The sequence below is a fragment of the Euphorbia lathyris genome, chromosome 5, assembly GCF_963576675.1.
Source record: "Euphorbia lathyris chromosome 5, ddEupLath1.1, whole genome shotgun sequence".
In the NCBI taxonomy this organism is placed as follows: domain Eukaryota; kingdom Viridiplantae; phylum Streptophyta; class Magnoliopsida; order Malpighiales; family Euphorbiaceae; genus Euphorbia; species Euphorbia lathyris.
The window spans coordinates 17202615-17263562 of record NC_088914.1 but is presented as its reverse complement, the minus strand read 5'-3'; the positions used below and the strand labels follow the sequence as shown (position 1 = coordinate 17263562).

General features: G+C 36.0%; 3 protein-coding genes across 6 annotated transcripts; 2 read left to right on the top strand and 1 right to left on the bottom strand.

The window, feature by feature from the left end:
• Nucleotides 1-15207: 15207 nt before the first annotated feature.
• LOC136231234 (uncharacterized) lies at nt 15208-18446 on the bottom strand. Its single transcript, XM_066020547.1, has 4 exons — nt 17915-18446; nt 17682-17834; nt 17376-17581; nt 15208-15548 (listed from the first exon to the last, which is right to left on the bottom strand). Exons 1-4 carry the CDS (start codon nt 18383-18385, stop codon nt 15362-15364), a joined length of 1017 nt encoding a protein of 338 aa, XP_065876619.1. The 5' UTR covers nt 18386-18446; the 3' UTR covers nt 15208-15361.
• Nucleotides 18447-18798: 352 nt separating this feature from the next.
• LOC136231233 (ABC transporter B family member 26, chloroplastic) lies at nt 18799-27969 on the top strand. The gene is made up of 18 exons (XM_066020546.1): nt 18799-19384; nt 19851-19978; nt 20286-20328; nt 20521-20565; nt 20670-20792; nt 20874-20977; nt 21780-21834; nt 21925-21995; nt 22164-22266; nt 23431-23641; nt 24519-24592; nt 24915-24971; nt 25055-25129; nt 25792-25866; nt 25934-26215; nt 26367-26431; nt 26502-26562; nt 27474-27969. The coding sequence occupies exons 1-18, from the start codon at nt 18938-18940 to the stop codon at nt 27552-27554; spliced, it is 2100 nt and encodes a 699-aa protein (XP_065876618.1). The 5' UTR covers nt 18799-18937; the 3' UTR covers nt 27555-27969.
• Nucleotides 27970-49092: 21123 nt separating this feature from the next.
• On the top strand, nt 49093-59275 carry LOC136230237 (uncharacterized). Of its 4 annotated transcripts, none has more exons than XM_066019243.1 (12): nt 49094-49550; nt 49807-49855; nt 51184-51591; nt 53793-54172; nt 54253-54453; nt 54531-54728; nt 54854-54928; nt 55015-55081; nt 55209-56286; nt 56372-56428; nt 58751-58825; nt 58938-59275. In XM_066019243.1, exons 1-12 carry the CDS (start codon nt 49146-49148, stop codon nt 58981-58983), a joined length of 3039 nt encoding a protein of 1012 aa, XP_065875315.1. In that variant the 5' UTR covers nt 49094-49145; the 3' UTR covers nt 58984-59275. The 4 variants fall into 4 exon arrangements, with proteins under 4 accessions (XP_065875313.1, XP_065875312.1, XP_065875315.1 ...); XM_066019242.1 differs by having other exon boundaries at nt 53790-54172; XM_066019241.1 differs by having other exon boundaries at nt 49093-49550; nt 58751-59275.
• The last annotated feature ends 1673 nt before the right edge of the window (nt 59276-60948 follow it).

The following is a 60948-nucleotide window of genomic DNA, read 5'->3' as shown; positions in this document are numbered from 1 at the left end:
ATGTAATCCATATTAGCAAGAAGTATACAAAATGCTAGAACTTATCCCAGGTCAAAAACCAGAACACAGGCCTGATGTCGTCTCACGAGTCTTCAAAATGAAAATTGAAAGTCTAATGGAGGATATAAAAAAAAAGAAATTTTTGGGAAAGTATCTGCCTTGCTTTATACAGTTGAATTTCAGAAAAGAGGTCTTCCTAATATACATTGTTTATTATGGTTAGCTACTAATACAAAACCATTAACAATAATAGAAATAGATTCATATATTTCAGCCGAATTACCATGTCAACACACTGATCCAATGGCATATAAAATGGTATCAAAATTTATGATTCATGGTCCATGTGGTATAGTTAAACCTACTTCTCCTTGCATGCGCAATAATCATTGTTCGAAATTCTTTCCCAAAAAATTTCAACCCAAAACTGTTATAGACTCGAACGGATTTGCAATTTATAAAAGAGAAGACAACAAAAGATACATTGAAAGAAATGGTTTAAAAATTGATAATCGTTTTGTGGTACCATATAATAGGCATTTGTTAATTAGATACGAAGCACATTTAAACATAGAATTTTGCTGCTATTCCACCATGGTTAAGTATCTTCTCAAGTACATTAATAAAGGATCTGATAGAATAAGAGCGGTCATAAAAAATAATCATGCATCTGGAAATGAGCATACTGATAAAAATTTAAACTTTGATGAAATTAAAACATACTTAGATTGTCGTTATATATCTCCTTGCGAAGCAATTTGGAGATTATTTGAATTTCCTATACACCATCGAGAACCTTCAGTGCAACGATTAACAATTCATTTGCAAAATAAAAATGTGGTTTTTGTTTAACGAACATCAAAACTTAAGTATGATGATGAACTATGCGGATATTGGTAAAACAATATTCACTGAATGGATGATTACAAATAACAATTATGAAGATGCTCGTGAGTTGACGTACGTTCAATTCCCTACGAAATGGATATGGGATGCAAAGGGAAAGATATGGGTGAGGAGAAAAAAAGGGTTTTCAATAGGAAGGATTTGTTATATACATCCGAATTCTGGCGAACTATACTATCTAAGGCTACTATTAAATATAATTAAAGGACCTAGGTCTTTTACAGATATAAAAACTGTGAACAATGTCACATATGATACATATCAATCAACTTGCAATGCTTATGGTTTGTTACAAAATGATAATGAATGGATTGAAGCAATGGAAGAAAGTTTATTGTCTGCTTCATCATCTCAGTTACGACGTTTGTTTGTTATTTTAATAGTATATTGTGAAGTGGCTAATCCTTTACAATTATTTAACCGCTTTTGGACAAATTTAAGTGAGGATATAGAATATGAAATCAGAAACACCCTGCACTTACCAAATATGTCAATCCCAGAACATCATATTAAAAACCATGTTTTAATAGAATTAGAAAAACTATTTAATCGCAATGGTTTTTCTCTAATTGATTATAATTTGCCTATGCCAAATGCTTCAGATTCTGAAAATAGTCAGAATCGTCTCTTAATTGAAGAGCTTTCTTATAATGCTTTTGAATTAGAAAAATCACACTCTAAAATGTATAACAATTTAAATGTTGAAAAAAAAGAGGCCTACGATGCAATTCTCAGTTCGGTTCTTCAAAACAAAGGAGAGAAATTTTTTCTTTATGGCCATGGAGGAACGGAAAAAACATATTTATATGAAACAATTATAGCAAGGCTACGTTATGAATATCAAATTGTCTTAGTTGTTGCTTCTTCGGGCATATCTGCTTTATTACTTCCTGGTGGTAGTGTAACACCCTGATCCAATACCATGTAGATATTGTCCGCTCTGGCCCAATTCCAACACATTGGGCCTCACGGCTTTAAAACGCGTCTTCATGTATTGGATTCACATCTTACTAATAAGCCTCAATCACTCACTTTCCATCTCAGATGTGTGATTCAGTTCATTCCTGCCCCCATCGCCATCCCTTAGGGCCGCTCCTTGCTCAGGCCTTCTTACCCCGGCGCCACCCACTCCGGACCGGGTCGTTACAGGCCCACCAGCTTCCGCCTGGTTCGTCCCCGAACCACACATCGTACGTGGAGAGTCGGCTCTGATACCAATTGTAACACCCTGATCCAATACCATGTAGATATTGTCCGCTCTGGCCCAATTCCAACATATTGGGCCTCACGGCTTTAAAACGCGTCTTCATGTATTGGATTCACATCTTACTAATAAGCCTCAATCACTCACTCTCCAATTCAGATGTGGGATTCAGTTCATTCCTGCCCCCATCGCCATCCCTTAGGGCCGCTCCTTGCTCATGCCTTCTTACCCCGGCGCCACCCACTCCGGACCGGGTCGTTACAGGTAGAACAGCCCATTCAAGATTTAAGATACCAATCAATTTAACCTCCACATCTTCTTGCCAAATTAAAAAAAAACACGAACTTAGCTGAATTAATAACTAAGTCTTCTCTTATTATTTGGGATGAAGCACCAATGAACCATCGATAATATTGTTTTGAAGCGCTTGATAGATCGTTAAAAGATATTTTATGTACTCCTACAAATGATGTATCTGAACGTCCTTTTGGCGGAAAAACAGTTGTTCTTGGCGGAGACTTTAGACAGATCCTCCCAGTTATAGCTCAAGGAACAAAAGAAGATATCATAAATGCATCGATAACAAATTCATATTTATGGCCTTTTTTAAAAATCTACATACTGAAAAAAAACATGCGCTTAGAAATAAGTGAAGTAGCTTTTAATCATAATGAATTTGATAATTTTGCAGCCTGGCTCCTTGCTGTAGGTGATGGTCAAGTAGAACATACATCTATTCCAACACTAGATGATGAGAAAAATTGGATAGAAATTCCAGAATGTCTATTAGTTAAACAATTGGATGATCCTATTAAAACAATCATTCAAGAAACGTATATAAATTTTGCACATTCTTATAGTGACCATATTTATTTAAAAGAAAGAGCAATTATTACCCCTAAAAATGACATAGCCGACGAGATAAATTCTGTCATGCTAGATTTATTACCAGGGGACATTCATTCATATTACAGTAGTGATTCAATTTGTAAGATCTCTAATAATAATGAAGAATTAGACACTTTATCCTATTGACTTTTTGAACACTTTGAATTTCAATGGCTTTCCTCAATATGAATTAAATCTTAAAGTCCATGCACCTGTCATGTTACTAAGAAATATTAATCCAACAAATGGTCTTTGTAATGGTACAAGATTAATTATAACTCAACTAGGAAATAGAGTAATTGAAGCAGAAATAATAACAGGTTCTTTTAGTGGCGAAAGAGTTTTCATACCGCGAATAACATTAACATCTGTACAGACAAAATGGCCTTTTGCTTTAAAACGACGCCAGTTTCCTATTAAACTTTGCTACAGTATGACCATAAACAAAAGCCAGGGGCAAACACTTAGGCAAGTGGGTTTATATTTAAAAGAACCCGTTTTCAGTCATGGTCAATTATATGTAGCATTATCAAGAGTTACCAGTCAACAAGGAATTCGTATTCTACTACACCATAATAATTCTAATCTCGATATAGCAAAAGTAAATTTTACAAAAAATGTTGTCTACTCTGAAATTTTTAGTCATTTATTTTCCTGATATATATATATATATATATTTTACTTTGTATGACATATAACTTATAATATTCTATATTGTCATGCAACAGAAGAAAATGTCGTATGTTGCTCTTGCAGACATTGATAAGGACAGTAAAAACATACGAATTAAAGTTCGAGTGGCAAGAACTTGGGACTTTATAAACCCTCAGGACAAGACAGATATTTTTAGCTATGAACTTCTGCTCATTGATGAAAAGGTTATCAAATTTAAGCATCAATGATATTTTTTATTATTAATTACAATGACTATCTATTTTTTTAGCATTACATGACTTCACAGGGCGATACGATACAAGCAACAATTCCTCACCGAATTTCACAGCGATTTCGAAGTTTATTGTTAGACGGATCTATAAGTCATATTTCTGGATTTATTGTTGTTCCCGCCCAAAACAACTACAAGATCAGCAGCCACCCATTTCGTATAAAGCTCCCGTTCAATGCATTTGTGAAAGAACTTGACGAACCTAACTCCTCCATACCATATGACAAGTTCACTTTCTTGGATTTTCCAAGTATTGAACAAAGGATTGGGTTTGTTGACTACTTATGTGGTAAGGAATTACATGTTTAATATGCTCATGTAAAAAGTATACCATCATCTTCCTTTTTTTATAATACATAATCATGGTCATTCTGTTTTACCTCTTTCACATCTTAGATGTTTTCGGACAAATAATTGTGATTGAGAATGTCGAGCAACTGAAGCTGTCAAACCAAATTAAAGACAAAAGGACTCTAATTATCCAAGATATCAAGTATGTCCATTTTTTTTTCTAAAGGCGAGATGTTTACACTTCTTACGAGTATTATTTCTCTATTTTTTTTAACTAATTCGTTATACTTATATACATATTAGTGCAAATCAAATTGAAATCACATTATGGGGAAGAGCAGCAATATCATTTCTAGAAGAAGTTTTTACAGCAGCAAAATCAAAGCCTGTCATTTTAGCCTTTACTAGCATGGTTTCAAAATCATATCAAGGTTAGGAACTCATATTAACATTTGTAAATATCTTTTTCCCTTAGAGAGTTTTCACATGCATACTTTTGTTATTACCATAGATGGATTCACTGTTAACAGCACATCAAGCACAAAAATTTATATTAATCCCGAACTGCCTGAAGTTACAGACTTCATTACCCAGTAAGTCCTTCTATGCTTTTTTTATTTTATTTTTCATTACAATGGTATTATTTTATTCTAATTTTACCATAACAACAACTACAGACTTCAAGAACCATATACTGAGCTTAGGAAAGTAGAAAAAGAAATCATTCCAATTGCAGATATTGAAGAAGAAAAAAATGTAAACAGAAAGACCATCTCTGAACTACTACAATTGGACATCCATGCAGATAAGGTCCTCTATTAAAATGCATATTTGTCTCCCTACTTAATATATTTAACTTATAACAAAACCTAACTCTTACAATATGTCATCTTCTTTAATAAGGCAATGAAATTTACATGCAAGGCTATAATCAAAGAGATCGATCCTACTGATGGCTGGTGGTATAAAGCATGTCCAAAATATAAAAGAAGTTTGCAAAATATTGGAGACAAGATTTGGTGTAAGAAGTGCACTTACATAAATGAATTACGTATTCCATGGTAAATAATACTTCATAAATACACAAACTATTATATAATTTAATAACTAACATTTTCAAATTTATTATTTTATTTCAGGTATAAGCTAACTGTCATTGCACAAGATGAAACATGAATTGCTCCTTTCTTACTATTTGGTCTTTCAGCTCAGTCTCTAATTGAAATTCCAGCAAGCAATGTAGTTATGGGAAATAAAGATCGTTTTGACATGCCACCTATCATATCAAAAATTGTGGAATAGAAAAGATTTTTCAAGTTTGCATAAGTGATAGAGTGGATGATGCATCTGCAATGTCTTTCAAAGTGCTTCACATTTTTAAAGATGAATTTATAACTGGCAAAAAAGAAACCCCAAGCCCAATTTCAGTGCGTCCCTCACATCTGCTGTCAAAAAGTCCCATAGCCAATTCATCCAAACCAAGTGTGAAAAAGAAACTTGAATTTCCAGCTCATGATAGTCAAAGTTCAAGCATGGTTGAATTCGAATCAGTTGGTGCTACTGAGAACATTATTCCTCCATCTGCCAAAAAAAGCAAATCCTAAACAATTGCATGAACTTCTATGTTAAACTGTTGTTATCGTTTCAGTTTTATTATATGGACTTTTATATTATCTATAAATAATTAAGATAGTTGTCTTATGCGTTTAAAGTTTTATTAACTACATCTATGAAGCCAAGTTTTTTTTTAAAAAAAATTTGCGCAATGCGCTTACATTAAAGAAAAAAGAAAAATCTCCACCAGACCCGGATGTGATTCGAACCCATGACCTTTCAAGGCGTAGGTAAGCTCTCAACCACTAGGCTAAGAGCTTCACCACACATCTATGAAGCCAAATTGCAGTTCTCTCTAATGACATCATTATTATGTGTGTAGAACCTTCATTATATTCAAACAATAGATTTATTCAGCTACAAACTTAATATAATAAAAATCTACTATATTAACTACATATCATTTCAGGTTAAATCAATTAAATAATAAAAAATATCTTATTCTAGCCATTAACAATTAAACATATTAAAAAATAAAAAAAATAATAAACCATTTTAGCTACTATATATTATTTCAGGTCAAATCAATTAAATAATCATAAATATCTTATTCTACCGATTAACAATTAAACACATTAAAAAAATGAAAGAAACAATAAATTCTTTTAGCTACTATATTTATTACACATTACTTCAGGTCAAATCAATTAAATAATTTCAGCTAAACAATAAATTCTTTTACCTACTATATTTATTACACGTTATTTCACGTCGAATCAGTTAAATAATCATAAATGACTTTCACCTAACCATACCACTATCATTAAACCGAGTCAAATCAATTAAATAATCATAAATGACTTTCACCTAATTCAATGACATTACTACACACCATTTCAAATCAAATCAATTAAATGATGTTAAATATGTTTCAACTAAGCAATAAATTCTTTTACCTACTATATTTATTACACATTAATTCACGTCGAAGTAAAGTTAAATAATCATAAATGACTTTCACCTAACCACACCACAATCATTAAACCGAACCATTTTTACTCAAGTTTATATTGCATACCATACTATTCCACTCAATCAATTTTATATTGCACACCATCCTACTTCTCCACTTCAATTAGTATTATATTCTTTCCCGATCTTCTTCTTTTCATTCTTTCAGCATCTACCCATTGTTGTTGTCGGTTTAAATTGCTTACAAAGGTATTATTTAATTATCATTTTTTGACCTTATTCATTACACATGTTTCATATTTTTTTTTGTATCCATTACATACAGATCTTTTCCTTCACCATGATCTAATTTATTTCACTTCTCAGATGCCAACAATACAACTTTCACTTGAAAGTCTCCTCAAGTTTGTTATGAATGAACTCAACTTGTCGCCTCCAATTATACACTTTGATGCTCGTGTTCAAGGGAATTTTATTTGTCGTGTTTATTACTTACACAAAGATAATCATGGTGATGAGCATTTTATGGATCTTACCGGGACAAGCTCAACAAGTGACACTGATGCAAGAAATCGAGCATGCTTCAAAGTCTTAAAATCACTACAATCCTCCCATGGTATTGAAATACTTGATTTCAACCATGCCAAACTTATGATGGTAAGGCAAACCCATCAGCAACTATCCATGGATTACATGACGATAATTGGGGGACCATATCAAAGCCTATTGAGTGACTATCACTTTTTGAAGCAACAGTTTACGAAAGCAGTTAAATTCATAACAAGGTTGGAGTTCTTGTCTGAAAGAATAAACAATTTATTAAACTAGAATTTTATTATTCGGTCATGTTATCCTACCTTAATTTCATATGTAATAACTTCTTTTGTAAGTATAATAATATATATTGTTTCTTCTCCACCCCTCTAACATTAAAAAATTTAAATGCCCCGAAGCGAAGCGAGGATTTTATCTCTAGTATATATATATAGGTTAAGTCTCGTCCAATTTTCAAACTTTTCTTTTTTTTAATAGAGCAATTTTTTTTAACTAGATGGCGAAGGAGCATGAGAAGGCGAGACCTAGGGCGATTTCGATTTTGGGTGGCGCGGGCGGCCAATTGGCGAAGGAGGCGGCTGATCGAGCGGCGGGGAGGGGGCTGGATGTGGATCCGCGTGATAGGAGGATTAGCAGCGAGCGGGTTCGTGATAGGTCGAGGGAGCGGGATCGGCTTGTGCGGATGGAGGGTGAGGGGCTGGATCCGGCAGCGACTGGTGATGGTGAAGCGATTCGTGATACGGATCGTGGCCGGGAGTGGATCTTGTCATCTGCGGCGCACGGGTTGGTTGGAGGCGGCAATTTGGCTGCTGGTTTGTTTGGGATGCCGGCAGCGGATGAGGGTGGGCAGGAGTGGGGCTCCGACTCGGGTACATTTGCAGCGAGGCTCCCTGGCCCTGGTGTGGAGGTGGCTTGCGCTGTGGCAGGATTCGCCCCGGCTGGGGAGTGCGGCAACCAGGCGCCTGGCGCTAGTGTAGCAGCAGGCAGCGGAGCCGCGGGGGAGCCGGCAGTTAGGGAGGCTGCCCAGGTGAGGGCCCCGATAGTGCCCATTGATACTAGGGCGATTAGGGAATTTGAGGTACCCCCGTTGGGCGGGGCGTTGGTCCAGGGGGCTGCGGGTCAGTTTGTCTCTAGTTCTATTGCTAATCATGTTGATTTTGTCAACCCTGGAATTGGCCTGGGGAAATTTTCCTAGAGAGATAAGGTGATGGGGGTGGTCGAGGAAGAACCCATGATTGAGGATGACAGTATCGAGAATGAGTCTGAGGAATCTTTTCCGACTCTGATGTTGAGGATGGTGAACAAGAGGACCTGCTGTGTCCTGTGATCCGTCTGTCCTCTAAAGATAAACGTATCCTCAGAGCGAAATGGAAATTAGCCTTAATTGTCACTATGCTTGGGAAAAGGATTAGCTTTAATTACTTTGCTCGGAGAATCCAGGCACAGTGGGCAAAGAAAGAGAAGGTTACCATTACGGACCTGGAGAATGACTACTATGTCATTAAATTTACAAGGGCAGAAGATTTTATGCAGTTGTTAATGGTGGACCTTATATCATTTCCAATCATGTTTTGGCGCTGAGGCCATGGGTCCCAAATTTTAATCCTCATGATTGCTTTGTGAATAGGATCCTTACTTGGGTTAGATTCCCAGGTTTAACCATTGAATACTATAACGAAAGATTTCTGAATAAGATTGGTGGCCTGGTTGGGAAAGTTCACCATGTAGACAAAACTACCGTTGGGGCAGTGAGAGGCAAGTTTGTCAGGGTTTGTATTGACATTGATCTTGCTAAGCCTCTTCTGTCTAAATTCTGCGTTCAGAATAAGGTCTTTCATATTGAATACGAAGGTATTCACAATATCTGCTATGAGTGTGGTATGTTTGGCCATACTTATGATGGCTGTCCTAAAAGAAGGAAAGTGGTTGAGGAGGTGGTGGTGCCTAACATAGGTAGAGCTGAGGAGATTCAAGGTGAAGGGAAGAATTTTGGTCCTTGGATGCTGGCAAAAAGGTCGGTTAGAAGGAAGCCACGAGCAAATGCTGCTCGGAATCAAGTTCCAGATATCAGTAAGGAGATGAATTCTCTCCAAATTGCTCCTGAGATCATGGCTAGGCCACCTGACATTAAGATTGGTGCTGGTGTTGATTCAGCATCCGGTTCAGGGTCAAGGTTCGGAGTCCTGTCTCTTGAGGATGGACAGGATTCGGATTTATCTAATAAGCATATGGAGTTAAGCATGCCAGGCCTTGAATCTGCCGAGCCAGCTACCATCCTAGGTGACTCTATTAATCCGCTTTTCGACTCCAAAGCTGCTGCCAAGGGGAACTCCCAGATCATTGGCTCAACAGGAAAAGTGAAGTCTAATAAGGTTAGTAATTTGAAAACTCTTGTTGATGTCCCAATTGGAAAGTCTATGGGAGTCAATAAGTTGAATATGAAGAAACCTAAGGCTAACCATAAAAAGAACCATAGTTCTTTGGATTCTTGGGATAAAAGAGGGCCTGCTGACACCTCTTCAAGGCTCTCAAGAGCCCCGAATAAATACCTGGTCTAGGGTATGGGCCTGTGGTCAGTAGTTTTCCTTCTGATGGACTTTTTTGTTTGGAATGTTAGAGGTGCGGCTAGCAAGGCTACCCGCATCCATGTTAAAGATCTAATTAAGCAATTTAATCCTTCTTGTTTTGCTCTTCTTGAAACCAAGGTTAGTGGTTCAAAAGCAGATGAGGTGGTTAGAAAGTTTAAGAATTGGAGTTGTGTCAGATCGGAGGCTACTGGTCGGGCAGGGGGGATTTGGCTTTTTTGGAAGCCAGGTCGTGTTAATATTGATATTATCAGTATGGATAATCAATTCATTCATAGTAAGGTTTGTTACACTGGTAATAAACCTTTCTTTGTCACCTTTGTCTATACCGATCCTGTTTTGACTAACCAAAAAAGGCCGTGGGAGATCCTGTATTCTATTAGTACAAGCATGGTGGATGCTTGGATGGTGGCTGAGGACTTTAATGATATTGCCCTTATGAGTGATCAGAAGGGGGGGGGGGGTAATCATTATGTCAACCGGTGCCTTAACCACAAGCAGAATATGGATTTATGCGGGTTGTCTGACCTGGGAGTCGCTGGTCACAAGTTTACTTGGAAAAGGAATAGCGTGTTTGTTCGGTTGGACAAAGTTTACGCGAATGTTGCTGCGATTTATAGATTCCCCGAGGTGAACGTGCTGAATCTCCCTTTCCGTCATTCTGACCATTGTCCTATCCTCGTTAATCTAGTTAAATGTCATCGGCTTAAAGGGAATAGACCTTTTAGGTACCTTGTTGCCTGGGAATCCCATCCTGAGTTTAAAATTTTTGTTAAAGATAATTGGCAACCTCATTCTAATGTTCTCCTTGCCACTGAGGGGTTTAGAAAGAATGTGGTGGGATGGAATAAAAACATCTTTGGCCATATTATCAGACGAAAAAATAAACTTTTAAGAAGAATTGAAGGCATTCAACGCTGTTTGGAGATCCGTTTTGATCACAGTCTGAATTGTCATCTTAGATCTCTCTAGAATGAGTTGGAAGCTGTGCTTAGACATGAAGAGCTTATTTGGTTCCAGAAATCTAGGAAGGCTTGGATTAAGGACGGAGACCGGAATACCAGGTTTTTCCACCTTTCGACTATTGTTAGGAGGCAGAGGAATCAGATCGATGCTATTAAAGACTCCAATGGTGACTAGGTCTATGAGGATGCAGAGATTCGTCGCCTGGCCATTGACTTCTATAAAGACCTTTTTAAAGAGGATGAGGTGGATCTGGATAAAGCCCTCGCTGGGATTTCTTTTCCTAGGTTGGAGGAGGATGCTATTAAAGAAGCTTTCCATCCTATTGACTAGAAAGAAATTGATCTGGCTTTCTCTAGTATTAGAGCTACTAAGGCTCCGGGGATCGATGGTATTCCTGCTAGTTTTTACCACAAACACTGGGAAACTGTGAAGGAAGGCATTTACAGTTTTGTTAAATGTGTTTTTGGCGGATCCAACGATATTAGGCTGGTAAATAAAACACTTCTGGTCCTGATCCCAAAATTTGAAAAACCTTCCTCCTTTTTGCAGATGAGGCCGATTAGTCTTTGCAATGTGTTATATAAAGCTATCACTAAGATTGTGGCTAATAGGATCCGGCGTATTCTTCCTGAGATTATAGGCCAGAATCAAGGCAATTTTGTCCCTGGCAGGCAAATGATGGACAATGTGGTTATTGCCCAGGAGATGGTTCATTCCATGAAGATGAAGAAGGGTAAGAAAGGGTTTGTGGCGCTCAAACTGGATCTGGAGAAAGCTTATGACCGTTTAAACTGGAGTTTTCTTCTGGATAGTTTAAAGAGAGCTGGTATTCCGGATAGCTGGAGGAGATTGATTGAGGATTGCATTTCTTCTCCTGTTTTCCAGGTTATGATCAATGGAGATATGTCTGATGAGTTCTCTCCCTCCAGGGGAATCCGTCAAGGGGATCCTATGAGCCCTTTCCTTTTTTTTATTGCTATGGAGAGGTTGTCTCACCTGATCCAAGAGGATGTGAGCAAGGGGATTTTACATCCTGTGGCCATCAACAAGTTTTTCCCTCCTATTACCCATCTGTTCTTCGCCGACAATATTATGATCTTTGTGGAAGGGAATGAGGAGCAAATTGGTGTGGTTATGGAAATCCTTAATTGTTTCTGCGCTGCTTCTGGCCAGAAGATCAAAGTCCAAAAGTCTCGGATACTTTGCTATAAGAACATGGATAAAAGCGTTTGTAAAAGACTAAGTGATGTTTCTGGTATTCCTCTTACTCACTCGTTGGGTAAGTATCTTAGGGCCCCCCTCCATAGCGACAGAGTTTCTAAAACCTCTTTTAAAGAGACTCTGGATAAAGCTAATGGGTTGTGTGCTAGTTGGAAAGCTAATTCTCTTTCCATGGAAGGCCACCTAACTTTAATTCAGTCGGTCAATTGTGCGGCTCCTAATCATATCATGCAAGCCTGCAGACTGCCTGAGCCTGTTCTCAATGAGCTGGACAAAATTAACCGGCATTTCCTTTGGGGAGAATCTGGAGAGGGGAAAAAGATTCACCTTGTCCCTTGGAAGGAGGTCTGCCAGCCGAAAAGTAGGGGGGTCTTGGTATTAGACAAGCTAAGGACAATAACAAAGTCTTATTAATGAAGCTTCTCTGGAGAATGTGGCAATGCCCCTCCTCTCTTTGGGTTCGTCTTCTCTGTGGTAAGTATCGAAAAGACAAAATCTTTGGGGGCCCTAAGGAGAGAGTCGTCAATTGTTCTTTCCTCTGGAAAGGGCTTAGTGCTGTGTTTGCAGAGTTATGCTCAGGGGTTGGCCTAGAGGTGGGTAATGGCAAGTCCATCAGTTTCTGGAATGATATCTGGATTGGAGACAAACCGCTTTTAGAAGTGTGTAGCTCCCCCCCGCCTAATAATATCCGCAATTGGAGGATAGCTGATGTGGTGGACTCTGAGGGGGACTGGATTTGGTCAAAATTTGATACATTCTTTAGCCTGGATACTCTCCTTAGAATTAGGGGAGTGAAGATTAGTAATCAAGAGGAAGACAAGGATAGGCATTGTTGGGCCCTGACTAAAAATGGAGCTTATTCCTGCAAATCGGCCTTTGAAGCTTTTACCCTCAACAGGTCCGATCTTCTCTCTGATACTTGGAAGTCCATTTGGGCCCTTAGAGTCCCTTACCGTATTAGGAGTTTCCTGTGGCTGGGAGTTAAGGACAAGTTGCTTACTAATTCGGATAAGCACAGACGGCATTTGGTGGATTCAGGAGCTTGCAGTAGATGCAGAGGCCATGATGAAACTTTGTGCCATGCTCTTAGGGACTGCTCTAAGAGTAAAGAGGTGTGGAAGAAAATTCTCCCACCCCACATTCTCCCTTCCTTCCTTGCCCACTCTGAGCATGACTGGTTCTCTGATGGGGTTAGTGGGAATTTACTGGCTAACATGGAGCATGGTGACATTTTTTTTGCTATCATCTGTCACCAAATTTGGAAGTGGAGGAACGAGGAGATTTTTGGTGATAAAACTTTTTTTATTCCTAACTTATCTGAGTTCTTCTCGAAAAAACTCTCTATTATTACTGAGAGCTTCAAAGGGGATTCCCTTGCCAGATCTACCCAGAAAAGAGATGTCCACCTCGTTGGTTGGAGCAGGCCGAGGATGGGGTGGTGAAGTTGAATACGGATGGCTCCTGCCTTAACAATGGGAAGATTGCTGCCGGAGGTGTTCTTAGAGATGCGGGGGGCGCCTGGCTGTCTGGGTTCACCCAGAATCTGGGGTTGGGCTCGTCCTTTTCTGCAGAGCTTTGGGGCATTCTCTCTGGTATCAAGCTTGCCAAGAGTCTGGGTGTTAGGAGGTTATCTGTGGAGTCTGATAACATGGAGGCCATCAAAATGATTTCCGATAATCATGCTATTTGTCTTAATAGCCGCAACCTTATCAAAGCTATTAAAAGGCTTTGCTCGTCCTTTGAGTTCTTAAAGTTTAGCCACATTTTCAGAGAGCAAAATCGGGTTGCGGATCGCTTGACGGCAGCTGGTCATGAGAGGATGTTAGGCGTTACTACCATTTCTGATCCTCCTATCTTTCTTTCTTCTCTTCTTTTAGAGGATAGGATTGGGGTTAGCTTTCCTAGGCTGATCCCAGGTTAGATGTTCTTTGTTTGTTTGTTTTTCCTTTCCTGTTTCTACCAAAAAAAAAATATATATATATATATATATAGGTTAAGGTGTGAAAATACCCCTAACGTTTTGAGCCAAGAGCAATTTTACCCCTAACATCTAATTTTAGCCCTAATATTGATAATTTGGATCAATTTCATATACTATTATAAATTACATATATTTTGTTGCTTATTCTACACCAATTGCATGTCAGTTAGTTCTAAAAAAATTTCATGTTTTTTATAATTTGATAATAGAATTGAAGATTAATATTTATAAATTCGGTGACTTTTTTGAATTTTTTTTTTGTCTAATTCGTACAAAAGACGGTATATTTTTTTTTATTTTTTTCACATCTCAACATATGTTTGTGATTTGTTAGTGATAAAATGACGCATGTGTAAAGAGTAGATGACAAGATTCATACAGTTTGATAAATTATTTCTCAAATTGATCCAAATTATCAACGTTAGAGGTAAAATTGCTCTTAGCTTCCAATGTTAGGGATAAAATTGCACCATTTTAGACGTTAGAGGTAAAATTGCTTCTGACCTAAAATGTGAGGGTTATTTTTACACCTTAACCTATATATATATATATATATATATATATATATATATATATATATATATATATATGCATTGTGTGCAATTCATACTCAATTGATTAGTGCTCACCTTTACGTACTCCGCTAATTTTAGCATCACAGTGGAATCCCGATCTCGAGCCCCTCCTTGATCTTTTTTTTTTTATCCTATCTCAAGTATCGAAAGATTTCAATCTGACGTCAGAGCACTATTCTCAGATTTACTCATACCAAACATTTGCAATGTCATATAAACATTAGCAATACTCTAACAATTAAATATTTAATGGGATGGGATAGAAATACCCTTACAATGGTCAATTCGGCCACTAAACTTACTTAAAGTGATACATAATTCTAAATCTCTTTTTATTCTGCCACATATAATTAAGATATATTGAGAAGACCAATAAGATAATTTGAAAAAGTGCAGAGGCTCAAGAGGCTCCTGATATGTGATATATGATAGTGCATTTATAGCAAGAAAAGAGTGACTGGCCTCAGCTTCTAACTGATGCATGTGCCCTCGGAATGGTTCCCTGATGCGGAAATAGGTAGAATTCGGAGAAGACACCACAAAATAGAAGAGGTTATGTCGTGAAAATAAATAGAAGATTCTTCTTTTGCTTTATACATACGCTAAAGTCAACAAATAATGATATTGGTACATTGGTATGTGGACAACATATAAACAATCGAATATGAACATAATAATAAAGCAAATAATTACAACATGGTGTCTGTTGAGTATGATTCATTGTAGAAAGAGGGCAGCTCCAACCAAGCCAAACCATAATGTTAAAGCTACCCAAAATGTTGTGTTTTTCTCCAGCCCAACAGGAGGTCGCCACACCAGAAAATCTGCTAAATAGTCTCTTGATGAGGGTACCTGATTGGTTGTGTTTTGATCCTTGTTTTTATCAGTCCATGTTGCTGCATAGCTGCAAAATCACACCCACGTGAAGGACTTGAAGTAGAGAAAGTAAAGGTTTATTTTATAGTTTCCGGCAAATTAAAGAAAAAAACCAATAACAGACCAATAAACATCACAAAGCTCAAAATAAGAGCACGCATGCAAAGCAAGCAAGCTGAAGATCGTGGGTGGTTTCTAAGCAGACAGGTGAGCCATTGGTAGCATCTTTATTGATTGGAGATAAGATAATTATAATCTAAAAACCTTCTAATTATAAGATGCATGATGAGTAGACAGAGGTACAGTTGATGTTTATATTGGTATTGCATGGATCAGACACTAATTCATCAAAAGCATCAAAGAGAGTCGAAGATCGTTCGTGGTTTTTAAGCAGTCAGATGAGCCTTTCCTAGCATCTTTATTGATTGGAGATAAGATACTATAATCTAAAAACCTTCCAATTATAAGATGCATGATGAGTAGACAGAGGTACGATTTATGTTCATATTGGCTTTGCACAGATCAGCCACTAATTCATCAAAAGCATCCATCATTTACATACAACAGAATACCGTTTGCTCATCGTATGCAGTCACCTGTTTTCAAAAATTGCATTGTTCTGCAGACTGGCGTACATAAAGCTAGGGGACTTTGTGATCTTAGGGAAAATATAGTTCTATTATTTTGGAAAGTTCATAATGCAATACACAGAACTTATTCCAAGAACTTGGTATTTCTAGTGATGATAAAACAAATAAAGGTGGGCACCTGAAAGACAAGCACTAAATACTAGGCATGGAAAGACGAGGTAAACATAAATTACAAAAACGGAAGCATATTCTATGGCAGGATTCCAATATCAAGGGATTGATTCAACATTTACTAGTGAACAGCAGTGGATGTGAGTATACAAAATCAGTTGAATGCAAGATGCCAACTAAGTTGCAAATATTTCAAGCAGAGTGAATTCTCATAATTGGTTGGACTGCACATAGATGCTATTCTAGAGTAAAGGAACATTTCACATTGTGTAGAGACTGAATACTTCTTGCATATCCTGGTTGATCATAGAAGAAAGACTCTGATTGGATTCCAAGAATAAGAAGAATTTGATAGAGAAGATAAGATATACCCTGTTATGCTACTCATTTATCAGCATTCATCCACCCACAAGGCAAACATAGGGATGGATTCAATTTTTATGCTTTGGGTACTAGGGGTGTCAAAATGGGTTATATCGTGTATATATTCCACATGAATAGTTAAATACAATAAAAAGGATTATCATGTCAAACGGGTTGTGTTAGACGGATTGTCTTGTAAATCTATAAATCTGTAAATCGTGTTGTTGTGTCAGAATTGACTGCCATATTGGGGACTTTCAGCTCAACAAGATGTCTCACATTGGCTCTTTTTTTTGTTACATCTCATATTGGTTCTTATTGCAATTTTGTTTCTCATAGTCAGTTTCTCTCAGGTATAATATAAATAACTCTTCACTTATTTACTCCATTATTACCTTTCACTCGCAAATTACTTACTCAAGTATGGGTGTGTTCTAGCCGGAAGCTCCGGCATCTGAGACTTAGTTCTGTTTGCAGGTGATCATCAAGGGTGACGAGTCATCCGGAACAATTGCTAACTTGAAAACAAATACCAATAGCACAATGTACTACACATGAGAAAATACTCTGGCTTCTGGTTTTAAGATTTATGCAAGGTGAAAAGTAAGAATAGCAGGCAACGGAATCAATTTTTTTTATCAATCATATCGTTCATTCATTCATTTTTGTAAAGATTATGAAAGGAACAGCCATTACTCCACAGGATCAGAGGTAACAACATGAAATCTTACCTGTCATAACTTGAACCGATCAGTGGAATAGTAACCATCTCTTCTTGAGATATCTTGAGCTTAGGTGCTTGCAGAATATAGCGTAGTTCTGCAGCTTGGCGTCGGATACTGATACTCGGGTGAGCATTCTCCAATTGAAGGTAAAGAGCAATGCAGTCTTTATGACGATTATTAGCTTCATATGCCATAGCCAACCAGATTTGAATCTGCACAACCATATAAAAACAGAAGTTCTCTAATTCCTAATTAACAAAATTTCTTAAACTGCAACTGAAGACAAGATCAACAGCTAGTTAAAAATCCAACCTCACCACCAAACATTGTTGATCTAGGGATGATAGTAAGGGCGGCTTCAAGAAACTCAATGGCTCGCGAATACATGCCCTTTCCATAAGCCCTTTGTCCCAATTCAAACATCAATTGAGCTGTTTCCCTCCTCTCTGCCTGTTCCTTAGCCACCTATTCACGCATAATCAATCAAATCAGTGAAATTCAAGTGAATGAATATCAAAATCGTTGTTATGAAAAATAAAAAATACCTTTTCGAGCTCTTTTCTCACTCGCATCTTCTTCTCTTCCTCAGTCTCCTCTTTATCCTCACCCTCATCTTCACTTTCGTCCACTTTATTTTGCAACTCCTCCGCCTTCTTCTCCAATTCCCTCATCTCCTCAACCTCCTTCACTCTCTTCCTCATCTCCTTCTCCCAATTGTAAGACTCCTGTTCTATCTCTCCATTCTCATTCCCATTTCCGTTCTCTTCGTCGCTGTCAAAATCCACGCCGTTCATTTTAAAATTTGCTTTCCCTCGCGCAACCACTCTCTGGTTCCTAGCTTCGCCGTCCGATTCGAAGCTCTTGTTAGCCAGAGAAGCAGCGTATGTGTGAGAATCCCTCTTTGGTAAGTTTAAAAGCACGTCGATTACAACCGGCCGGGTCTTCCGATCCTGAATTACAGTCCGAGGTGACACAACGTCTAGTAACAAGGCTATATTTCCTACAACTACAGCCATGGAGGAGAAAGAGAGGAAGAGAGAAGAGAAGAGTGATATGGGGTTTCTTTAACTGACAAGACAAGACTGAAGATATCTAGCGGGTTCCATGCGTAATAACTATTATATCCTTGTTGTAGTAGAAACCATCTATCAGTTCTTGGAGGGTATTTCCGTCTGGAAGAATATGAACGTATGTAGACGAGAGCCGTGTTTGGCAACTGTTGGAGTTTATTCGTTGATTCATGTACTCGCGTCAAACACGTCACTACAATATCTCCTGATTCTAAAACGACATCGTTTTCTCATAATCAATTTGGACCATCTGATGTAACCAAAAGAAAAAATCTGGACCATCAGACGGCTGGAAGCAACGGATCCGGTGGGTCCTACCTCTGTGTAGCTTCTTGGACATAAAAGAGCAAAATAATTACGCCCCCATCAACGACGGCGGTCTTCTAGTTTCTCCCGATTTCTCCTCCACCACAGGCAGCAGAGCTGAACAGGGCAGCTTCTATGTGTATTTTTTAATAAAGACTTGAAGGAAATTTTGCTCTTCCTGGCTTGATAATCATGGTGCTGCTTTTGTGCAATGCGCAGCGTCACTTATTCACTGCGCTTCACTACAGAAACCCGCAGCCACCTCTAAATTACCCGTCAACGGTCAATACGAACCTCCGATTCTCTGCTTCTAACTTCTCCCGTAGTCATAGATTACGTCGTTTGAAATGCTCTTGCTCAGTTAACGGATATTCCATACCCAAAAAGGGTAATGTAGAAGAGTTTGAAGGAGAGCTCAGAGGAGAGAATGCTGAATTGCATGAGAGGCTTCGGAAATTTGTTGAGTTTCTTCCGTCAATTATGCCTGGAGGAAATTGGTGGAGCTTTTCTGAGGATGTGGAAATCAATTTGGTGGCAAAACCAGTGACTGTGTGGCGGGCGCTTGGTCGGATGTGGCAGTTGGTCTCTCAGGATCGTTGGGTCATTTTCGCCGCTTTCTCTGCTCTAATTGTTGCGGCGGTGAGACTTTCCTTTACATCTCTTGCTTTCTAATTCTTTTTAGAGTATTGTTCGAAATGCATTCACTTGTCCTTAATTCAATTTTTGTTTAAAAATGAGGATAACTTGTGGGATGATTGTGATTTGTTTTTTGAGTGATTATTCGTTCTGCTATGAAATTAATCTTTACCTACCAGCTAAAAATTATTATAGTGGAACTCATTATTGCTATGATTTCATTATCTTCAAATATAGGCATGATAAATAGTTGACTGCAGTGGCAGATTGGCTACTGAGTTTTATTTTTGGGTTGCTTTAGTATTTAATTTACTTGTGGTTTGTCTTTTGCTGTGGATTTTGGTATTTGGGGCTATAGGGCTTAACTTCAAAGTATCTATATGGAGGATGAACTAGAAGTTAAGCTTTGAGAACATAGTTTTATTGGGAATTCCATTTTTAACGAATTTCTTTGCGTGCACTAACTCAGGTTTCAGAGATCTCAATACCCCATTTCCTGACAGCATCCATCTTCTCTGCACAGACTACTCAAATAGCAGTTTTCCACCGAAACGTGCGTCTCTTGGTGTTCTTGTGCATAGTAGCAGGAATATGCAGGTTAAAATCTTGTATGGTCAGAAGTCCCTTCTTCCATAGTTGTATAATAAACTACACGATGACCCTTTTACTACAGTTGCTCGTATTTTGGACTAATTTGTAAATCCCTTTCATGTATCAGAATAGTTCACTACATGTTAGTGATATTCTTAACTTTTTTTCTGGCTAGCAAATCCAATAAGTCATATTGTATCATTTGGTATTTTGTCAGTATGAACTTTTGCCTCAAAATGGAACCTTTTGTAATAGGAACTTTACATTGTCGATGAATGTCCTATTGATACTTCTATGTCTGTATGAATTTCAGTGGTCTACGAGGTTGCTGCTTTGGTATTGCAAATATGATCCTTGTGAGTTATTTTTTCCCCTTCCGGATTTAAAATGCTAATATTTTATACTTTTAATCCTGTTCTACTGTTCTATATATATATTTATAAAATATTTATAATTTCTTAGGTTACTATTTGTAACAGGGGAATGCCATTTAAAATATTATTTATACTTTAAAACTATGACACTGAATTGTTTGTAACATTTAACAGGTGAAGCGAATGAGAGAAACTTTATATTCTGCTCTTCTTCTTCAGGTTTGTCTTCTTTGATGATTATGCTACTATGAGCATCAGATAATGCCCAACCTAGAGTTGCATTGACTTCATTTATGGATTGACTCATATTTTACACATTGTAGGAAACATCTTTTTTTGACACTCAAACAGTTGGTGATTTGACAAGTAGGCTTGGGTCAGATTGTCAGCAAGTGTCTCGGGTCATTGGAAATGATCTTAATTTAATACTACGCAATGCTGTGCAGGTTATTTTCTGCTAAGATTAGATATACTACTTTCTTTGCATGCAATCAAGCTTATCTTCTTGTTTTATGCCTTTGTTCTAGGGTACAGGTGCCTTGATCTATCTGCTTATTTTGTCCTTGCCACTTGGTTTGTGCACATTGGTTATATGCTCAACTTTAGCTGCTGTGATGCTGATATATGGCATGTGAGGTTCTTCTCTTTGTCTTTTCTTTTTCCCCTCCAGTGCACATTAGATCATAATGGAGTTTGATGGGAACGACGCTGTATGTTGGGTGCTTGGATAGACAAGAAAAGATATTGAAACAGAAATATGCATATAGGCAATAGCTGATTTGATTAAGAGTAATATAGTTTTAAGCAGGTATTTAGAAAGCTGGTTGATGTTTGAAAAAAATAAAATAAACATTGTATCTTATGGATTGACAAAAGGTAAAGGTTGATGAATGTTTGCACACACACAAATTAGACATTGACGGGCCGTTTGGTATTCTATTGGGATAGGGATAGGGATAAAGGTTGGGATAGGGATAAGGATAAAAATATGATAGTCAAAAATTATTATTCAATGTTTGGTACGTGGGATAGGGATAGGGATAAAATAGTACATTTTACTATTTTAACCCTATTTAAACTACATAACATTAATTTAAGGGATAAGATGGACTTTTCCATCCTATTAAAATCGCAGGAGCTTATTCCACCTCCTTATACCACCCCCTCCTGGGTATAGGATTTGAGGGATAAGAAGCTTATTCCTCATCCGTCTCACTCTTCCATCTCCTAAACAAACACGGGATAAACTTATCTCGTGTTTTTTATCCCTATCCCACCTCCTATATCCCTTATTCCTCATCCGTCTCACTCTTCCATCTCCTAGTATACCAATCTGTAATATATATTATACATCTTATCTATTTTTGAAATTAATTTTTGTAACACAAGATATTATTAGCATATTTCTTAGTTTCTTATATTTTTCGTGCTAGGTACCAGAAGAAGGCAGCAAAGTTAACTCAAGAGTTCACTGCTTCTGCTAATGAAGTGGGATATCAACGATTCAACTCTATGTTGTTGAAGTTACATTTTTTTTTTAAGTTATTGCATAAACAAAATTGCATTCTGTTCATGTAGGTGGCACAAGAGACATTATCTTTGATGAGAACAGTCCGTATTTATGGAACTGAAAAACTAGAACTTGAAAGGTATATATATTTAATATTTTTCTCAACAATCTCCATGGTTGTTCTTCAAGTCTACTCTGGCAACACATCCATACTAAGTCAAAAGGATATGCCAAGAGACTTGTGTGTTTTTTTCTATTTCTATATTGGTTTTGGAGATATGGAAAGACAGTTTACATTCTTGGTTAGGTACAAGCTGTGGCTTGACAAATTAGCTGGTATAAGCTTGCGACAAAGTGCAGCATATGGATTTTGGAATTTGAGCTTCAACACACTTTACCACTCAACTCAGGTGCAGCTCCTCATTTGATTGTTTGAAGTTCAATTTTCATTATATATTCATCTTTAGCTGGCCATTTCATTAATAAGTTTAATTTCGAAATGATTTATATGAGCTAATATAGTTTGTGCCTTTGTATCCGTTTTTTGACTTCAACTTAAATATGTAGATTATTTAATAAGGGTACACTTATGGATTAAATCAAAACGTCCAGTATTACAACAACAACAACAACAAAGCCTTAGCCCCGAAATGCAAAACGTCCAGTATTATGAAACAAAAAAAAATCTCTAGAAAGCCGTGTATTATGAAACAGAGGGAAGATAAATGTTCAAAATACAAGCAACTTTAGAGTGAAATTGCTTTGGCTGTTTATCAGTTGTCTTTCTATTCAGTTATTGTATCCTTCAGTCACACAAGTAGTTCGTGGTGTCCCAGCATTAACTAATAACTAGTTTGTGGAGCTCGTTCCAAGGACAGATTCATCATGGAGGTTGATTTAGTTGAATATTTGTCCTAGCTTCACCTATCTTGATGTTTTCTGAATTACCTAAGTGCAGATTCTATGCTTAGCTTCGGCTCTTTCTACAGCCTGATGTTTTATATGTTAATCATGTTTGATTATCACACCGATAATCCCTTACTCATTTTTTATAATTTCTGATTCATAGCCTTCTGGATTGATGAGTCAATTATCATGCTGATATCTTTCCGAACTCAGCGATAAATGTTTAAACTCTCTCAGCTTTATCTTATACTTAGGTACTTTAGATAATATCATACTGTCATGGAACCATTTTAGCTAAAAGCTCAAGCTGATAGTTAAAGGTCCACTTCATATTAATAGCCGACACACCCCCACGCGCGAAAGCACACTTGGGCTTGAAGCGTGACAACACAGGCCCATATTACCATGTCCTGCAAATAACTCAACAAATGGGGCTGCCATGAATCGAACCCTAGACCACTTGGTCACACTGGCTCTGATACCATGTCATGGAACCGTTTTAGCTAAAAGCTCAAGCTGATAGTTAAAGGTCCACTTCATATTAATAGCTGCCACATACTAAGCATAAGAAATTAATATGAAGAATGGGGCTAAGTAATGCCTATTTTTTTCTTTTTCAAACTTTGGAAGTTTACATTTGCTTATGTTGGTGTATAGTGTTTTTGTAGATTATTGCTGTGCTAGTAGGAGGAATGTCTATTCTGGGTGGTCAAATTACAGCAGAGCAACTCACGAAGTTCATATTATATAGTGAATGGTTAATATACTCTACATGGTGGGTGGGTGATAATTTATCATCTTTGATGCAATCTGTCGGTGCAAGCGAAAAGGTGTTCCAATTGATGGATCTCTTGCCAAGTGAGCAATTCATGTCACAAGGCAAGTGGTTACATCATTTTATTTTGATATGGTCTATTCACACTTCCTATGATTTTTTGGATTAATCTATTGTTGTTGTGACAAATTGCAATATTAATAAGTGCAATCTTGTATGTCCTTCTGGAGTTTCCATATGGTATCCAGATTATGGAGCAAAATTTGAAAGACAATGCAACTGGTTGTGTTCTCAATGTATGCCTGCAAACACAATCATACACTTTGAGTTGGGTGCCTTATTCTTAACTTGAACTGATAAGATTATTGTCACCAATGAGGCCTTTTAGATTGTAAAAGAAAAATGCATAGACATCTGATCTGGTTATTGTCAATTTCTTATTTTCCAATGGGGTAAAATACACCCATGGCCCCTCAACTCAGACCTTACTTCCTTTATGGCCCCTCACCTTCAAAACCGGACGTAAAAAAAGTCCCTAAACTTTGCCCTTTACCTTTGACCACTCCAATAGCAGGTAAACTACCATTGTAGAGCTGATGAAAATGATATTCTAAGAAACGTTAATTCTTGAATTTTTTTATTTCGAGACCATTAAGGTGTGTTTGGTTAGGAGAGAGAAAGTTGCTGTTTAAAAAGAGAAAGCTCCAAAAATGGTGATTTTGGAAAATCGAAAATGTGGTACTAAACAACTTTAATTCTTGGTACCATAAAGAAAGGCTAAAGTTGAGGGGCCATAAAGAAAGGCTAAAGTTGAGGGACCATGGGCATAGTTTACTCTTTTCCAATGATTTGCTCAAGTTGTTCAATTTTGAATTTCCTGGAGGTTGCATTCAAGATTTCATATTTCTTCTTGTCCCTTGATGTGAATCGTGGACCTCTGTTGTTTTGATCGTCTGGATTGTGGATGTTAATGCTTTGTAGGATTGAAGTTGCAGAGGCTGATGGGGCATATAGAGTTTGCAGATGTGTCCTTCTATTATCCATCAAGGGCTGAGGTGTATTTCTTATCTTTTTGCATAGGATCTCAATAACATATCCATGTTCCCTTTCTTATTGACTTATTGTACCCTCTTGTGCTACCTTTGGATGGGGTGAATGTGTTACCTCATAAATGTTGAGAATGCATGCAACAGTTTTTGCTGCCCCTCATTCAACATTCTACTAGTGAAGGGTTTAATATGTTTCTAGTTCTTGTAATTTTTGGAGAATGTGATACGTACAACTAAGAGCTTTCCTGGCTTCACTTTTGGTTCTTCTTTCTTGTGATGCTTTTCGTTGTTCTGAAATTTGTCTCTACTGAATTTTGGAGTTGGACAGGTACCTGTATTGCAACATGTAAACATTGCAGTGAATCCGGGTGAAGTTGTTGCAATTGTAAGTATTTTGGCTCTGTTGTAGCATCTCTTGCTTCTTTAATGGATACTGAACAGTTATTTTATTTTCTTTGATTTTGTCAGGTTGGTCTCAGTGGTAGTGGGAAAAGCACATTGGTAAATCTTTTGCTTCGTCTTTATGAGCCAACAAGTGGTCAGGTAATCTTTTTGGCATTTGAACTTTAACAACTTTGAACCAAATAACTAATGTCTTAGAGTTTCCATGCTATACTTGTCTAAGCAATTTAGAAGATGTCTTACTGAAGTTTTCTTTGTCTGTTGTTGGTTGGCCTGTGCTATATATCTTTCCGTAGTTGCTTGATGTCAGTTGCAGTATATTAGCATCTGCAGTAATTTATTCTCCATATTCAGCTTCCCAAGGTTAAAAGGTTCAATTTATAGTAGAATGAAAAAAAAAATAAGGGAAGGATATTCTTCACCTTTCCTCATGTTGTTGTTAGCCTTTCATACACACACGCACATGCGAGCACGTATATATATATATATATATATATATTGGTAGATAAGGGAAAGAAAAAGACAAGGAAAACTAATCAAGTAACTCATGCAACAACCTAGGGCCATCAGCTTTTATATCTAGTTTATGTTTTGTTTCTTTTTCTCCAATCGGGGTTTTAGTGTGATCGACTGATCCTTTTCTTTCCTGCCTCGTGTGAAACTTGGTAGTTTTTTTGTTGGCATTGAACAGCTGTCGTTCTAATTGTATTGTAACTGATGATCATGCCTTCCTACTTGGGGAGTGCTTATGACCTAATTGCTTATTATTTTAAATATTTTCTAATTTCATACTCCAATTGCAGGTTTTAATTGATGGTTGCCCTCTCAGAGAGTTGGATATCAAATGGTTGAGAGAAAAAATCGGATATGTGGGGCAGGTACTTTTAGCTGATAAATTTCTGTAAATTCAACATTTGCCTACCTAAAGTAATCTATTTTGAACAGGAACCAAAACTTTTCCGAATGGATATTAGTTCAAACATTGGATATGGCTGCACACGAGACATAACTCAAAAAGACGTTGAGTGGGCTGCTAAGCAGGCATATGCTCACGATTTCATCACATCTCTGCCCAATGGTTATGAAACACTTGTTGACGATGATTTGCTCAGTGGAGGTCAGAAGCAGCGAATTGCCATTGCTCGGGCTATTCTTAGGGACCCAACCATTTTGATCCTTGATGAAGCTACTAGTGCTCTGGATGCAGAGAGTGAGCACAATATTAAGGTATCTACTACTGGGAATATTCATAATCTTCTTTACTCCTTCAATGTATGCATGATAAATGAAGGAATTAACGAATGGGAATAAGGAATTTACGTAAGTAACAAGATTCCTGATTTTAACATGTAATTTGAATTTGCCACTTCTTTTGTAGGGTGTTCTTCGGTCTGTTAGAAGTGACTTGTCAACAAAAAGAACAGTCTTAGTAATTGCACACAGGTATGTCTTTGTTACCCTCCTTCAAGCGCTCTTCATATGAGTTGAAGTTTTATTGGATCTTTTTCTGTAGGCTATCTACAATACAAGCTGCTGATCGTATTGTGGTGATGAATGCTGGTCAAATTGTCGAGGTTAGCACTCTAACAATTTCATCAGAACTCTTTAATATTTTATTCTATCTAGTGAATTTGAATATAGTATTTCTGTGTTTTCTGCCTACCAAGGCAATATTTAATTTATGCCCATCAAATGCTGCTTAGGAAAGCATATGCCAACTAAGTCTTAGCCCTTTCTTTGATTGTTATGTGGGGATGCACTGCATTGCCCATTATTGTTATTGAGGGAATCGGGCTCCTTTTTGTGTTCAGACTGAAGTTATGACAATGAGGGTTGGCTCGACTCCCGAGTGGTAAGGAGTTGATATCCCTGCTTGTCTGGTTTGGAGTTCAGTTCTTCACTCACTTAAAATTTAGCTTATTGGTAGGCAATCTGTAGATTCCACTGTAAACTTTTATTGAGGTCTGTGGTTTGTGCTCTGGCCTTTGGAGTGGGTAGACTTAGGTGCCCTTACCTAAATGTTATGTAACCCAAAAAACTAAGCTAACCCATTTCTGACTTCCTTGAAGTGTTGAAAAATTGAAATGCTCGTCTTGACTGACGAGAAACTCAAAAGATCTGTTCAGTCACTAATATGCTTGGATGGAGGTGACTGGAGAATTTCAGAGGGTAGTGAGAGCAATTGAGATGAGGTGGAGTAGAGTGTTCGGATGAAAAATGCATAACCTTGCATGGGATGTGATTAAGGATTTAATTATAAGGTTAAATTGTCTAATGACTATTTAACCTTGAGATCCCACCGATTTGGTGAGACTAAAAACAAAATATTTCACCTTCAAACTTCCTTTCCGTCTCATCACCATCTTTTCAAGCAGGTTTAGTTAACAATTTAACCTTCCATTAATTAACCTCCTCTTACCTCCATCCAAGTAGCCGAAGTGGTATAAGTTTAATCGGCTATCGACATAATTTTCTTTTTCGACAGACCGGCAGTCACAAGGAACTTCTTCATCAAGATGGCCTCTATGCACGATTGACTAGAAGACAGGCAGACGCTGTGGCATGACGACCTTTGTGTTTGATTTTACTCTTACCTGTCATATATTGCTTCAGATATATATATTATTGAGGCTCAAAGAACCTTTTAACCACTGACCTATGTGTTTGCATCACATTTTCGATATTCGAAACGTCTTTGAATGAGAAAGCTGATACTCGGGGGAATTGCTAAAGACCACATAATCAATCAGTGCAAAGCATGAAAGGCGGCATGAAAAATAGTATTTGCTACATTCGTCTACTCCACTGTACAATGGAGTATTCTTGACATTTGTGTTCTTTTCCCATCCTGATACCTGAATTGTAATTTTATGTAAATGCAGAATCAAATGCAGCCATATAGCAAAACAAAAATCATGATAATTGTAATTTACATACTTTATGTGCAGCTAAATTTAATGAATGTGTAAAATTTTATTCCAGATACGAACCGGACAGTCTTGTTGATGTTCAAATTTGAGAATTGTATGGATTTTCAGTGCTAAGCTTTTGAATGCAATGGTCTCTGCATTTTTTTACTCTTTGGGATAGCTGCGATTCAGTAGAAAGGGACTTTCTCGGTCTTTTATGGAGTTGATTAAAGGGAAAAAAGAAAATATTGAGACCTTGATCGTTCCAATTTTGTTGGATTGAATCACTAATTTTGTTATGCATCGGTTTTTTTTTTTTTTGTCACATGGGTAAATTGCTAAATTAGTTAGATGTCACCTGGTAAATTGCTAAATTAGTTAGATGCTAACATATAATTAAAAAGAAGGCCTAAAACTTTACTCCTCAAACTTGTCCAATTGTAAAACATAACCTCCTCAAACTTGTCCAATTGTAAAACATAACCTCAAGTTACTGACATGGACTGCAATTGAAGAAACACGTGAAATACAAAAGTTGTAACGCTCGTGGAGTGTGATAATCAGGTCTTTGGCATGATAATCAGATCTTTGGGGAAACGTTTTTACGGTTGCTTCAAGTACGGGGTAAAAAAATTCTCAATTTGGGGTTATGTTTTACAATTGGACAAGTTTAAGGGGTAAATTGTTACAATTGAAAGTTGGAGGGGGAGTTGCAACATTTGGACAAGTTCAGGGGTTATTTGTGTATTAGCCCTAAAAAGAATTTAAAAGAGTTTGGTGTATGATTAAAAAAAAACAAAAATTTGGTGTACAACTTCAATTTATCTTACTGATATGTACGGCTAGTCAACGTGTCATGTCAGCAGTTTGACTTGTCAAAAGTAAAATTACTTCTTTATCCTCTTCTTTTTCGTACCCTTTTCCTTCCTCTCTACTTTATTTGTTTTGTCTCTCTCTAACTCTTCTCAAAGTTTACAGAAATGTCTTGCAAACAAACCGACAAAAGTTCTATTTCAAAAACAAGATGATGGAATGAAAATAGGGATAAGGTACCAAAATAGGCCTAAGGTTTTTGGGGAAGTACTGATTTAGACTCAACGTTCAAAATAGCACCAATTTAGGCTTAACGTTTACAACATAATATCAATTTAGGCTTAACGTTTACAATATAACATCAATTTAGGCATTGCGTACAAAATAGCACCAATATAGGCCCAACGTTTACAAAATAATACGAATTTAAGCTTAACGTTTACAAAATACATACAATTTAAGTTAAACGTCATAATTAAATTAATCATATTATATTTTTTCCCTATTAACTTTGTATGTTATCTTTTTATTTAGTTCTATATTCTTATTTATTATAATACAATTAATTAGTATTCTTGTCCATTAAAACTTTATATTTGTTTTTCATCAACCATTCCATGACTACTAAATTCCATGGCTCATGTAATATATGCAAACTAAAAGTAATTGAATATCCACAATATTTCAAACACTGACATATATCAATATTATTTTAACTAGTGTTCGAAATATTGTGGATATTCAATTACTTTTAGTTTGCATATATTGCCCCTGTTTGGTAAAGAGCGTTTTAGGATAAAAAGAGCGATTTTGACCAACTTTAGCGGCTTGACCACTGAAACCGCTGATTTGAGTGTTTGGTGGAGAGAGGTTTGGAAGAGAGTTTTGGGATGAAAACGCTAATTTAGAAAAAGCTCTTAAAATGAGCTTTTTCAATTAGCGTTTTGCAATATTAAAATTAATGGACTTCTTTAACCCTAATAGATAGGCTCCCTCTTCTTCTGCGCCAAAATTAATGCTTTTATTCGTCTTTTTGTACAAACCGCTATTATCAATCAGCTAATTTTTACCAAACAGATCTACACAAACAGCTAGTCAAATCAGCTAACAGCTAATGTAATCAGCTAACAGCTAATTCCCAAACAGGGCCATTACATGAGCCATGGAATTTAGTAGTCATGGAATGGTTGATGAAAAACAAATATAAAGTTTTAATTGAAAAGAATACTAATTAATTGTATTATAATAAATAAGAAAATAGAACTAAATAAAAAGATAACATACAAAGTTAATAATAAAAGAATATAATATGGTTAATTTAATTGTGACGTTTAGCTTAAATTGGATATATTTTGTAAACGTTAAGCTTAAATTCGTATTATTTTGTAAACGTTAAGCCTATATAATATTGGTGCTATTTTGTACGTGAGATTTTGTACGTGAGACCTAAAATGATGCTATATTATAAACGTTAAGCCTAAATTGATATTATGTTGTAAGTGTTAAGTCTATATTGGTGCTATTTTGAACGTTGAGCCTAAATTGGTACTTCTCCAAAAATTCGCACAACTGAGATTTTTTTTTTGGCGTTTTTCCATCTATTAAAAATTAATTTAAGTTGTAACTTAATTAGAGAGATTATCCGTGGAGGAGGGAAAAAGAACTCACAGTATAACCAGAGAGGCCAGCAGGTTGGTAAATGCAGCGGTATGGAAAACGCCATGACACCCATTTCAGTCAGTTTGATCATTACTGCTTTCAGGCTGCTGTTAATTGTCTTTATTTCTAACTCTCTCAACTTTTCCATCTCCCTTTCATTTTCATAAAATTACGAAATTATTTCCCCAATTCTAAATATTGAATCAATTTTAATTTAAGAGAAAAGAACTGAAACCTTGAGTATGTACATCCAACAGAGTAACGATGGCACAAGAGTTAACGATGACCAGGCCTAAAAAGGAAGCGCCACTAGTAACGCAAACAAGCTTCTCGAATTGCTGAGGAAGTTCAACACATGAAAGTATTATGCACTTCAATTCTTCAATCTCCATTGCTGAAAACGAGGTTAGAGAGGGAAGAAGGTTGAGCGAGGAAGGAAAAGGCAAAATAGGAAGAAGAGGGTATATAAGTAATTTTATATTAGGTGGTCAAATTTTGACATTTTGACCGCTCAAACTGCTGACGTGGTGTGTTGATTTCGTATTGACCGGTCATACATATTAATGAGACAAATTGAAGGTTGTATACCAAAATATCAAATGGGGTAAAAGTTGTATACCATTGATGAAATTTACCCTTCTAACACCTCATAATCAGTTGGATCTTCAATACTCTCCACAAAAATTGTTTTAATTTTGTCAAGAGGTGGTTCAACCGTCGTAGATACTTCAACTTTGATATGTGAATTAACCTCCCTAATTTATGTGTTTGCAACCAAATCAATTATTAGACCATTTTGAATGCAAGAATTTGTTATTGAAAGTATACAAACAATGGAATTGATTTTCGCTTGAAGAAAGAAAATCAATCATTAGCTCCTCAGTCGTCTTTTCTTCATTTTCGACATGTTGTGGAAAATTTAGAAAATCCCCATGATGATCAACCCATGCCATTTCAAATCCGCTAAATAAGATGGAAAGTTATTCATGTGTCGGCTCATAAAGGTTATATCCATAAGAATACGAATGTACTCCCTACGAGAAAACATTCATTGCCATCTCCTCGCAAAATACACATTTAACTAAAAATAGGTGAAGAGAAAGAATTAAATATTTTAAAAAAATGTTTGAAGCAATAGAAGTTCGATTAGACTAATATTACAATTAAACTACTCCAGCAACAACGCTAAAAACTTTATGCGTATTTTACGTATACATGCTTGTGAAGACAAGTGCACCTTTATCATGTATTAAGTAATAAGGTGAAAGTAGAGTATCATTCCCACAAGGATGATGATCATAATTACTAGCCTTTTTGCTTCCTTACTATTATTTAAACAATCAGAAGATAGAGTTTGCTGGATAATTGAATGAATATTTAAATAATAAATTGAAATGAGAATTACACAAATTATGGAGAGAGACAACTTATCTATACTATATATAATTACGGAAGCAGAGAGAAATGAGAAGAAGTGTTTTAGATGTCTTTTTGATAAGTTGTCAATGTAGTAAAAAATCAGATTAAAAATATTTAATTAGTTAAAAATAACAAATTTATATTTATAATATATTAAATAATTACTAGCCTATTCCCTTGGAAGGAAGCCTGCCAGCCTAAGAGCAGGGGGGGTCTTGATATAAGGCAAGCTAAGGACAATAATAAAGTCTTGTTAATGAAGCTTCTTTGGAGAATGTGGCAATCCCCCTCCTCCCTTTGGGTTCGTCTTCTGTGCGGCAAGTATAGGAAAGATAGAATCTTTGGTGGCCCGAATGAGAGGGTTATCAGCTGTTCCTTCCTCTGGAAAGGGCTTAGTGCTGTTTTTGCTGAGTTCTGTACGGGGATTGGCTTGGAGGTGGGTAATGGGAGATCCATTAGTTTCTGGTATGACACCTGGATTGGTGACAAACCGTTGATTGAGGTGTGGATCGCCCCTCCGCCGAATGATCTCCTCTCCTGGAGAATTGCTGATGTGGTGGACTCGGAGGGAGACTGGATCTGGTCTAAGTTCGACTCCTTTCTTAGCCTGGAGACCCTCCTTAATATTAGAGGTGTGAAGATTAGTAATCAGGAGGAGGATAAGGACAGACACTGCTGGGCCTTGACTAATAATGGCTCTTATTCTTGCAAATCGGCCTATGAAGCTTTTACCCCTAATAGGGCTGATCCTCCTTTGGAAATTTGGAAGTCCATTTGGGCCCTCAAAGTCCCCTACCGCATTAGGAGTTTCCTATGGCTGGGAGTCAAAGACAGGCTCCTCACGAATGCAGATAGACACAGAAGGCACTTGGTTGTATCTGGTGCCTGTAGCAGATGCAGCGGCCATGTGGAAACCTTGTGCCATGCTTTGAGGGATTGCCCGAATAGTAGAAAGGTTTGGGAAGGGGTCCTTCCTCACCACATCCTTCCTTCCTTTATGGGGTTCTCTGATATTGACTGGTTCTCTGAAGGCGTTAATGGGAATTTGTTGGCCAGTATGGAGCACGGGGCTATTCTCTTCGCTATTATTTGTCACCAAATGTGGAAATGGAGGAATGAAGAGTTATTTGCTGAGAAGACTGTCTTTATTCCTGACCTCCGGTTTTACTTCTCGAAAAAACTCTCTGTTATTACAAAGAGTTTTGAAGGAGAGCCCCTAGTTCACCCCTCCCCGGTTAAAGAGGTCCAGTTAGTTGGTTGGAGGAAGCCCATGGAAGGGGTTGTCAAGTTGAATACGGATGGCTCCTGCCTTAGTAATGGCAGAATTGCTGCTGGTGGAGTTCTTCGGGATGCTGGTGGCGCCTGGCTGGCTGGGTTTACCCATAACTTAGGTACGGGCTCTTCCTTTACTGCAAAGCTCTGGGGGATCTTGTCTGTTATTAAACTCGCCATTCGCATGGGTGTTAAAAGACTTTCGGTGGAGTCTGACAATTTGGAGGCTATCAACAGGATTTCGGATAGAGAGGCTGTTTGTCTTAAGAGTCAGAATCTCATTAAAGCCATCTTGAGGCTTCGTCCTGCCTTCGATTCTCTTACCTTCTCCCATATTTATAGGGAGCAAAACCGCGTGGCGGATCGCTTGGCAGCTGCTGGGCATGGGGGGATGTTAGGTGTTTCTACCCTTTCCGTTCCTCCTTCTTTTCTGTTACCTTCTCTTCTTGAGGATAGGATTGGGGTCAGTCTTCCTAGACTGATCCCGGGTTAGGTTTTTGTTTGTTTGTTTTTTTTTTCTTCCCTTCTTACCAAAAAAAAAAAATAATTACTAGCCTATTAATTAAAATAATAAAAGAAAGCAAGAGTTACGGGAAGATGAAAAAACAGAAAGCAAAGGCAATCTAAAAGTCACAAATAAACTTCTATATAAAGCATGATAGATAGTATTCCACCATTATATTCATTGGTCACGATAGATAGTATTATATTTCTGAAGGTAAATATTCAATTTTTTTTCATATGTTTTAGTTATTTTGTTCTCAATTATGTTGTTGTTTTATTTTTATTAAACAATAGTTGTTATAGTTTCATCTTTCAGATTCATTTCTGTTGTTATCCAGGTTCTATACCTCTCGCTATCTTATCCATGTTTTCTTTTTTATTTGTCTTTTTTTTCCAAACTGATAGCTTCAATTGAAGAAATTCGACAGAAATAGAAGATGCATGAACAACTAAAACCGAAAAACAGAAAAGTGTCAAAAATTACAAGAAATTCTTATGTTTCTCAAGGTAATTATTCGATTTTTTTTCATATGTTGTAGTTATTTTTGTTCTCAATTGTGTTGTTGTTTTCTTTTTATTAAACAATAGTTGTTATAGTTTCATTTTTCAGAGATGAAATTCCATTTTTGTCATTACCCAGGTTCCATACCTCTCGCTACATTATCCATGTTTTCTTTTTTATTTGTCTTTTTTTTTTCAAAATGACTAAAATAAAGATTTTGTAAATTTGTATTCTTTTTTAGTATATGTTGCTATGTGTTATCGTTTCGATTGCTAACTCTTAACTAAAATTTAGATTTTCGGCTTTATATGAACTCAATTTTTGGCTTTCTCAATTGTGCTGTTGTTTTATTTTTATTAAACAATTGTTGTTATAGTTTCATCTTTCAGAGATGAAATTCCATTTCTGTCCTTATCCAGATTCCATACCTCTTGCTACTTTATCCATGTTTTCTTATTTATTTATTTATTTATTTTTTAAAATGACTAAAATAAAGATTTTGTATATTTGCATTCTTTTTTAGTATGTGTTCCTAGGTGTTATCGTTTTGATTGTTAACTCCAACTAAAATTTAGATTTTTGGTTTTTTATGAACTCAATTTTTAGTTTTAATTGAAGTTAGATTAATTTTTCTAATTCAGAACATGTTGAAATCCAATCATTTTTTTTAGTTTGAGTTTAGCTAATTGATATGGATGGTATTTTTTATTTTTATGCATTTTGGTACAAATAGATATAAAGTTTCACACGATAGTTGTTCATTGAAGTTTGAGACATATTAAATAAAATATTAAAGAGATATTGGAATATTATACTTACAATGAAGTTTATTTCAATATAAATTATGTTATATTATTATTATTATTATCAAGAAGTTATTTTTTCCCAATTTTCTAGACAAGGAGATTGTAAGCGTCTAATACGCTTGATAAGATGTTTATTCTTCAAGAATGTGGATTATGCCATATACGAATTCAAAATCAAGGTAAATAAAAATAAATTTTGATGTACATTAATGATGGATATTGAGATAATTGCTTTTGCAACATTGGCTTATATAATTTTTAACTATTATATTATGGTCCGTATAAAATTGTTAGTATTTCAAGAGTTTTTAACAGATGAAAATGAAATATGATCATAGGACAAATTATTGAAAAATATTAATTAAGAAAATATTATTATTTGAATCTCTTCAAATTCTCAAGTGTTGAGCATAATGATTCTAATTAATATAATTAATTTCACATATTAATTATAAAACGTTTTTTTGTACTGAGTGGTTACAATTGCGATTTAATTCTATTTAACTAAAATTAATTTATGGACTTCATACTTCATTAAGAAAAAATAAAATGTTTAATTAATGGGCAAAAAATATTTTCACTCTCTTCTTTATACGCTTATGTCTCGACATTCTCTCTTATTTAAAAAAAAAACCCCGAGAGGAAGATGGTTCTCTCCTAATTATCTTTTTCGTCCTTTCATTTTTTTTTTCAATTCTTTTGTTTGTTTTTCTTACTTACAAAATTCAAGAATATATAATTATTAGAAAATATTAATTAAGTCAAATAAGTGATATCTGCGAGTATGACTGATATTCTATATAGTGAAAGAATGAAGAACAAATTGATCGAATGTCTTGATGAGATATTACGAGATGAAAATAGGAGAAACCATCATCTTAAACTGATTCAATTAGATATATTGGGTTATTGTAGCAGAATGAATAATTGAATTCGAATACTTGGTGATCATGAAATTCCATCAACCACAATAATTATCATCAAGATGAATTTGTGACTAATTCTTACGAATTTTATTTTTTATATGTAACATATTGAATTGATAAAGTTTCTTCATAATCAACATTAGAAAAGTATTGATTGTAATAGTTTATAGAATAATATATTGATGTTGCTTCCATTTTAACATAGATTGCAATTCTTTTGTATCGTAAATATAATATTTAATTTTAATTGTAGTTTAATTCAATTTTTGTTTAACCTATATTGTAATTCTTTTGTATCGTAAATATAATATTTAATTTTAATTATAGTTTAATTCAATTTTTAGTTTTTTATTATATTCTATATATTTCTTAATTAATCTGCTATTTTATTATTATTATTTCACAGAATATTTGGAATATGAAAATGTATTAAAATTTCTAAAAAGTACAAATCATTGAATTTTATAAAAATAAATAAATCATTCATCTTTAGTTAAAATTCTATAAAAAAAAGTAGTCAATTATTTTTAAAATTAATTTAATTTGAATTATCATTAAAAAATATATATTAATTTCAAATATACATAATATAAATTTTTTTCATAGCAAGATATAAAATTATTTAAAAGTAAATATGTCAATTTATTTATTTATCTAAATTATATAAAAGTTTCATACCCCGTGCATCGCACGGGTTTTCGACTAGTGATAGAAGAATCTAAGGCTTTTAGTTTCACTTAATCTCTTTGCTTAGTAATAACACTTCACATTTTTCAAGTGGTTTTATCGTTTTTGCGATGACAATTGTTCTTATTAAATTAATATGAGTTCTCGTTATTGGTTCTAAAATTTAGATTAATTACTTTACCTTGGTCTAGTTGAAGTAATTAATCTAAGGGTATTGCTATTTACCGCAAGTAAATTCCTTATCACCGCATCCATTGGACAATTTTGCCCTTGGCATAAAAAAAATTTCGAAATTGGGAAATTTTTTTTTTGAGAGAAAATTCAAAATTTAGCTTAAACGGATGCGGCATACCGTTCCCGCCATAGGTCGAACGGTATGCCGCATCCGTTCCCACCATGGGTCGAACGACATGCCGCATCCGTTTAGACCAAATTTTGTAATATGCAAAATCGTAAAATTTTTAGTGACGAAAAATACTAAATCATTCAATTTTTTATGACGAAAAATGAAAAATTCTCCTATTTTTTGTGACGAAAAATATAAAATCGTCATGAAAAATATGTATTATTTTCATGAGTTCTTTGATAAAAAAAGATGTAAATCTTAATGTTTCCGACTCGTAATCATCCATTTTCGGGGTTCAGATTGTCACACATCAATTATTTTCATAATTTCAATTATTGTTGTTCGGGTTTATGATTTTGGAGAGAGAATTTTCAGTTTTTGATCAAAATTATGAGAAGGGCAAAAAAGTCCAAAAGAGGCGGTGATAAGGAATTTGGTTGCGGTATTTAGCAGTTGACTTAATATAAAGAAGCATTAGGTTTTCTTAGATCTAAACCTTCATTTAAGTAATTTACATTGGTCCGACTAAAGTGATTAATTAAGATTCGTGAAAAACCTCTCGAGTTATTAGTTTTAAATTTTTGATTAATTACTTTACTTTAGTCCGGCTAAAGTGATTGACCTAAAGAAGCGTTAAGTTTTTTTAGTTCTTTGATTTATTAATTTACCTTGGTCTGGCTAAAGTAATTAATTCAAAGGTAGTATTAAAATTCATAAAAAAAAACCTTGGAAAACCAATAAGCCACACTAAATGGTCATTAGGTCAAACTTATGAATTTCGATTAATCATTTTAATCACAGTCAATATAAATGACTAATTATGTTCGATTTGGGATTTAGTCCATCTCCAACAAGCATTAAGAATCATAAACAAGCATTAAGAATCATAAATTAGTTCTCAAATGGATATATATATATAGCTTGATTAGGTTAAACGTGATTACCACGTAATTAAGATTAAGATCCACTTTTAGTCTTAGTTAAGAAGGTTTTAACTCATTATTCGATTAAAACTCATCTTAGCAAGATAGATAATGGAGTTCATAGCAATAAAAGTATATTAAGAATTAAAAGAACCCGTAGTGATGATTGCCGAACGGAACTTCGTCAGTGAAGTGAAAACTTACTTTTATTGGATGAACTTTGCAACAAACTATAACTATGAACATAAAATATAACAACAACATATATGAATGATTCTTGGAGAAAAGAATCAACAAATAACATAAAAGAGGGGGAGAGTTAAGCCTAAACTTGATGTTTGGATGGTGTGTAAGAATTTTATTCCATGCACCACAAATGCCTGTAGAAGTCAATATTGGAACTAAAGTCTAAGTCTTCTAATGTCCCCAGTACCCTAGTCTTCCAAATTAAGATTTAAAGAGGGTGTCACTGAAACTTTGACAACTTAGGAGTTGAAAATATATGAAAGTAGTAAAGGAATATTAGGCTTCAACAAATGCATCCAATCGTAACAATATTTTGAGTCTGTCACAGTTTGAATTTGGAAATAATTATTATTACTAAGTTGTTCTTTTAGGGTGTGTTTGGTTAATGGATTTTTCACTAGGGAATGGGAATGAGAATGGTTGATTATCTTTGTTAATGCTTGGTTTTATAATTTTGATATTGGAATGGAATCACATTCACCCCCACTATGGGAATCAACCATTCCCTATTCTTTTCCCTTCAATCAAATTTAATTCTCATTCCTTATAAATTTAATAATAAAAAAAAGAAAAAAAGAAGAACCACGTTTTATAACTACTTAGAAAAAATAACTACCCTATACACATAACACATATGTAATATAATATATAATTACCCTATGCATATAATTACCTGTACATATGTAATATAATATAAAAAAAACTACCATATACATATAATACAGGTTATAATACTATATACTATAATATAGTATATGATATATAATATAATATATTGGTTCTTCAAATAATTTCTACGTAATATCATATATATTAATTTAATTTATAAATATTTTTATAATTAATTTTTTCGGTTAGTTTATTATTAATAGTTTTCATATTTTATTTATTTATTAAATTAGAAAGTTTGATTTTTTCAATTTTGATTTTGATTTTGATTCCAATTCCGAAATTTGAACCAAACATTCTTAAAAGTAATCGGATTCCGATTCCGGATTAAACCAAACAAAATAAATAAATCGTCATTCCGATTCTGATTCCGTAACATTCCGATTCCGATTCCAATTCCAATTCCGATTCCGAAGTTTAAACCAAACACCCCCTTATATTCTTAGCTTTCCACATCATTTTGAATCACCTTAATGTGGGCTCGTATGGGAGAGTTATGAGCAAAATACAAAAACATGTCAAATCTGCAAAAACAAAATGATAACAATATGTCGCGAGTCACCTCACTGAGGTGAGATCCACCTCGATGAGGTGGACCTAATATCCTTTAAAAAAAAATTTCGAGCTCCCGATTTAACATCTGGACTCACCATTACTTCAATCTTTTCACCAAAATCACTATAAAAACACCTAGAAACAAAACATAAATAAAACATAACTAAAAAAATATAATAATAAAGTAATTAAAATAAAAATAATGATAAAAATAGTTGCCGCCAATCATTGGATCTTGACATATAGTTCTCTTATAGTCTTCATGCTGACTGTGAGGATGGGATTTGCCAAAATTTTGGTCTAAGATTTTTCCTGCGTCTTGTGGATATTGATTCATCAGAATAATCTCGTCGATGCCTTTGGGGTGATATTTGGGTGGGGGAGAGTATTTATTGGTCCCGTGTAATTAGTTCCAAGGGGGGGTTAGGAACTAATGTAACTTTTTCGTTTAATTATGCTGACTTAATTTAATTCTTTAAATAACTTTACTCAGTTTTGGTCAGCAAGGCTGAGCGAGATGTAAGACAGCTTTAGTCAGAGGCTGACTAGAACCGTATTACTTGTGAGTTGGAAATTAACACTTAAGGTCAGCTTCCAACTCAGCACTCTGATTTACTCAGTGTCAGCTTATACAATTTATATCCTGAGTAATTTATCCTGGTTCGGCCTCACCGCCTACGTCTAGTCCCCAGAATCCTTTCGGACTTTTTCAATCCACTACTGAGCTCTTTAAAGGTAGAGCACAAACCGTTTACAAAGCAATTGAGTATGCAAGAGTACCGTCCTCTATTCGTCTACTTAATCCTACTGAGCGCTATAACCGAACACTCAGATTTTCTCTACTGCTGAGTACTAAAACCGAGTACTCAGCACCACTCTCTCAATCTTTACAATTGATACAAGTTTGTTCTTTCTAGATGAAGAACACTTTAGATGAATACAAATTCACTCTAGACTTTTACACAGAGATTGGATTTGGGTGTAAGAAATTGCTTTTTCTAATCAGACAGCTTCTCTTTTGGATTTTTACTCTTGTGATGATTTTCTTTTCTGTCTTTACTTGCTTTTTCTTTTGTAAATCGGCAAAGGATCCAAGTGATGAACTTGTCCTTTTATAGTAAAATCTGATGCTTCAATCATTTGAATCCGGACATATGGTTTGGAAATTTTGGATCTTCAAACCCCGGATGCTGACTAACATATACCTCTTCGTTTATAACTCCATTAAGAAATGCACTTTTAACATCCATTTGGAACAGTTTGAAGTTCATGAAGCTAGCATATGCACATAGTATTCTTATAGCCTCTAACCTAGCTACAGGTGCAAAGGTCTCACCTAAGGGTGGGCACGGTTCGGTTAACCGGTCCATTAGTCAAAAAAATTAACCGAAACGTTATCAACGAATTTTTAATCATCCAAACCGAAACCGGTCCATATCAATCGGTTAACCATACAACCGGTTAACCATTAATTTCGGTTAGGTTTTTCGGTTAACGGTTTTTAACCAATTCTCACTAGTTAACCAAAAATCAACGGTTAACCATAATTTTTATCCAAACCTAAATTTTTAAACAATATTAAAATACACATTTCAAAAATTCAAACGAAACGAATTCATATAAAAGTTCAAATTTAAACTTAAGTACCGAACTAAAAAACAATCCATCAAATTTACATTTAAAACATAAAGAAATGTAAATAATATTTCGTCAAAGTGCTTATTACAACATTAATCCATCAAGTTTACATTCAAGTATAATCTATGTTATATATTTATATTAATATAGGTTATAATCTATGTTAAAGACTTTTTTTTTAATCTTATAATCTATGTTATATAATCTATGTTATATAATTATATATTAATTTTTTAAAAAAAATTGGTTATATTTATTAAACGGTTCGGTTAACCGTTAACCGCAGTTTTTGAAACTCTAACCCGAAACCGAAACCGAAATCGGTAACTATATATTTTTTAACCATTAAGAAAACCACCGGTTCGGTTAACCGCCTTTTCCGATTCGGATTACTGGTTTTCAGTTCGGTTACCAGTTTGATCGGTTTTTTTGCCCACCCCTAGTCTCACCATAGTCAATGCCTTCTTGCTGACTGTAGCCCTGAGCTACCAGTCTGGCCTTGTTCCTGACTACATTGCCTTGTTCATCTAGCTTATTTCGAAAGACCCACTTAGTTCCTATGGTCTTTTGATTCCTAGGTTTTGGCACTAAATCCCATACCTCATTTCTCTTGAATTGATCAAGCTCTTCTTGCATTGCATTGATCCAAAATTCGTCGTGCTCATCTTCGGTGAAGTTCTTTGGTTCATGAACTAAGACGAACGCAACATTGCTGAGATATCTCCTGAGCTGATTTCTTGTCATCAGGTTGTTCTCAGCAGCATCAAGAATGGACTTCTCCGAATGTCCTCTTGGGATTTTGATCTCCTTGGGCAATGTTGAGTTTTTAGGAGCAGGTGCTTCAACAATCTCTGCAGTTTTAGATTGGTCAGTAAAGGTAATTTCAGGTTCGTTTTTACCTTTGGTCAGCCCCGTGTGGTAATGACTCAGCGGCTCCATTTTGGTCAGTGGAAGCTGAGCATGGGTCATCTTCCGTAGACTGTCTTGACTTTCCTGTAGGGTCAGTTTCATCGAACTCAACATGTACAGACTCTTCTACAACCTGAGTTCATTTATTGAACACCCTATATGCTTTACTGTTAGTTGATTAGCCTAGAAAGACCGCTTCGTCAGCTTTAGAGTCAAACTTGGCAAGGTTGTCTTTTGTATTGAGTATAAAACATTTACAACCAAAGGCACGAAAATATCCAATGTTGGGTTTTCGTCCTTTCCAAAGTTCGTAGGGTGTTTTCTTGAGTATAGGTCTAACTAAAGCCCTATTGAGTATATAGCAAGTTGTGTTGATAGCTTCACCCCAGAAATACTTTGGAAGCCTATTCTCACTCAACATTGTCCTAGCTATTTCAACTAATGTTCTGTTCTTCCTCTCAACTACCCCATTTTGCTGAGGAGTTCTAGGAGGAAAAAAATTATGGTCAATGCCGATGACTTCACAAAATTCATCAAACTGTTGGTTTTTTAATTCTCCGCCATTATCACTTCGGATGTGAGCTAATTTTAAATCTTTGTCATTTTCAAGTTTTCTAATCAGTGTTGAAAACATCTCAAAAGCTTCATCCTTGCTACTCAGCAAGATGACCCAAGTATACCGAGAGAAATCATCTACAATGACCAAGGAAAATCTCTTACCGCCCAAGCTGAGTGGCTGGACAGGTCCGAAAAGATCCAAGTGTAGTAATTCCAATGGACGCTTGGTTGAGACAATATTTTTACTTTGAAAAGACTTTTTGGTTTGTCTACCTTGCTGCATAATTGATCTTTCTCAAATCTAAGTTTGGGCAAACCCTCAACTAATTGCTTTCTTGCTAATTTGGCAAGGATGTCCATGCTTACATGACCAAGTCTCCTATGCCATTGCCAGAAATTATCTTCCTTTGACACTAAGCATATGTTTTTCGAAAACTTCTTTTCTAAACTCAACATGAAAACATTGGCAACACGAGGGGCAGTTAAAATCAATTCATTTGATCTTCCCTCGAGTATCCGACACTCAGTGGCATCAAATACAACCTTTCTACCGCTGTCACACAGCTGAGCCACGCTCAATAGGTTATATTTGAGACCACTGACTAAGGAGACTGACTCAATGGTGGGGTTTCCTCCGATAGTACCTGATCCTACTATCTTACCCTTTTTATTGTCTCCAAAGCTTATATTTCCACCTCGTTTATGCACAAGTGTGATGAACTGAGTTTCATCACCAGTCATATGCCTCGAGCATGCACTGTCAATGTACCATAGCTTTGACTTCTCCGTGCACCTCAGGCTCACCTGCAATTTAAACTATTCATCTTTAGGTACCCAATTCTTTTTGGGTCCTCGTTGGTTAGCATGAACAGGTGAAACATCAAATTTTGCTTTGTGACGACATACATTTATGGTGTGGCCATCTTTACCACAATAGTCATAAAAAATTACCCTTTGAGGGTATTTCCTCTTTTGGTCAGCACGATGGTGCTGAGCGTACCAACACACATTTATAGTGTGCCCTCTTTTTCCATAACAGTCACACTGACTGTTCTACTGAGTATACTGTCTATGCTGACCAGTACCTTGATACTCAGCATTTGGATAGAACCTTTTCTTAGTCGATGTACTCAGCTGGTTCTGTATAGATGTGATGTCCTTTCTCAGCTTCTTAGAGTCTGATTGGACTTCCGAGACAAACCGATGCATGATTTTTAAATTTTCATCTTGCTTGGTGTTGTCTTGAAGCAGATGTCGGAGGTCACTCAGTTTGACCTCTTCAATCTCATCACATCGCTTGCTGAGTGCTCTTATTTTCTTATTACACTTTTTGGTCAGTGTATAGAGATCACTCAGGGCATTAACCATTTCATTTCTGAGCAGAAGAAGATATGTTACCTCATTGGAGTGTTCCTCTTGATCGGATTCATCTGAGAGGTCAGCTTGCTCAGATCGGCATTGGTCAGCAGATTCGTCAGCCATGAAACACATGTTTGCTGACTCAGTGGCATCAGCTTCTGATGAGGTTGACTCATCACTATCGCTCTAAGTTGCCACCATAGCTTTTCTGCTACCTTTCTTTTCTTTCTTCAGAGTGGGACGACTTGATTTAATGTGCCCAGTTTGATGGCATTCAAAGCAAGTGACAGGCTTCGAGCTGTCCTTCTTGTGTCTGCTGTCGCTGGACTCCGCTTTGTATTTATCGCTTCGTCTGAATGGCCTTTTGCTGTTCCTGTCATTCTTTCTGAACAGCTTCTTCATCTTCCTTGTGAACATGGCCATTTCCTCATCATCTGATGAGTCAACTTCTGTTGAGTCAGCTTTCATGACAAGAGATTTTTGCTTCTTATCCTCTGACTTTTCCTTAGCTTCAAAGTTCTTCATTGAGATCTCGTGGGTCAGCAGAGATCCTATGAGCTCATCATATTTATATGTGGTCAGGTCCTGAGCTTCTTCCACAGCTGCCTTCTTAGCTTGCCAGCTCTTGGGGAGACTCCTCAAGATTTTCTTCACCTGTTCTTCTTCTGTGAAGTTCTTGCCGAGTCTCTTAAGCTCATTTATGATATTGGTGAACCTTGAGTTCATCTCAGAGATGTCTTCATTTTCATTCATCTCGAATAGCTCATATAGTCTCATGTGTTGGTTCACCTTGGACTCCTTGACCTTGTTTGTGCCTTCATAGGTCACCTCTAGCTTCTTCCAGATTTCCTGTGTTGACTCACAACCTGAACTTTATTGTACTCTGCAGCATCTAAAGCACAGTGAAGCATATTGATAGTCGAAGCATTATTTTGCAATTTTTTAAGGTCATCCTCTGACCACTCAGTTTCACTTTTAACAACTTTCTCGTTGTTTACAATTTTATAAGGAACAAACGGGCCTTGGACTATCGCAAGCCATGCACTCATGTTTGTTGCTTGAATAAAATTTTTCATCCTGTTCTTCCAAAACGTATAATTTGATTTGAAGAACAAGGGAGGCCGACTAATAGATAATCCCTCAGGGAGTATCTGTATTGTTTGATTTCCTGGAAGGAAACGAGTGCTGTTCTCAGCCATTTACAGGGATCAGCTCAAGATAGTTTTATCTTTGAGTAGTGAGCTACTGCGCTCTGATACCACTTGTTGGTCCCGTGTAATTAGTTCCAAGGGGGGGTTAGGAACTAATGTAACTTTTTCGCTTAATTGTGCTGACTTAATTTAATTCTTTAAATAACCTTACTCAGTTTTGGTCAGCAAGGTTGAGCGAGATGTAAGACAACTTTAGTTAGAGGCTGACTAGAACCGTATTACTTGTGAGTTAGGAATTAGCACTTAAGGTCGGCTTCCAACTCAACACTCTGATTTACTCAGTGTCAGCTTATACAATTTATATCCTGAGTAATTTAAGCAAGCAACACATACATATATATATTGAGAGAAAGGGTTAGAGATTACTTAGCAGTCTTATCCTGGTTCAGCCTCACCGCCTACGTCCAGTCCCCAGAATCCTTCCGGGCTTTTTCAATCCACTACTGAACTCTTTAAAGGTAGAGCATAAACCGTTTACAAAGCAATTGAGTATGTAAGAGTACCGTCCTCTATTCGTCTACTCAATCCTACTGAGCGCTATAACCGAACACTCAGATTTTCTCTACCGCTGAGTACTAAAACCGAGTACCCAGCATCACTCTCTCAATCTTTACAATTGATACAAGTTTGTTCTTTCTAGATGAAGAACACTTTAGATGAATACAAATCACTCTAGACTTTTACACAGAGATTGGATTTGGGTGTAAGAAATTGCTTTTTCTAATCAGACAGCTTCTCTTTTGGATTTTCACTCTTGTGATGATTTTCTTTTCTGTCTTTACTTGCTTTTTCTTTTGTAAATCGGCAAAGGATCCAAGTGATGAACTTGTCCTTTTATAGTAAAATCTGATGCTTCAATCATTTGAATCCGGACATATCCGTTGAATTCAAACGGTCTTCTTGCGTCATTCATTGGTCAGCATACAGATTTGCAGGCCAATCATGTCGTCTAAAATTAGCAGTCGTCAGGCTTGTCTTCTTGCTCCAGGTTCGTCTTCTAGCGCCAGTTTCATCTTTTAGCCAAATGCCAGTTGACCCATGTATCTCGAAAAGGTCTCTTGGGGTAATTCCAAGGCTTCTGAATTGGCGCAGATTTTTGTCGGATTTTGTCTTTTAGTTAACGAATCATTGGCGCTGTCCTGGTGAACACTCAACTTGACTTAATAGACGTTGCCTTCGATTTTTATCTTTGGCGAGGCTGAGTTACGTTCTGCTCAGCTTCTTCGGTCAGCTTCGTCTTCAAGCGTTTGTTCTGAAGAAGACATTTTTTCTATTATGCTGAATTGTGTTCTACTCAGCTTCTGTTGTTCATGCTGACTTCGTTCTGTCTTACTTTTTATTTCTATTCTCATTTATAATTATACTCAACACTGAACAAACACATTAGTATAATTAAATCAAAGCACTTAAATTTAATTGTCTTAATTATGGGATTAACTTAAATGATTTTTATCAAATCAAAATCATGTGAAAATGTGTTTCAACAGTATTTTTTTTCTCAGACCCCATTTTATGCTCTGAAGTGGGTGATTTGGAGTGATGATATCAACAATGGCGTGAACTGCATTCTCTTTCTCTAGATCAGCCCTTGAATCTATTAGTCGAGAATCCGGAGCCATGTCTCCCCTCCGAGGGAAGCTATATGCAATATGATGTCCGATGGAATATATAACAAAATCCTGTTTGTTTAAGTCCTTGTTGGCCTCCTTATCTTTCTTGAGTTCTTCTCTTACATCCGCCATTTCTGTCGTATGTTCAACTATGAGGATGCCCATTGTTTTCTAAAAGGATCCTATGTTATAAATGAGCTGATTGGTGATCACAACCATAAAATCTCTCTGTTTGGGCTCCAACGAGCCCAAATATTCTTCTATCTGCCGATCTAAGTTCGGATTAACTTGGAAAGTTCGATTTTCCCTTTTAGGGGAGTTTGATGTTGAAGGGAACCCTCTATTTAGTTGAGTCATGACCACGTTACTTCGGTCCATGCTTAATGTACCAATTCGACATGGGATATGTAAGATGAGTTTTCTAGAGTCTTTCTGTTGCATGAGATAAGACAAAACAAGGATAAATGATACCAACAACTTCATTCTAATGCTTAAGTCAGCAAAAATAGATAAGAAAATAATACTGAAAAATAGGTAATCTGTGTATATAATGAGAATTTTACCTTTTTCATGCACTATGCACTTTTGTATTTATAGAGTGACAAGTTGTACGTCCTAAAAGATCTTGATTCCATACTCTAACTTCTCAATGGAGGAGGTCTATTGTCTACCTGAAATAGTTGTACCAGCCATAACAATTGTGCGCGATTCTAAGTGTAGAATCATAATTGAATGTGTGTGATCTGATGGTTCTCTTTGACTTGTCCACGTGATACTAACAACTAGACCTGTTCATGGGTTGGGCCGGGCCGGGCCCAACCGGGTTTTACATGTAATTAGTTTGTCCAAGCCCAGCCCAGCCCATACTATATTTGTATCGGGCTCGGGCCGGGCTGGGCTTAATTAAGAGAACTAATTCCCCAGCCCAGCCCGACCCGTCCAACTAATATATTTTATATTAAAAATTAAATTAAAATTAGTTTTAATAATCAGTTAATTAAATATGAAGTAAAAATAAATTAATTAAATATGGATCAGATTACTACTTGATGGTATTTCATTAACTGATCAACGTGAATTAAAAGAATATGGATGTCTATACATATAGCCTATTACTATAATTATATTTATTGATAAAAACCTTTAATATATAAAATATAACCTAATATAATTTTCAACAAAATAATAATAATAATAATAATATAATATAAAGGCGGGCCGGGTTGGGCCGGGCTTGGGATTTTGAGGCAAATCCCAAGCCCAACCCATTTGATGTGCGGGCTTGAATGGGTTTGGGCCGGGCCGGGCCAAATATAAAATATACATGTCCAAACTCAACCTATACAATACAGGCTTGGACGGGTTGGGCGGGCCAGCGGGCTCTTGAACAGGTCTACTAACAACTACTTCTTTAAGAGAGGCTGTTTTTATAATTCTATATATAATTAATTTAGTGGATTACTAAACCCAGCCATGAATTCCCACCCCTAGCCCCGTAAAAAGACCAAACTACCCTTTACCCAAAATTTGAAAAAACACAAAACCTCTCAAATACCCTACACACTCTTTGATCAAATCCGGACTAATTTGTGAACCAAAACATGGAGTGTAACAACAACCGTAAAGGGAAAGCGAAAATAATAAGATTTACCGTTTTTGTTTTTTTGATTTAAGTTAAAAATTGAATCTGTGGGTGATTTTTTTAAAACGCCGGAATCGCAGTCAGGCGTATGAACATCGCGCCTGACCTACGGTACCGGCGTATGAATATCATGCCCGACCTGTGGTTCGGGCGTGAGGCTATCACGCCCGCACCATAGGTCGGGCGTGATATTCATACGCCCTCACCATAGGTCGGGCGTGATGTTCATACGCCGGTACCGTAGGTCAGGCGCGATATTTATACGCCCGACTGCGATTCCGGCGTTTGATTAGTAGAATTCATGCTCGAAATCTTTAATTTACACAATTTGAGACTTCTAACCACTAAAATCAAACTTTAATTGATTTTGTTTATTTATTTATTAATATAAATAAAAGTGAAAAGTAAAAATAAAATAAACTAATAAGTGAGTTAGATTCCAGAATTGTGGTCCAGTTGGTTGAGGAAGGCACTGAGAACCGTCATCATTGTTACTGACTTGTGAATGAGTATCGAAGGTTGTGTGCAAATGATTGGGAGATTCAGCTAATGCATGTGTACCGGAAAGGTAATTACATTGCAGATTGGATGACTAACTTCGCAGGACGTCTATCTTTGAGTTTTCACGAGTGTGAGGAGCCTCCTGCATGCATCTAAGATGTTCTTTTTTCTGATTATTGTGGGACAGATCGTTCGCAGATGATTGAGTACTAGTTTTCTGGATTTATAGCCCTTCATTCGACCAAAAAAAATAATTTATTTCGGTTTAGAATTGAACCAAACCAATATTTTTGGTTCGATTAATAATTGCTTATTTATAAAATTTAATTAGCTTGGTTAGATTTTTTTTTTTTTTTTAATTCGGTTCGGTTAATGAACCAAACCAACTCCGTTACTTGAAGTCTTGGCAGGAAAATTCTCCCAAAAGGCCCAAACCCTTGTCTAACTTTCATAAAATTAAAAACCCCGTAAAACCTACACGGGCCACCCCACCATGGATTCTTACCAGCAGCAACATCATAGATATATGCGGCCACCGGTTCCTCCGCCGTCTTCCGATCCCCACCACTATCTCCACCACCAGTCAAGACCACCTCTTCCTCCACAAGCCCCATGGTATCCCAATCATTTTCAGTACAACCAACCACCACCACCACCATCTTCGCATTCTCCTTCTCCTCCACCTCCTCAGCAGTGGGCTGCGCCTCCTCACTCCGACCATCTCTCTCATCCACCTCTTCCCCCTTCAGCTTATCCTCCTCCTCCGCCACCCCCTAATCCTTATTCTTCTTATCATCCTCAACCAGGCCAGCAGTTCCCGCCCCCTCCTCCTCGCCCCCACTTGCCCCCTCCTCCTTCCCATTCTCAGATTACCCAATCTTACCCACAGGTTAATCAGGTAATTTTGAGTTAGTTTTCATTTTCCTTTGTATAAATTAAAATTAACTCTATTCTGTGCTATTGATATCTGGTGATGTATGGATTGTCTTAGGATCTGGACTATGCCACTGCTTCGTTAATTCATTGATTGATTTGTTTAGTTTGTGGAACTAGGGTTACTTGCATACTCTGCATTTATTGTTGTGTTGTATAATTTTTTTTTTCTTTCTCGTTGGCTTTCACGACTTTGTTGCTTATTTCTATGCCGTTTCCAGGAATGGGGAAACCCAAATTGCGGGCAGCACCAAGGATGGGACTACCAAGGTCAGTTGTCATTTTTTATGTGTCCCTTAAATGCTTCAAGTTTGTTGCATAGCTGATGGAAAATTTTAGCAGAACATGCACCCTGTTTCTGATTGGTTTCTTTAGAATGAATGGTTCAGCATTCCAAAATTCTTTATTTATTTGAATGGAACATAGTTATCAATGGGATATGTCATAGTTTTAAAAGGCGAAAGGCGAGTCAAGGCGACAAGGGCAAAATATCGCCTTGAGGATAGTTTAATTTCTAAACTTGTAAACCAAAATAACTTAAAGTCTAATAATAAAGTGCTAATTCTTAAATCAAAATAGCATAATATCAAGCATCTTCATCCCCCAAATCCAACTCCTCATTTCGATACAGTAGAATCAGTAGCACTAGCACTACCACTCATTTCCAAACACCTGCAAAATTCAATCAATTGAAAACATCTTAATAACAAAAATGATACACAAGTAATTTATAACAATAAAATTCCACAAAACAGAAAAAAATATAATCAATTGAAAGCATAAATTCAAATCACATCTCAAAGCTAGAAATTCCCACAAAAATTCGGCAGCATAACGGTACAATTACATGGAAAGAAAGAAAATATAAGAAGAAATCAAGAGTGAAGAAGAATCAGAAACCCTAACCCTAAACAGAAAAAGAAAGATGAAATAAAGAGGAAAGGAAAGAAAAAACATACCGGTGGTGATTGATGACCGGCCGCCGGCGAGAGAACCGTTGGAGAAGCATCAGTGGTGGAGAGGAGAAGAATCGGTGGTGTTGTGAAGAGAGAGCCGTTGGAGAAGAGAGAACGTTTCTGTTCTGTTTCTTTAATTGTATAACTGTCTTTCTTCTGTCTATTTGGTCTTAAAGTCTATTAATTAGGTTTTTTTTTTCAAAAATACTGACTTATTGCCTTACCTGCAAGAGGCGACCGCCTCTCGCCTGAGAGGGTGAGGCGGTCGCCTCTTGCAGGTCTATCGCCTTCCATTCTGGAAGGCGATGAGGTGATCGCCTCTGTCGCCTCTCGCCTGAGGCGACCGAGGCGGTCGCCTTATAAAACTATGATAGGTATATACAGTTTAATAATGTTGGACAATTCGTAATGCAGAGGGTGGCTGATGACAAGGTTGACAAACATTGATATGTACTTGGGATAAGAAAATGATTACATGTGGCTAGTTGACAAGCAAAACTATTTTCCCATGAGTTTTTGGATCTGTTATTACTAGAAAGTTAGTTACAGTGTATCTTAATCAGAGAGAATATAATTGTTATTTATTTTTAATTGCTTAATGGCGGCTTTATACTTTTGTGGTGACATGGCATGTTTCATTAGGATCTCATAACAATGTGGAGGATTGGGCTGCTAGAGCCAGAGCATGGGCAACTCAAAATGCTGCTATGGAAGATCAAAATCATCAGTCACAGTTTACCCAAGCTAGTGGAATGGAAGAACAAAATCGGTATCATGACCAATACCAGCAAACTCCTGATTCTCATTATCAAGATATTCAACAACAGCCATATCCTGCATCAGGTTATCAGCAGTTTCCCGTTTCTGCTGCACCTTCACAACAGCAACCTATAGTTTATCAGCAGGAAAATTCATCTCTCAGCTCTGGACAATCATCTAATGATTCACATTTTTCTTACACTGTTGGAGGTGGAACTTCTTATGGAGCACCAACTACAAGTTCATCTGTTCTTCAGCAGGAGGTACCTTCTAGTTATTCTTCTGTTACAGGTAATGATAATTGATTTAGCACATTGCACTTGTGTGTGAGTCTTGTATTCAAGACTATCCATATGGGGCACACTTCTTTTAATTGGTTCTGCCTTGTCGATATTACTTTTATCTTTATCAATTGGACCTTCAAGAGATACCACTTGGAATGAGCAATTTATGGTATTTCATTCCTTGCTGATATGAGTAGGAACTTGCTAGGTCAGGAAAAATTTTTCAATGTCCTTTTTTCTTTTTTTTAAGACATAATTTAAGTTTAATCTACAGATTTAACATTTTTATGGTTTAGGTATTTGTAAGCATATAACTAATGAGAATTGAGAGAATAATTTCCTGAAAGTTTGTTGAAGTCTAGTTCCGTTTATAACTTCTGTTTTGAAGTTCTGTTATTCTCATAATACAACTCCCTCTCACTTACAAGGATGAGTTGAATTAAACAAGGAAATCTGCTTTTGGTTTTGATTCTAACTTATTTGCAGGCATGCAATTGCTTCCGTATATGTTCTTCATTCCTATGAAAGGTGTGAACATATTAGCACTTAGTCATTTGGGGAAGTCTCGGTGGTTGTAGATACGGAACTAGATTTTAGGGAATGCAATGTGCGAAGTTTACCAAATAAATGAAACTTATACTATTGTATGATAGTGTATTAAATAGTGTTTCAATATGTTGCAAGATGATTGTAACTGTTAAGTGTTGAGATGGATATGTCCCCATAGTTAAATTGCATGGTATAAAAATAGTCTGTTTGTGTCTTTGATCCCAAAACTTTTATAAAATTGCACAGAATTGGTAATTTATGAATTAGTAACCTTTGATTCATGGAACGCTCATTAGGTATGATCAGTATACTCTTATTCAGGTCTAGGCAGTTGTACATTTTTGGGTAGGAATGTGTAACCATTTGGTGGTTTCATAATGAGTTCCTAACTAATATAACCCCATCTGTATGCCTTTGTTCTTCAATATATCGATTACTTTAGAATTTGAGGAGTTCAAACTGGCAAAGAGGTAGTTTGCGGAACTTTGTTTACATTTATATTATTGTATTGTATACCATCTTGTCGAACTTGAATTGGCTTGAGCTAGGTCTTTTCATTCAACCAAGTTCTTTCTGGTACCTCTATCCTCTATAGACTGTCATGAGCATAAAAGTTCCTTCTGTGTCTTTTATTATATTAATCAACAAGTTGACTAGTTGTGGACAAAGTAAAAGTATTAGTGGTGCATTGTCAGGAAAATAATTAATACTTAATATCCTTTGCTCTAGGGCCGAAGATAATGTCATGTTAGGACAACTTAATTCAAGAAAGCTATTGCTTGAATTAGCTGTGGTTGGCCATATGGTTTAATTTTTCCATTCCACTGAATTTTATCTACATCTTCAGAAACACATAGATCATATAACTCAATACTTGCTACTTTTTCATCATTGGTTTGCCTCTCCCTTCCTTCCTCAACCTCAATATGCTCAGCATTTGTTCGTTCAAAATGCATGTATACATACCATCTCAATCTTCCTTCTCTTAACGTTTCATATTGTTTTTGCACTGTGGGAGTATGAAATACCATGTTAGGAATGAATAGGCCGTTGTAATAAAATCTTCTTGATTACTTGCTTGCTGAGAGCAATTTTTTGCACACACTAATTCATTTATTCACATTATTTCAATTTTCGAATTGACGATCACAGATGCAATTTCAGGTTTTGTTTCTTGTAGATTTTCAATATACTAAATCCAGGCAACAAACATTTAATTCTTTTTCTTCAGTACTTTTGGAACTCGTCAACTTTATACTTGTTAATTCATATGAATGACTAAGTTATTGAAAGAGATCGCTTTACTAACTGTAGTTGATTTTGGGATTCAAGCCAGATAGAATGACTGTTTGGAATCTGTTTTATGACCTAGAAAAGTTGTTTCCGCTTGTTTAGTTTCTTCTTTAAAAAGAGAAAAGTACACTTGCCTGTAACCTGTATATGATTTTCAGAGAACGAATCTGCCATTGATACAATAATATATGTTATTTATTTCTTTGATATTTTGGATGGTCCTAAGTTAATGCAGAAATTGAAGTTTTTCCAGTGTAACAACTAAGTTTGAGAAATTTGGGGTCAGATGAATTTCAATTGGTGTTTGGCTTTATGTTTTTTTCTTCTTTTCTTAACTTTTCTGTATGTTACTTTTCCATATAGAAGGTAAAGAAGAGGCTACAGTTAAGATGGATCAGCCTTACAAATCATTGCCTTTGCCCATATCCTCTACGCAAGAAGGACAGCATCAATTGCCGTTGTCTGGGCTTGGTGGATCGGCTCTGGCTGAACAGTCCTTTGCATATGGTAATCAGGGAGCTGATCTTACTACTGACCTTAGCAACCAGCCTTTAGAATTTGCATCCAACTTTGGCCGTGATCATGATCCACATATGCAAACAAGTTATGGCAGTCATCATGATTCAGCAGGAAGTGTAAGAGGTCATGGCCCAGTCCCTCCACTGCCTTCTATTAATTCATGGGCTCCTGCTGTTACTGGTGCTGTTTACCCTCCAATACCACCTGGTCATCCATTGGGGCATCAGGTATCAATTCTGACTATTCAGATATCTTTCAGTAGATTGGTGAGTTGTTTAAGGAGACCTGTTTTTTTTTTTTTTTTTAGCATGATCCCTCTGTGGCCGTACCTTCTGTTTCTGGACATGCTCCACCACCCTTTGGAAGCTTCCCTGGAACAAGTTTTCAGCCAACAATACCAACTGCCGGTGCGCCATATGGTCTTGGTTCGGGAACTGTACTTCTTCCATCTACTGGTTTCCCGGGTGATGCTTATGGGATTTCTAATGTTACTGAACGCCCAAAAAAGGTTAGAACATGTTCAGAACGGTTTTCTATTTATTGAAAGGATCAACGTGTTTAAGTCTTCATGTGGAAAATTACCAGGCTTCTGTACCCAATTGGCTTAAAGAAGAAATAATTAAGAATGCTTCTGTGATCACAAGGACTTCTCTAGAGCATCCTAAAGAGGAAACTCAATCCATTGAGGATGAGGGTGTTGAAAAGTCTTCTGGGAAAGGGGATCAGGCAGATAGCAAAAGTATTGATTCTTCGAGGTCAACTGAAGAAGAGGATGAAGATGAGGTTCTTGTTTTCTTCTAATGACAGTTTATTAGCTCTTAACTATCTTGATGCACTTGGATTGTTTCCATGTTTTGGCAATTAATTACAACCTTCTATTTTCTCTTTCCTATTGTTTGTCTATGCAGGATGACATAGAAGCTGCTCGAACTGTAGCCATTAATCAAGAAATAAAGCGCATTTTGACTGAAGTTCTTCTAAAGGTTAGCTGCTAATAATAGGTTTCTTTAATCTACACAAATATTTTTCCCTCGCACATGGTAATATTAACTTCCATTTTTTTGGTTAGGTTACTGATGAGCTCTTTGATGAAATTGCAACAAAAGTTCTTGATGATGATGATCTGACTGATGAAGGTGACTGCTCTATCACTTGTGGGCATTAGGTTATTGTGTATGTTGGTATATGTTGGTCTAACTTCCGTATCTTACAAAGTTCCTTTTGCTGTTCTAATCATCTAATATATACATTTTGTTTTCTCAGTTGATTGCAGTAAAGTTACTTTAAATGATAAGGTTTCCCCATCTCCTCCAGAAGTCCCAACTCCCAAGGCTTCTGCAAAGGTTCTAGTGCCAGTAAAGGCCAAGGAGTCTGCGAATGAAGATACAAGTGAAAAATCCAGTTCTAGTGCCCCTGGAAATGTGTTGGGCCTTGCTAACTATGCATCTGATGATGATGATGATGATGATGATGATGATGAAATCAAGAGTTCAACCATCTCAAATTCTAGGGAAAAAAATGTACTTCAGCAACCTAGCATTGCAAAAATTTCAGAAGGTTTATCTGATGCAACTGAAAATGGCAGATCACCTGTAGATAATGGAAAAAACATTGAGGAACAGATAGATTTGGAGACTGAACAAGTTAAAACAAGCAATAACAAATCCAGAAGACAAATCAATGCTACTACTAGTGAGTTGAGTGAACATAAATATTTGTCCACTGTGGTGTCTGGAACCAGGGATGTTGAAACTATTGTTGACGGAAGCAAAATATCACACACTTCTAATGGGTCTGGTTCAAAAGCTACTTTTGGTGAAATTGCCATAGATGATTCTCAAGTTAGGGGGACAAAGACGAAACTGTATGAAGATCAACAGCATGAACGAAAACGAAATTACTATGGAAAAGAAAAAGATATTAAAGAGGCTGAGCGGAGGAGCCGGGCAGATGAGAAAGGAGATGGAAATCATAGGAAACAGGATGAAAAGCATCCGAGGAAACAAAAGATAGATGATCGTAATTCCTCAATTGAAAAAACAAAAGTACAAGGTGACAGGACTCGAGAAAAAGTAAAAGAATCAGATTCAAGAAAAAAGTCGTCCCATCTTGATGTTAAGGAGGACAGGAAAGAGTTGGAGAGACTTCACAGATCAAGTGCCAAAGAAAATGATGATAGGAAAAGAGGCCGGGGAAAGGATAAGGAGGAAGATAGAGCAAGGCATAAACTAACCAGTGACTCAAGCAAGCACAAGAGAAGGCGTTCCTCTTCAACAAGCAGCAAGGGTCGGAACAGCAAAGATAACTATTCAAGTGATGAAGCATCAGATGGTTCTAAGAGGTTGTCCATTAGATCTTGTGTTTTCTTATTCTTTTTTTTTTTATTTGCATATCCTCATTGGCTCATTCTATGTTCCAATTTGCAGACGATTACATTCAAGAAAACGAAACTTATCTCCATCACCTGTCAGATCCAGGAGAAGGTACCTATTTATCAGAATTTTACTTTTTCTTTGTTCTAGTACAACTTCTTTTTTCTCGACAATTTTGCATTGTGAACTATTTGTGTGTGAGGATTTTTAATGGGAAATAGGTGCAGCTGTCTTGATTTGACAAAACTTGGGAAAACTATTTATACCTTCGAGTGGAGATTTCATTCTAACCCCTGAATTACTTATAAAGGCTGTTACAAGGGGGTACTCTTCTTGAATAGTAGTAAAACTGTTGAGTACACTTGGATGGGAAGTCAGATGAATCATTTTAACTTCACTTCTATGAGCACTTTGTATATTCTATCCATAAGTTGGTTGTGGAGTGGTTTTTGGTGAAGTTGATAACCCTATATGAATATAGGTATTTATTTGGCTATGCTGAATAAGATTGTTTTGCTTGTTTCTTTTTTCAAATTACTCATCAATTCTTTGATCCTCATGTAAATTTTGAATATTTTTCTTGCTAGTTTGTCTGTCAGTTTACCATAATATGTGCATTGAGTCATTAACAATCACGTGGATAGCTCAGACTACATTTGTAAGAATTTCGAGCTAGTAGTTTTGGTGCTCGATAAAGAAATTGAGTATAATGAAAAGCAGATGTGCCATACGGCTTGTTTTTTTATTTTTATTTTTTTTTTCTTACTTATTTTTATGGCAGGTTTGACATCAGTCTTTGTTTCTGCCTGTTCATTATGACTTGTGAGGGCTTTGTTTGAATTTTTTTTTGTGCATGTTCATTGCGAGGTTCCTATTCATATTCTGTTATCAGGAGGTTCATGTGAAGCCTGCTGTTTTTGTGTATATGGATATCACCTTACATCTGTCACAAGCTTTTTCATTGCCTGCAGCTTATTTTCTATCTTTGCACCTGCATAATTTGGTGAACATTCTATGTATCAGTAAACTGTTGTATGCAATTACCATTTTCAGCGACAACATACACATTGAACTGGTCTTTACACGTTTCCCTTTATAGCGCAATAGCTTCAGTAGTCTATTCTGTGTCATTAGTATTGCAATATTGGTTTTCTTAGTACTTTTTCCTTGGATAGTTGGAAAATAAAATAAATACAATAGATTGATATGAACTAGATTTTGATGATCAAAGGATGGTCTAACTGGCCGAGACAACTCTTCTTTATGCTAGATTCCAAATTCTCTTTGCATCCAATAATCAGAAAGAAAGAGATAAGGGACAAATTTAACCCTAACATTTTAAGGGAAGTGTGGATTTAGCCATTATGTATCAAATGGTACAAATTTAACTTTAACATTTTCAAGCAAGCTCAATTTTAGCCCTAAGTTACCAAAAATTTGAAAAGATTGATTTGATTGTTATTTAACTATCACATCGACCTTCCGAATAAGTTTGTCTAGAAACTGAAGCTGTTGGTTATTTGTAACTATATTAGTAACACAATAAATATTTTATAAGACATTAATTTTTTTTTTTTTAATTAACTTATATGTGGCAGATTTAGTTAACATTTTAACAGGCCTTTTGTAATTGTGTTAGTAACACACTAAATATCTTAGACATAATTTTGATGTTTGGAAGGTCTGAAGTGACAATTAAATAACATTTAAACCAGTCTTTTCAAATTTTCAGTAACATAGGGCTAAAATTGATTTTGTTTGAAAATGTTAGGGTTAAATTTGTACAATTTCATTGGTTATGGTTAAAATTGGCTCTTATCCCCATGAAGAAACGATGCAATAGATGTATTGTATGGGGTAAAATACATCCATGGTCCCTGAACTACAATGCTACTAACATGATGGCCCTAAATTCCATTTTGTGACATAAAAATCCTTGACATTTACATTATTTAACATTAAAGTCCAAATCAAAGAAAATCCATTGAAAAACTTAACAAAATGATAACCTGAACAAGTTTAACTACACCATTGACACTTTCTTTTATCATCACCAGAAATTATGGTAAAAAACTTATTTCCAGGTCTATCATTTCGTTAGATTTTTAATAGATTTTCTTTGATTGGAACTTCAATGTTAAATAATGTAAAGTTTCAGGATTTTTATGTCAGGAATGAAGTTTAGGGACCATAATGTTAGTACTGTTGTAGTTCAGGGGCCATGGATGTGTTTTACACATAATGTATGCATATATCTTTTATATTCTGAATTCCACAATTCGTATACTTTGCGGTGTTTGATTGTATAGATTTTCGTTTGGGTTATTAGCAGTAGATAAGTTCATTTTCGGGATATCTTACCAAGGCTAAGAATTTATTGAGTTGCGCATGCCTGGCTCACCATATAAGTATGATGGGTGTTTTCATTTCTAGACAAGTTTCGAGGTCACCTCATAGCAAGCATTCTCAGCGCAGGCATTCTCCCTACTCTTCTATTGAGAAGACGAGGTATGTTGCTCTACCTTATTTAACATTATGCTCAACAGGTGAAAGCATCAGGCTTGAGAATTTTTTACTTGAAACGTTCCCTTGGTTCAATAATTGTACTAATTATTCGCAGGGGAAGGAGGTCAAGGTCCAAATCACCTGTGAGGCGACATCGGTGATTCAAGGGATGTTTTACAGAGATGCAACAATGGAAAACCAATAGACCGAAAATTGGTGATATGGCCGGCTGGAATGTGCTTAATCTGCTGCTTCTGCTTATGGTTATTGACTGCAGAAAGAGAATACTGGAAAACCCAGGTGGGTTATTGATGTAGAATTTGATGGGTTAATAATGATGCTCATGTGAGTTCTATAATTGTAATATGATAGTATATACGGAGCAGCTTGGAAGTAATTTTGTTCTCTCTATTCTGTTGCTTGATTTGGCCAAATTTGAAGGAATTTTTTTTTTGTTGTAGCTGGCTATTAAAAGTTAGAATTTTGTCAATGTCATGTGGTCCATGTAATTAAGTTCTTGGATCAACTTAATCTTTCAATCAAGTTTGAATTTTGAAGATGAAAATACAGCTGTGATCTTTGATTAATTTGAGTTGGTATAGGATATCAAATGGTTTAAATTTTGAAGATGAGAATACAGCTGTGATCTTTGATTAATTTGAGTTGGTATAGGATATCAAATGGTTTAAACTAGAGGTGGCAAAATGACACATGACCCGATTACACGAAAACGACACGGATTTTTAGTGTTAGTGTTGAGCTTAATAGGTAATAGGTCATTTTTGAGTTGACACGAAATTGACACGTAACTTTTTGGGTTGGGTTAGTGTTGATATGTGAACCCGAAAATGACACGAAATGATACGGATATTAAAAATTATTGTTATATTCTCTCGTATTTTTTTATGTCTATTAATAAAGATAATAAAATTATAATTATTAATTGCAAATATTGATTTGAATTTCCTAAATTGTTATAAACACATTACATGCCCTCTAACATGATATTATCGAACTTTTCGATAATTAGTGTTAACATACTAATCTAAAAATGATATAAAATGTTTGAAAACAGTACCATATCTTCTTATATTTTTAAGAGTTATTATTAATATATATGCATAACAAAATTACATGTAACCCGAAAACACGACACGAAATTGACACTAACCCGAACAAGTTAACACGACTTTGACACGAAAGTTTTTGGGTTGGGTTTGAGTTTACTTTTTTTGACACGAATCCGAAATGACACGACACGAACACGACTCGAACACGATAATTGCCAGGTCTAGTTTAAACTAGTATTTTAAAAATTGGAGTGGAAGTTGAATTGGATTGATAATTGGGTCAGTGGTTATTGGGTTCAATTGGTTGGTTTGTATTATTGTAAATATTTGTAAGGTGGTAAGGATCTTTCCGATCTCTTTTATTATTTTCAATCTCCTTGTTCGATCTCTTTATTCGTTTTTCTATTTCTTTCTTTTCTTTCTCTTCTATTCTTTTCATTTCTTTTATTTATTTGTTTTCGCCGATGGTTCTATTTTAGTTTAGATATGTCAAAATTGATCGGTTTTAATGTCATGTATAAAACCTTTTAGAATGCAAGTTGTAACATGTAGGACATATGTAACATTATATAGAACATTCTACTTCACTTTTCTAGAACTAATGTTTTATGTTCTAAGGTGCTGGTGCAGAAAAAATAAGTACTGCATTTTAAGTGCTGAAAATATTAAATGATGTAATTGTTATAAAAATATTACTAACGTTTAACTTAAAATAGTAAGTTAAATATTTTGACTTATCAAAATAAGTGATTCTTAACTTAATTGACTAATTTAAGTGGTGGAGAAATAATTGTTATTAAACTTACTTAAATTAAATAAGTGTTTAAAATTTTAATAAGTGATTAATTAGGTTATCAAACAAGGTCTAAATCTAATGTCTTATGTTTTAAAACTAATTAGAGGAAAGTACAAAAATAAACCATGTGGTTTGGACCATTTTTAAGCATAAACTATATGGTTTAAAAGTTGGTAAACATGTACCTTGAGGTTAATTCTGTTAGCAAATATAGTCCAAATTGACTAACGGTGTTTAAAAAAAAAAGTCAAAAGTCAAAA

Bases quoted from the DNA above. Each gene is read 5' to 3' on its own strand.
- LOC136231234 (XM_066020547.1), bottom strand. From the start codon at position 18,385: ATGGCTGTAGTTGTAGGAAATATAGCCTTGTTACTAGACGTTGTGTCA. The intron at 17,835-17,914 runs GTATTTTTTATT...ATGCGTGAATAG, and splicing joins TGAGAAAAGAGCTCGAAAAG to GTGGCTAAGGAACAGGCAGA. The intron at 17,582-17,681 runs GTTGGATTTTTA...ATGGTTGTGCAG, and splicing joins CAACAATGTTTGGTGGTGAG to ATTCAAATCTGGTTGGCTAT.
- LOC136231233 (XM_066020546.1), top strand. From the start codon at position 18,938: ATGGTGCTGCTTTTGTGCAATGCGCAGCGTCACTTATTCACTGCGCTT. The intron at 19,385-19,850 runs GTGAGACTTTCC...GCACTAACTCAG, and splicing joins CTGCTCTAATTGTTGCGGCG to GTTTCAGAGATCTCAATACC. The intron at 21,835-21,924 runs GTGGGATATCAA...CTGTTCATGTAG, and splicing joins TCACTGCTTCTGCTAATGAA to GTGGCACAAGAGACATTATC.
- LOC136230237 (XM_066019240.1), top strand. From the start codon at position 49,146: ATGGATTCTTACCAGCAGCAACATCATAGATATATGCGGCCACCGGTT. The intron at 54,173-54,252 runs GTATCAATTCTG...TTTTTTTTTTAG, and splicing joins GTCATCCATTGGGGCATCAG to CATGATCCCTCTGTGGCCGT. The intron at 56,429-58,750 runs GTACCTATTTAT...TTTCATTTCTAG, and splicing joins CCTGTCAGATCCAGGAGAAG to ACAAGTTTCGAGGTCACCTC.